The following is a 72,089-nucleotide window of genomic DNA, read 5'->3' as shown; positions in this document are numbered from 1 at the left end:
AGAGGACCTTGTAAGCGCCAATCTTAGGAGCTAAGACACAGTTCCTCAGGACTGGGGGAACTCTAATGTGCATGTCCCCCTGCGCAGCTAAGATTAAAGTTAATTATGAAGTCATCCTCAGCTGGGTGTGGTGGTGTGCACCTTTAGTCTCAGCACTCAGGAGGCAGAGGCAGGTGGATCTCTGAGTTCAAGGCCAGCCTAGTCTACAGAGTGAGTTTCAGGACAGCCAGGGATACACAGAGAAACCCTGTCTCAACACGCACGTATGCACACATGCACACATGCACGCATGCACAGTAGTCCTTTCAGTCTCTTTTCCGGAGGGTACCAGGTCACTGAGAGGGAGGGAACTGTAGGCATAAGGCTATTGTGTAATTCATATGCTGATTTCTATAACCCCTACATCTGGTTATAATCCTCATTCTGAGAATCTCCTGTCTCAAAGTTGTGAAAACACTGCTCCCCAATTGTCCCCTGATATACCAGTAAAACAGCTTACAGCCAATCACTAAGCAGGGGAGAAAATAGAGCTGGACTTCCTGCCAGATAGAGGAGGAGCTAGAGAAGGAAGTAAGGGGATTCAGTTATGGGGAGAGGTCCAGGAGGGACCAGGAGAGAGAGCTCAACAAGGAAAGCTACAAAGTACAAGTGTCTCTGGGATATCTGCTGGGAGGGAGCCAGATTAGCATAGAGGGTTAAGAATAGAGTAATTACTGCTCAGTTCTTGTGCTGTGAAGCTTATTAAAAGTAATACAATAGAGTCTCAATTATTTGTATGATAGCTAAGAGAGAAGCCGAGACACACGCAGTTCTGTAAAAATAACAGGAACAGGGAATGCCCTCTTGTACAAGTTCCCCGGCATAAGGCAACACCCTGGAAGCATTTGAGCCTGTTGGTTACAAGTTTGGGTTGCGATGCCAAGGATCAGGGCAGGAACCCAGACCCTCTGGTGATTGTGTGGGACTTTAATGTATGGCTGGGAGGATTAGCCAGCAAATGTGTCTACTTTCCATAGCACAGGGCCTGGTGCATGCTAAGCTTAGTAGAGAAGCCTTAAGCTGCCACCCTGAGAACTGTCACCTACTGTGCCCTTCTGACCCCTAGAGAAGCACAGGTAGCTAAGGGGAGGGGCAGCACCCCACATCTGAAGTCAAAGTTGCTCTGCTGTGCTGAGATCAGTGAGGGGTGCCCAGTACTGTTTAGCTATTTTTCTAGGGAAAACTGTGACCAAGTGCCCGCCATGCCCCACAGGGGAACACAGCTGTGGAGCCTTGGCTGTCTTCCCGCCCTTGATAAGGGAACCTTTACATTGGCTTAAAGATAAGCCCTGCCTCTGAGCTGAGGGAGATCCGAGTGGGGACGGGGCCATTCACGGGAGAAACAATACTCCACAGAGCATCCCTCACACCAGCCACACCACACACGCTGTGTCTCCCACAGCTGCTGCCCTGCTGTCGGTGGCTTCTGACCCACTGCGGTACAGAAAGGGCCCACAGAGTAGGCAGACCAAGGGCCAGAGTCTACCTATCGGGCCACGCTGAGAATGACCTCTTATTCAGGCATTGTGGGTATTTGTCGTCATTTGCTCACATGAGGCCTTAAAGGCCAGATTGGCTCAGCAGCAGAGAGCTGAGGAAACCCCTACAAAGCTGCCATGGGACTCTGCTAGAAGAATAGTCACCTTCATGGATGATAAGACCAAAAGCCAATGGCACCACAATCACTAGGAACAATGCTATCAGCAAGTCAAAGGTGGGCGAGTGATACGGAGATACAATACGTGTTCTCATTAAAATGATACTGTGATTATAGCTGGCAATATCAAGTGGAAAATGTAAAATGCTTCATTGTTTAGTTAAAAATAGCTGTCTGAGCTTGGCTAGTACCTATGACCCCTGCGTGAAGGAAACAAAAGCAGAGCACTATTTTGAGGCCAGTTTGTGCTATGTAGCAAGACCTGTGTTAGTACACACACACACACACACACACACACACACACTCCTCTGAATCCAGTAAGATGCCATCACCTTGGCTTCCTGGTCTAAACAGAAAGGCTTTTGAAATCCAAACATACAGATCCAGGTGTGTTTTGCTTGGGCCTATAATTAAGACATAGGCCTCCTGCAAATAAATACCCACAAGCCACTGTGGTTAAAAATAGAAGCGTCAAAAGTTACAATCAAAAGCTTCAAAAAAAAAAAAAGTTTGCAAATCTTCTTCAGATCTCTCCCTCCCGTGGCCCTCTGCCAGCGTTCTGTCATTTAATCTGTAGAGCTGACGTGACAGCTATGCCAAACAAGAACTGTTCGTGGCAAAGGGAAAATAACCAGCACGTCACCCATCAGCATCCCGCTCACACACGCCTGGTTAGGTATTAATATTTTCTTGGGTTAAACTGCCACCATCATCGACACCATTAGTGCCTGCAACTAAGTGATGTATTTGAAGCATCAAGCTTTTGGCATTTTGCAGCTGGGGCCCAAGGATAATCAAAAGGCTCATAAACCCACGCTTGGTCCCAGCAGCATCTTCCACCACAAGATAACAAATAATTATTCCAAGACAATGAAAGCACAAGTCAAACTCTGATTCATGGCTTTCATAATGACACGTCGGGGCTATATCCATTAACTTTTGTTCAAAGCGTCTCCAATTGCTATTTGAAAGATTTTTTTTTTTTAAAGTGAACATTCAATTACAGACAGTTTCTGATTTATGACGGTTCAGCTTGGTTTTTGGAGTTTACAGTGGAGTGAAGGCAACATGCATTCAAGAAACCGCTGGGATTATAAATGGTGGAACCTCCCTGGATAGCCCTGTGGAGTGTAGCCCTCTCTCAGTACTGGATAGCAGCCACGGCTCCTGGTCAATCATATGGTCCTGAGGATGCACCGGGCTTTGAAATGCATTTTTTAAATAGCGAGTGTTTAAGCTTCCAGTGGGTTTGCTAGGACATAATAAATCCACCAAAACTTGAGGAGTATCTGACCACTGTTGATCTTGTATTGGAAGAGGCTGCAGAATTCCTCGGGAAGCCTCAGAGCCTCGCTAATGTTAATGTCCTATCCAGATTCCCTTCACAGACAAGGTGCCTGTCCCCTGGCTGCTGGGCATGTTTACTAATGATCCCCAGCTGTCCCTTCCCTTAGAAGCCTGTCCTGCGTCACTTGGGAGCCACCTTGACCTGGAAGCTGTGCCTTGCCTACTTGTCCCTGCCCTGGAGTTTCTCCACGTGTCCACAGTGGATCGAGTCTCACACGGATACCATACTCTGATGTGCCCCGTCTCCTGAAGCAGTCTAGTTTTCTCACTCATGTTCTCCAGAGAAGACCCAGTGTCCTGGTTTGGCTTCCCTTTCTGTGATAAAACACTGACCAAAGCAAACGTGTTGGTAAAAGGGCTTCCTTACATCTCCCTATCAGCCTACACCAAGGGAAGTCAGGGCAGGAACTCAAGGCAGGAACCTGGATGGCAGGAACCAAAGCAGAGACCGCGGATGACTGCTAATCATGGACTGCTTTCCCAGGGCTTACACTTCCTGCTTTCTTATACAGCCTAGGACCACTTGCCTTGGGACAGCACCACCCACAAGTGGGATGGTCCCTCCCACATCAATCATTAATCAAGAAAAATCCCCCACAGGCCAATTTGACCTTTTTGAATTGCGGTTCCTTCTTCCCTGACGGTCCTAGTTTGTGTCACATTGACAAAACGAACTAGCCCAGCCCTAAGAATTCTTTGCCCAGAGTGGGCCCATGCTTCTGCCAGGCCCCACAAGCAGTGCTCTTCCCAGGCCCTGAGGCAGGCAAATCTTTACCCTTGTGGCAATGTACATGTTTTCCTGCAAAGACTCCAAGACACACAGCTCTCAAGACTGTTTCATTCATCCCCAGTGCCTAGCTCAGAATTCTCTTCGGTCCCAACTATAAAAAAAAAAAAAAGAAAAAGAAAAAAGAAAAAAGAAAAGGAAAAAAAGAAAAAAAGAAAAAAAAACCTTCCTAACTTTCCCAGACATCAATTAGAACAACCCAAAACCCTGATAGAAAGCCAGCTTAGTAAAGGAACAATTATGGCTGAGATGAAAATTGAGATCTGAAAACAAAGCACACATCACATCCCCACTTACCTGAGAAGTGGGATTAAGACTAGAGTACCCGTTTGTACCACCAGAGGGGCAGGGGAGCCACCAATATGAATTTTAGTCTAGTCATATATCCATCCAGCCCAGTAATGATGGGGTCCTTTTTCTTCCCTTACAAATAAATTGTTACTCCAAAAAGTGCCAATCTGGGAGCCCACCCATGGGAAATGACCCTGATACAGCTCTACAGAGCCCTCTGGAGTGGAGGGGGAAGGGTTGTGCACACCTCAGTTATTAGCCTGGGCTTTTGTCTCCCCAGGAAGCTTTGCTGCTTATTATGTTGGTCCTCAGGTCAGGAAGAACCGATTGCTTCCTTTGTTCCTTTTGTCCCTACCCCAGCAAGAGTCTTTATTGTCAACTTCTTCTGGTGTTTTTTTTTTTTTTCCACTTCCACCCAAAATCTTTCTCTCTACAAGACTGTAAAATGCCCTCCTGATTTAAGAACCGTGCCTTCAACAGGTTTTCCTTCCCACATCACTACCAGGCGAGGTTAAGGGAACCGGTACTTTCTTCTACAATAGTGTCAAGTATCTGTTTCCCGTGGTTTGTGCCCCCGCTTCCTATCCCGATAGAAGCATTGGCTTCTTCACCTCAGCGGGGTCAAGTTTGGCCAGTGACATTGGTCACTTCCAGTCAGAGGTTTAAAGACCCCTCATGTCAGCCACCATCACAGCCATCCACGCCGTTAGCACACCCCAGCAGGCGTGTGTTCCGTAAGGATATTCTAAAGCCGAGACATGAAGAGCCAAGTGTGACTGGGAGCCAAGCCTTTGTGCTCTGAGCCCCTGATATTTGCAGTGTACCCCAAGCTGTCTGCACGGGTCTTTAAATCCTAATTCTCATAATCTCCTTTCTGTCCCAAATATCACCTTTGCTATTGTAGATTTTTTTTCCTCTTTTACTTTAATTTCTATTTTACTAAGAGAAAGTATCTTTATACATTTTATTTAATTGGGCTGAGGGGGGAAGGCATGGAGGTCAGAGAACAACTTGTGGGAGTAAGTTCTCTTCTTTTAACCATGTGGGTCCTGGGACTTGAACTCAGGTTTGGCGGCAGACACCTTTAACCACTTTGCTGACCCCTCTATTTCATTTCTGAATTTTATTCAGTACAAAATTAATTATGCCAAGCCAAGGAAGGTAGGTGTTTGGTAAATAGAGAGGAAAGGTGGTAGCCCAGAGTAAAGTGCTGGTACCTGAGGATGGTACAAGCACCTGATCAGATAAGTGAACACAGTGTCGATTCTGAGGGCCAAGAAAAGGGACTTGCAATATGGAAGGGGAAGATTCAATGGCCCCTGTCTAATAAGACTGGGCTTGGAGATGTGCAATGAGGGCAGCTTCCCAAAAGGTAGATGCTGTTGTTTTTGTTTTTGTTTTTGTTTTTTTTAAGATTTATTATTTATTATGTACACAGCATTCTGCCTGGAGGCCAGAAGAGATGGCTGTGAGCCACCATGTGGTTGCTGGGAATCGAACTCATGGCCTTTGGAAGAGCAGTCAGTGTTCTTAACATCTGAGCCATCTCTCCAGCCCCCAGATGCTGCTTTTTTAGTGCGCTCTGCATGGCCAGCAAACCAAAGCAAGATTGGAGATATTCAACAGGGGCTGTGGTTGCACAGCTGAGGGTCTGCCCCACTCCTCCACTCATAAATTGAAGCTCCAACCTCCAAGATGCTGACATCATCAAGCCGGGGCCTTGGGAAGGTGGTTAGGTCATAAGGGCAGGACGGTCACGAATGGGATTAATGTCCTTAGGTACAAGGAATTGAGTGCTCATTTGCCCCTTCCTCAAGGTAAGGACTCAGAAGACTCAAGGAGGAAATGGAACCTCCCCAGACATTAAATCTACTAGATCTATAATCATGTACTGAGCCCCCAGAACGGTGAGAAATAAAGTTCTGTTGTTAGAAGGCACCCAGCTTGTGGTGTTTGCTACAGCAGCTAGTACAGGCTAAGGCAACATGGTTGGGAGTCCAAGAAAAAGCAGAAATCACAACCTGATACTGTGTTGAAGGGACATCACCTTCACCAAGGTCAGCAACTCATTGCTGCTTCCTGACCGTGTGGAGTCCACCTTTAGTAATTAAGACCACGCTTTCCTGTCATCCACTGCTCAGGAGGGTTTACATATCTTTATGAAACTGATTTCCCGGCAGCAGGGTGCCACAGGGGTGTCTCTTGATCTAATAATTCCCTCATAGCGGGAAAGAAATGAGCCCCTGGGATGCACACGTGTACAAGACAGATCTTGTCTCTGTGGTGTCAGGCCAACTCAGTGGTCCGCACACATTTGCTTCCATATTTTTTTTCCAACCTGGTTTTGATTTTTTAGGAGGAAAAGATGCTTTGAGTGTCACCAAAGTTTGGAGCTCATTTTGCCACAATGGTGAATATACTTTTATATCTTGTAGCTAAAGATAAAGGAATTTCTTCCTTCTTTCCTTCCTTCCTTCCTTCTCTTCTTCCTTCCCTTTTCTCTTCCTTCCCTTATCACTGTATAACCCTGTATCACTATACAACCCTAACTGGCCTGGGGCTTGCTATGTAGAGCTGATTGGCCCCGAGCTTGAGTTCACAGAGATAGATGTACTTGCTTCTGCTTCCTAAGTCACCATACCTGGCTCAGGAATTTGATATCCATGGAGCAAAAAAATCCAGACCATCTGCTTTTATAGGTCTGCACAGAGGACCAGAGCTTAAGGGAGCTAGACAAGAAGACCACAGTGAGAGTGTCTTGCCATTAAAGTTATTATGGACCATGAATCTGTCCCCTGTAGAAAACCACAAACTTGGCTGGGCGTGGTGGCACATGCCGTTAATCCCAGCACTCGGGAGGCAGAGGCAGGCGGATCACTGTGAGTTCGAGGCTAGCCTGGTCTACAGAGCCAGTCCAGGACAGCCAAGGCTACACAGAGAGACCCTGTCTCGAAAAACAAAAAAAGAAAAGAAAGAAAGAAAACCACAAACTCTATTTCAGAGGATGCTGTTTCTCCTGGAGACATCTTGGTCTCGGTTCCTGAGCACTTGATTCAGAGCAGGAGAACAGGAGTCGGTTCTTGAAGGCTCAAGAAGCATCCTTGCCCCACAGACTCTTCATTCTCTGGTTGCCAGGAAAAGCATCTGTGAAAGCGTGCGTGTTCCCAGAGAGCATCGGGACAGGGAGCGAGCCGCCTGTAACCGCTGTAACCAGGCACTGAACACCTGTTTGGTATCAGATGCTTTTCTGGGGGCCCAAAAGGTCAAGATGACAAGACACGGCTCTGCTGAGTCGTTGTGATATGTGGAGTGAGCTACAAACAGAGATAGAAAAACAAAGGAAGGGCTGACGAAGACTGAAGGTCCTGGAGTGCAAGGTTCACAGAGGATGCAGCCTTGAACCTGCACCATGGACGAAGCTCAAGAGGTGTGGCATTAAAAGTCCAGAAGCTTGGAATTTATTATCATTACTATTACTTCTTTATACTATTCTGATTAGTAAAATAATGTGGGGTTTTTTTTTAATGAAAAGGGGCAAAAATCAAGTAAAAATATACCCCTCCCCCAAACACCCAATGGCCCATAACTACAGTATATAGAGGCAGTAAGTTACTGTGATAGACACTTTGCCATAATTACTTATTTTCTGTTTTCCTCATCACTATCACAGCATTCCTATCATGGCATATGCCATGGGTAGCTAGCAGGAATAACATCATGGGGCAAAGACTGGTTACTCAGGGATTACAGTGCAGTCTATGGGGAAGGCAAAGCCAAAACGTTTGGTATATGGCAGTAAAATCCTGAGACAACCAGGCTCCCCAGGGTGGTGGAACAGGAAAGAAGAGGGTGTGACCACCAGGAGCCCGCCCTTAAGGACCTATTTCTGCCAGCAACCTCTCAACACGGAGCACCAGCTGTGGACCAAGTGTTCAGACACAGGCGCTGTGGTGGAGTCTATATTCAGATGTTAACATTCCCTTCTCCCATGACTCTAAATACAGAGCTGTACCCCATAGTCCATGTTCCCAACGTCGTGTGTTATCCCTTCTCCAAATGATTCCTATCATTAATTAACTTGAGAAATCAATTATTTGATAGCATCTTAATGTTCTGCTAAAATGACTTCTTTGTAAGGGTTATCTATTACGGATTTTGCTCCACATTTTCAGACACCAAAGGATGCCTCTGTATGTAACCTTTTTTTTTTTTTTTTTTAATGTTTTAGAAGTTGACATCCTGGGTTAAAGTTTCTAAAAACTATTAGTGTGTTTGATAACTATCTATATTGCTTTCTACAAAGGTTGCACCAATTTAAATTACCCTTAGTGATACATAACAGTGCCTTTGTTACTAAAACCTTATCAACATGGCAGAGAATTTTTAAAATAGATTTTCATAAAATCAGTTTTTGTTATTAGATTTGATATTTGATATGAGATGCGCCACCCACTGAAGTAGTATTGCTTTTTAGTTTAACAGGTAGAAGTTTGTATTTCTTTAGTAAAATTAGATGTCTTTTCATGCTTACTAGATGGCAGAGCTTGTCCTTGGCATCTGTTGGCTCTTGATGGCTGCCTATCAGGGAGCAGCCTGCCTTTAACAGTCAGTGCATTTGATTGATAACATGTCATATTAGCTGAAAACATTTCCCCCAGCTTGTTGCTTCTTTCAATTTTCCTTGTGATATATTTGGACAGTCGAGGCTTTTTTTTTTTTTTTTTTTTTTTGTGGTCAGTGTTTGCAGCCTTTTTTGTGTGTGTTTGTTCAAATATAATTTGAAGCAGTCTGCAGCTGGACTTGGTCACACACATCTGTAACCCCCACTGCACCGGAGGCTGAGGCAAGAGGCACACACACCTAAGTCCTGCATGCCTGGGCCAGGGAGTAAGTTCCAGCCTAGTGAGACTCTGCTTAAAAAGCTTTTTAAAAGGATCGGGGCTTTAGTTAGAGAGAGTTTCCATAGGTTTGTCAGATGTGTGTTGTTCAGTTAGGGATTTTCCAACTATCTTTGTTCTTGGCTTCTATTTTAATCCCGTTATTGTCAAGGAGTAATATTAGTGTGATTCCTATAACCCTACATTTTTTAAGGTGTGCTTTATGGACTAGAATGTGCATCCTGCTTCTGCTGAATAAAGTATCCTATAGGTATCGATTAGAGCCAGTTGATTGATGGTTCTCCATGCTTGCTGTCTCACAAGCTGTAGATTCGATCAACTGTGAACAGGGAAGGGGGTGTTGAACTCTCCAGCAGTCACAGTGGACCTGCCTGTTGGTTCTTTTCCTTTCAGCTCTATCATATTTGCCATATTAGCTGAAAGCATTTCCATACCTATCCATTTGCTCCATATGTGGTATTCTTTTTGTTTTGTTTCGCTTTGGAGCGAGACCTTGTGTCAAACAACAACAAAAAAAGGAGAGCAACTGAGGAAGACAGACATTAACACAGCCCTTCATCCTCACATGCGCACTTCCTCCCCCACCCCCACACACATGTGCATGCACACAGAAGGAAACCAGTACTGTGTGAAATTAACATAGGCAGTGCACAGTTTTAAATTTAACCTTAGCGTGGTATGTCTTTTTCCACTCTTCTCTACACAAACCTATGAATGAGTCGGGGTAGACATGTAATAGCAACAGCTTAAAAACAAACAATCAAACAAAGCAGGTGGTGGCGGCACACACCTTTAATCCCCTCACTCAGGGGTTGGAGGTAGGTGGCCAGCCTGGTCTACAAAGTGAGTTCCGGGACAGCCAAGGCTACACACAGAGAAAGCTTTTCTTGAAAACAAAACCAAACCTTCTGCTTGTGATCTTTCATGAGTATACACCATTCACCACGAAACTCCATATGAAAATCTCACAGGGCTCCTGGAATAACGCACAGTACAGAATCTCCCCCCTGAAGACCAGGACCTGATGAAGAGTCTTGTTCTCAATGCTAGTCAGCACTCAGCCTACAGAATCATTCAAAATCACCATTAAAGTGTGATCCTATGTGTGTCTGGTGTGTGCTGTGGTGCATGCATGGAAGGCAGAGGGACATCCCATGTGGACCCAGATCTCAGGGGCTGAACTCGGGTCATGCAGCCTGACAGCAAAGGTCCTTACCTACTGAGCCACCTCTCCAAACCTCCACCTTCCATTTGACACTGTGCCTCTTACTAAACCTGCCCCCTGGGGCTCAGTGAGTGAGCTAGGTTGGCTGGCCAGGGATCTGCCCAACCCTGCCTCCCAAATGCCACGAGTACCACACTGCTGCGGGGCCTGCCCTCTTACAAGGGTGCCTGGGGTCCAAACCCATGATCTGATGCAGACATGGCAAGCACTTTACTGGCTGAGTCACATTCTCCAGACACTCAACGCTTAATTCTTTAAAACAGTTGTTACATATATTGTTTGTGTGTGCACACACGTGCACATAGGTGCACCACAGTACACATGTGAAGGTCACATGGCAACTTTCAGGAGCTGGTTGTTTACTTGGACCATGTGGGATATGGGTTCTGGGGGTTGAACTCAGGTTATCAGGGCTTAGTGATGAACATGAGCTGACTCACCAGCCATCAATGTACAAGTCTTAATGGATGGATGCAGCGCAGTACTGCCTAAAGGGAAAATGGTTTAGCATGCCTACAAAGACCACTTATTTTTAGATACACAATCATCGCTTAAGCATTCTGTCTAAAAAGCATTATTAAGATGTGATCAGAATTTTTAAAAATCCTCTTTTAAATGCATTTGTTTGGAGCTAGAGAGGTGGTTTGGTTTCTAGACCCGTGTCTGGCAGCTCCAGGAAATCTAATGCCCTCTTCTGGCCTCAATAGGCACTGCACACACACACACACACACACACACACACACACACACACACATACACACCCCACTCACAAATAAATAAATATAAATAAATATATATATATGTAAATTGTAAATGGGTTTCTTTCCAAGGCACCAAGAGCATACAGTCACTTTATACATATAAGGTTGCCACAGAGCCAGCTGTGAGGAGCAGGGTCGACAGGGAATGACTCGGGAGGCAGAGTGGCTAGGTTTCCAGACAGAGTGGCTCTAAGAACTTCTCAGAAACTTTAGCCTCAAAGTGCCCTCCCTTTATCCTACTGGTGACCGACCATCTATCTAGCTAAAGCTGCCGGGTTGATGCATCCGGATAATGTCACGCTGTCATTAAGCCCTAAAGCAATTTCACATATGCTACATCCTCCTACCTCAGTGTGTGAATAAAGGTTCCAGTCCACGTAACAACTGTGGGGCAGAGTACACAGTGTGGCGCCATGACACATGACGCTCGTGCATAGAGCTGTGGGACTTGGGAACCTGAGTACCCTCTCTGCATGTGTGGCTGCTGAAGGAAAAGATCATCCATGGAAGGCAGTGATGTTCATGGGCGAAGGAGTAGCGATACAGAGGTCAGGCCAGGAAGGCTAAGGCTGTGACCATATTGAAGGGGTCTAGGGGTCTAGTCAGCACTGAGCTGAGGCAGTCGTGCCCAGTGGTCACTGCTGCAGGAAGGGGGCTAGGCTATTGGTGACTACAGAAATCATCAAGCATTTCCTCTACCACAACGACAAAACCCAAGAATGCATGTCAACAGCCAACAAAAGCATAGGACGCAGTCCACATGACCCCACTGACATCGGCTGAAGCAAGAGTGTCAGAGCTACCAGGAAATCGGGAGCCTGGACAGAGAAAGCCTATCTGCAACAGATACAGAGCCAAGCGCTGAGTGGGAGAGAGTAGGGTCACCTGTCCTCAACTGGTCCAGAGGAAATCTGAAATCAGTCACCTGTTGTCAATGTGAGTTACTCAAGGATCTCTAGAGGAACAAAAGCAATGTGTACTGTATATTACATATATAAACACACATGTATGTAACAACATCTGAACCTCACCCGAGACGCTGAGAATCCAGTACTTGCTCCATCTTTGAGGCCAAGGGCCTCCGCAGTCTGAGTAATTCCACGGCTGCTGTCTCTCCTCTCAAAGGCCGACAACCCAGTATCTGCTCAGTCCACAAGGCTGCGTGCCTCCATAGTCCCAATCTGCCACTGAGAATCTGGAAGGTTCCCGGAGAGCCGCTGGTCTTCAGTTCCTGATGGCAGCCTGGGAATGCCGGCTCTGGGGGCAGCAGTAACTGGGTAGATCAAGGCAGCTGAAGAGGGATGGAAGGTCAAGGCAAGCGAGCGCAGGGCAGCTGATCTCTGCTTCTGTGCTGCTGCTGCCAAAGGTGCCTCAATCAAGGCGCGCTCGCATCAATCAATCAAGGCGCTCAGGACAGGCCTTCCCATGAGGCTCCCAACTCAGGTGAATCTGATAGGGTCAAGTTAACATTAAAACCAACCATAAGACGTTTCTGGTACGCAGGCCTGTATCAGTTTTTTTGTTTTTTGTTTTTTTTTTAGCCAAATTCGTTCTAGTTTCTGTCTCTGAGAAGTGGAAGAGCTTGTCGATGTGGGGGATGCGCTGAAACACAACTTTTGCTAAAAATCTTAACAGCAGATGTAAGCACGGACTCAGGCTCTTCACATGAATGCTGGGATCCAGACTCAGGTTCTCATGTTTGCACGGCAAGCATTTTGCTAAGGCTCTGTCTCCCTTCGACTCTTCATTTGTATTGTCATATGAAAGGGATTATAGTAGTAATTTTGATCAATGGAAGGCTAATCAGCTGTTATGTTATTAACAATCATTCTCCTTAATTTTTTAAACTCACCTTTTAGTATCGGTTCTGATATGACGGTAGTGAGAAAATTCCCTTTGTACTCCCACCTTGCTCCCACTATATCCCCGTGCCTCTGACTCTTGCCAGCTAGGATTACTGGTGTGGACCATAAGGCATGGTACAAGGCTATATTTCCTGTTCAAAAATGCAATCCCTTACCCACGGAAGATACTTTCTACTATCCATAGCTGCGTATATTACTGAACTCTATATATGCTACCTATATTTTTTTTTCCACAGCCCAATAACTGACTAACAGGAAGGCCTCAGCATATTACGTGTGGAGGTGCTGGACAAAGGTAAAGTCATGTCTCTTCTAGGGAAGAATAGAGTGCTATAAGGTTTTATAGTGCTACTCATAATTTAAAACTGGTGATTTATTCATCTCTGGGATTTCCCACTTGACATAGCCAGGTAGCTGGAAACTCACAAGGCAAAACCGTAGTCAAGGGGGGAAAGTATAAATGAAAGTATGCGATGCTTTGAAGACGTTTGAGAGCTGCAGGAAAGGGGAAGGCAGCAAGCCTGGGCTCTTGTGCGTTGCCTTCCACCTCGTGAAAAGCAAGGGCTTTTATCCAATTAGATAGCGTTAGAAGCTTTTTCTAAGAAGAATGAAGCTTACCCGGAAGGATTGTTCCTTAAATCGCTGGGGCTACTGGACCCCTCCCCCATGGCATATCCCATCCTTAGAATTCAAGTCACTACACAGAAAGGGGGAGGTGTCTAGACCGTGTTGAGGCTCACTAAGAGAAATCTGCTTCTTCCTAGAAGAAACTTCCGGCCCTTGGTGGAGACCTGACATTCTAAGCAACCCAAAACATTACATAATACCGTCTCCTCCTTTTTTTTTTTTTGTTTGTCTGTCTTTTGGTTTTTCAAGACACGGTTTCTCTCTGTGTCCTTGACTGTCCTAGACTCGCTTTGTAGACCAGGCTGGCCTTGAACTCACAGCAACCCACCTACCTCTGCCTCCCAAGTGCTGGGATTAAAGGAGTGCGCCACCACCGCCAAACTATCATCTCCTCCTTTTAAGAGGCCAGACCAGCTGAGCCTGTCAATCATCCAACCTACAACCAAGTCTGCCCCACTTCAAGAAAATCTGAGGCACTTAAAGATGTGCTAAGAAAGGAAGGACTGACTGTCGAAAATAATGTTTGTTTTCTTTTTCTGTCTTTTTTCTTTTGGATACTGGCCAAAGCCTAAATGTGCTGGTGCTCCGAGCTATTTCGCTTTCTCTGATGTGACCCCACGCCGATGCAGATACCGATGCCGATGCCGATGCCGATGCCGATGCCGATGCCGATGCCAGCTGCTAAGATTTACCGCTTGCCTGCCCTGTTTTTGTTTTCCTCAAATTCTTAATAAAATTGCACTTCTGAGTCTGCTTTTAAATTCTTTTATTAACAAGACTAGAAAACCCAAAATCGAACCTTGGTTTTTTTTGATAGCAGTAGCATCTCTTAAGATGTTTTTAGTCCTTCTGCAAGACCCGCCTTGTATGCCCACCGAGAGCGCATATATGGGATTGGGAGGGTACTAGTAGCCTAATGGGAAGGTCCTGGGATGTCACGTGTGATCAGTTTAACCCTTCCTCAGTACTTGCAGCTCTTAGCCATGGGACAAACAACCTCTAAGATGTTCTTGGAAAAGTCATGGTGAACACCGTACACATATGCGACATAGAAGAAAGCCTTCGGCAAGCTGCCGGGAGTGTCCTTTCTAGACTGGGGTGGCCATACAGCTGTGTTGACCACAAACAGAAAGCAAAGTGGATTCACTCTGGCTCCTTTGTGGGTCTGCAGATGGACTTGATGTCCTCAAGGACACTGACCAAATGGGACAACTAATACATCTCCATAGCTCTCCCCTTTACCCTGCTAACTCAGCACCAGGACCAGAGAGGCATAGATTTTCAAGTCCTCCTGCATGATAAACACTATAATTCATTGGATTTGTTTACTTTCTACTAATTTTCATAACCTTTTCCTCCCAGATTCCCATATTTCTAATAGTCTATCTAAAGTGTCAAACCAAGTATATTTTTAAAGCAGGTCCTATAAATAGGTCATGAGAGGCAGCCAAGGAAAATGTCACCACGTCACAGAGGCACTGAAAGAACATTCTAGGGATAATTGACTCAAAGTGCTTCCGTGATGGTCTGAGGCAACGGCAAAAGAAATGTAATGTTCTGAATTCAAACAGGGCCATTAGGACAAGCACCCTCTCAACCTGCCCTTTGCCTCTTCACTTCTTCCCAGGGAAACTGGCTCCTCCCGGACTGGCTTTGTCTATTTGAAAGGATGCTGTGTGATTTGGATTCTTGTTTTCCCTTTAGGATATGATATTTGAGGGAATAAATTGTATATCAATGAAGTGAAAAAGGAAAAGGAACCAAGAAGGTGGCACAAGAGTGATAAAATGTAAAATAAATAGCAATACTTAAGGAGGCCTACAAAGACCTGCCAGAAGAACACTTACCTTGAGCCAGTTGGCCTTGTGCCTCCCGGGGCCCTGTTTCCCCCCCATCTCCTACCTTGAAACAGTGGTTGGCTCATGGACCAAAGATATTTTGTGATATGTCTTGTTCCATGTGAGCTGATGAGGAAAAAGAACAACGCAGGTCGTTTTATGGAACCAGAATTCAACTAACTCTTATTTAGATCTTTCCTAAATGTGCTGCTAAAATGATAAGGTTTTATTTTATGATCAAAATAAATGGTAGTTGCTTTCACATATGTTCCATATGGATAGGAACCTTCCCTCCATGTCCACTATGCATTTTATTGGCTTAGGAAATAAAATAACTCAAGCAACCCTGGGCTGAAATACGTGTTAAAGGGGTACCTAACATAGTAAGATGTGGTTAGAAGATACCAGTTCAATGTGCTTCAAATGAACAGAAAAGTAACAGCGGACTGGCTTAGCGGGTACACAAACGGTCCTTTATTTCTTTCTTTGTGTATGTATGTCATATGTGCCTGTGTAGAGACCAAAGGTCAACATCAGCCACCTTTCTCAATAGCGCTGTTTATGTCTTTAATCTTTTAAAACCATTAATCCCTTTTCTCTTCCCCAATAAGCCCCTTACTGTTTTCATCTGTGTCTGTCTATCTGTCTGTGTCCTCTATGTGTTCTCTCTCTCTCTCTCTCTCTCTCTCTCTCTCTCTCTCTCTCTCTCTGTCCCGTACATGAGTGCAGGTACCCTTGGAAGTCAGAAGATGATGTAAAATCCCCTGAAGCTGGAATGACAGGTTTACAGTGGTGAGCCACTTGATATGTGTGCTGGGAACCAACTCCATCCTCTACGAGAGCAGTACACACTTAGTCTTTTTAATGACAGTGTCCTCGTAGGATGGGCATTAGAACACTTGGTCCAGAATTGGGGGTGCTGTATGGCAAGGGGTACAGCTGTGCTGAGGATGACATCACTGAGGGCAGGCTTTGAGAGCTTGTAGCTCTGCCCACTTCCAGTGTGCTTTCTCTGCTTTGTGACTGAAGATGCATGCTCGGCTCTCTGCTCTCAAACCTTCCCAATCTCTCTCTCTGGAACCGTGAACCAAAACAAGCTTTTTCATAAGTTGCTTGAGCTCATAGTATTTATCGCGACAACAAACAATAGTACAAACTCTCAGCCACTGAGCCATGTCTCCAGAGTATAGTTTTGTTGTTGTTTGTTTTAAGACAAATCTTGCTATATAATTCTGATCTTGAACTTGTGGTCCTTCTCTTTCAGCCTCCCAGCTAAGGGATTAAAGGGGTGCCCCAGTGCGCTCACCTGTCCCCTTCCAGACACTCTAATGATTGTGGAGTGCTGACTGCCTCCGCTGTTGATACATTTTTCCAAACGCCAATGAGACTCAAGACTTTTTCATAGAGATGTGACCTATGTGAGCATCCTCTTTAAGACGCTGCTCAAGGGCTGGAGAAATGGCTTAGAGGTTAAGAGCACTGACCGTTCTTCCAGATGGTCCTGAGTTCAATTCCCAGCAACCACATGGTGGCTCACAACCATCTATAATGAGATCTGGTGCCCTATTCTGGCTTGCAGGTGTACATGTAGGCAGAGCACTGTATATATAGTAAATGAATAAATTGTAAAAAAAAAAAAAAAAAAAAGCTGCTCTAGGCTTTTGCCCATCTACCTTTCCATCTCTCTCTCTTTCTCACTCATGTGGTGTGCTATGTGTATGTGTTTGGTGGGGGGGGGGTGTGTGTGTATATGTGGTGTGGGGGTGTTGTGTGTTTGGTGCAGTGTGCTGTGTGTGTGTGTGTGTGTGTGTGTGTGTATGTGTGTGTGTGTGTGTGTGTGCTTGGTGTGTGATGTGTGTACGCATGTCCACAGATGAGTGCAGAAGTTAGGGTAGAACATGTGGTGTCCTGCCCTCTCCTTCCCCATCATGGAACCTGGAGCATTGGGGAAGCCAGCACATCCCAGTGATCTTCCTGTCTCTGCCCTTGACAGCTGCAAGGGGGGACGGTTTGATTTACACACACATACATGCTGTGTTTTGTTGTTGATTTGAACTAGGACCCCCTTTCCTCTGCCTACAGAGTGCTTTGATTAAAAGCTTGTGCTACCTCTCCTGGCTTTGTAAGAGTTTGTTTGCTTTTTTTTTTTTTTGAAACAGGGTAGCCTTGGCTGTCCTGGAGCTCACCCTGTAAGCCAGATTGTCTTCCAACTCACAGCAATGCGCCAGCCTCTCTGCCTCCTGAGTGGAACTGAAGGTGTGCACCACTACCACCTAGGCTGTAAGGGCTCTTCCTTGGGTCTGGGTATATGTCCCTGGTTGTGTCTATATATTACTGCTTTTCTTTTGTTAGCCTTTTACTTATCTTAATGGCCTCTTATAAAATGAGCATTCTTAATTTTAATGTTTCCAATTATTATTAATATCAGCATTTTTATGTCTTAAAACCTTCCCCACTGTCAGCGGCCACGAAGTTGCTGTCTTCTCAAATCCTCATTGTCTGGCCTTCCCCTTTCTTCATTATCACACTGGAGTTGCCTTCTGTTTGTGAACAAAGTTTGGGCTCAACTTTTTCCATGAAGCATTACATTTTGCCCAAGCCATTTGCTAACAAAGCCACCTTTTCTCCACTCATACAATGTTGTTTTTGTCAAAAATCAAGTGTTTATAAACACATCAGTCTATTTCTGGGCTTTGTACCCTATTCTATTGGTTTGTTTCCTGGTTTTTTTGTTTTGTTGTTTTTGTACTCAAAATTCACCATTTAAAAAATCCCAATGTAAAAATAAATCTCAATGCTTAGCCAAATATGCTAACAAGTTCTTTTCTTCAGTGTCTTGTCTATCCTTAAATTTTTATTTCCATATATAATTAAATCCCTGTTACTTTACACAATTTCCATCACCATTTTGATTAATGTTGCATTGAATTTTAAATTTTAAAATAAGGAGATTTAGCCAGTGCCTTTTAAGCATAGTAGGCAGTATTTCAGTCTCATAGCCCTGAAGATCCCAAGAAAAAAAGGGAATTTTATATTAGAAAAAAGGACCAAAGATAAGACAGCTAAGCACAAATCTTCAGAAGTTAAGAACTAAAAGGAAAGAAATGGTAAAGATAAAAGAATGAATGGGATGAAACAAACATGCAAGAGTGCTGACGAAGCAAACACTGCTTCTTCGTAAAGATTAATAAAACTGATGAAACTGTTGGATCAAATCAAGATGAACGCATGATAGGACTGAGACCTTCGGACAATATATCATAGTCAAAAATGCTAAAAAAAGCTAAGCAGATGGTTTAGAAGTTTATGCAAATGCACTGGAAAATCTGATGTAAATGAACAACTTCAACAGAAAAAAAATGCCATTTAACGAAAGTGTAAAATCAAAGGTCCTGTTCCCAGTGGAGTAAAGGAATCCACTGGCACGCATGCACCATGTCTGGAAAAGGCGTCCAGCCCAGAGGTAGCAAACTGAGCTGCTTCAAACATTCACAGAGGCAATTCCAACCTTCCCAACTCTTCAAAGAATGGAAAATGAGGAAGAATTTGCATCTCTGTGGGGGTCTGAATGAGAATGACATCCACAGGCTCAAATTTGGATGCTTAATCCCAATTGGTGGGGGCTATTTGGGAAGGATTAGGAGGTGTGGCCTTGTTGGAGGTGTCATTGGAGGCTGGCTCTGAAATATCAAAAGACTACACCAGTCTTCTCTTCCTCCTACTTGCAGACAAAGATACACACTCTCAACGACCAAAACCATGCCTGCCTGCCTGCTGCCTGCCTGCCTGCCTCCTTCCTACCATGATGGTCATGGACTCTAACTCTCTGAAACCGTAAGCCCCAAATAAATTCTATCTTCTTTAAGTTACCTTGGTCACACTGTCTTATCATAGAAAAAGAAAAGTACAAAGAGAAACTCATCCTATAAGCATAACAAAGTTGGGCAAATACCCAACAAGTGGCCAGGGTGGAAGATGAGAACTGACTCCCCAAAGTTGTGCTCTGACCTCAACATGGGCTCCAAGGCATAGGTACGCACCTGATGATGATGATGATGATGATGATGACAGACATAAATGAATACAAAACACCCATATACATTAAAGAAAACAAGCAAGAAAGAAAGAAAGAAGGGAGAGAGGGAGGGAGATGAAGAGGAAAAGATGGGAATGTAGTGGCTTGAATAAAAATAGTCCCCACAGTCGCATAAGGAATGGCATTGCTGGAGGGGTGTGGCCTTGCTGGAGAAAGCATGTTACTGGGGATGGGCTTTGAGGTCAAAGACATTCAACCCAGGCTAAAGGCTCACTGTCTCTTCTTCCCGCCTGAGGATCCAGATGCAGACCTCTCAGCTCCTTCTCCAGCACCATGTCTGCAGCACACTGCAATGCCTCCCACATGAGGATAACCTTTGACCTGGAAGTCTGCACCAACTAAATGTTCTCCTTTATAAGAGTTGCTTGGGTCATGGTGTCTCTTTACAGCAATAAAACTCCGAGACAGGGTTGGATGGGAAGAAAAGGAATGTATAAAGTATATTGCTAATCCTTTATATTACCAATAAGATAAACACTGAACATTCAGATTGCATAGTTTTCTTTATATAAATCATACACTTAGAGTTTGGAGAAATTAGTTTCAGGAAATAAAACTTTTACTTAAATTTTATTTAAAACTAAAACATTCATTATGTTCACAGTGTGCCTTAATTTTAACAAAAAATTTAAAAGAAAATTTTTTTATATTTTTGGTTTATTGAGACAGGGTTTCCTTGTGTAGCCTTGGCTGTCCTGGACACCCTTTGTAGACCAGGCTGGCCTCGGACTCATGGTGATCCTCCTGCCTCTGCCTCCCTGAGTGCTGAGACAAAAGGTATTTACTACCACACCTGGCTTAAAAGACAATTTTTTGGAGAGACTGGATAAATGGTTAAGTGGTTAAGAGCACTGGCTGCTCTACCAGAGGACCCAAGTTCAATTCCCAGCACCCACATGGTGGTTCGTAGACAGCTATAACTCTAGTCTCATAGGATCCAATGCCCTTTTTTGGTGTGTAGAGATACATGCAAACAAAACATATAAATAATTTTTTGAAAAGCCAACTTTTTTGAAAACATGAAAATAATTTTAATACTCAATTTTCATCATTGGTGAATATATTTAAATGTATACATGTATTTTATATTACTGTCAAAAGAACAAAAATTTAAGAATGAAATAATTTTTCTATAATACAAGTAAGATACTTGAAAAATCTTCAGAATAAAGATTTCTAAAGATAAGCTATAAAAACCATGGAATAGCCAAATATATAAAAAGCAGCATCAAAATAAGGATCCTGAGAGGTCCGAACCAAAGAAACAAACATTAACCAAAAACATGCGTCTCTCTTGCTCACCTAAACCCCACAGGTACAGTTCAGATGTGTTCACAGCCAAACCCAGTCTCCTGACATTTGCACTTCATCATATAAAAGCCAAATTTCTTTACTAGAGTAAGAAAATGGAATGTTTTAAATTTGTCAGCTTAATTAAGATATTTTGTAATTAAACATACTGCATGTGGGTCTTCATTTGAACTCATCTTGAATTCTACAAACATTAAAGGTAGGCCTAACTGCAAATTTTCCTAATTAAAAGAAAAACTTAAAGTGTGTGTGTGTGTGTGTGTGTGTGTGTGTGTGTGTGTGTGTGTGTGTGTGTTTACTATGCTGGGGATTGAGCCCAGGGCCTTAGATATGCCATGCAAGGCTCTAACACTTAGCTATATCCTTGGCATGAGAGGATTTCTCAGACTCACTTTATAGACCAGGCTGGCCTAGAACTCACAGAAATCCACTTGCCTCTGTGAGTGCTGGGATTAAAGGCTTGTGCCACCACACCCAGCTATGACTGATTTTAAAACGTCAAGAACCATCAAGTAGTACTCATTGGTTTTGGTGTTGTTCTTCGCTGGTTTTTCAAGACAAGGTTTCCCTGTGTATTCTTGGTTATCCTAAACTTGATCCGTAGACCAGGCTGGTCTCCTACTCAGAGACCCGCCTGCCTCTGACTCCCGACTGCTGTGGTTAAAGGCATGTGCCACCACGGTTGGCTGTTTGTTTTTCAATGATTAAATTTAATAGTTTAATGTGTATGACAGTTTTGCCTGCATGTATATCTACATGCTACATGTTTGTAGTGCCTGCAGAGGCCAAAAGAAGACGTCATATCTCCTGGAACTGGAGTCACAGGCAGCTGTGAACTGCCACATGGGTGCTGAGAACCAAAGCTTGGTCCTCTGGCGGAGGAGCCAGTTCTCTTCACCACCCCGCTGTCACTGTTGATGTTTTCTAGGAGGAACACTAACAAAAAACCACCTGGATAAAATCAACATCACTTTTTGCATCTTCAGCCACAAGGAACTGACAAAGTGCTGACTACGTCCTGCTCCACATCTCAGCTCTCAATAATAATAAGCAGTCTTTGGCTGGCTCCCAGACAGAAACAGCAAAGCCTCTCAAGCAAGGGAACCACACACACACACACACACACACACACACACACACACACACACACTCACGCGCACACTAGCAGAATGAGGAGCCCCAAGCACACCTGGAAGCCCATAAGTTACTTTAGCAACAGACAAGCACGGGGAGGAGCCATCACACTGAATCAACAGTGGGCACACGTAAGGAAATGACCGAACCACAAGGCATGGATTCTTTTTTTTAACTTTAAAATCAAGGTGGTTGGGGGAGCAGAGATGGCCAGCATTTCAATTCCAATTAGTTAGGTTTAAAGGTCAAGCCAAGCCGTAATCAAGAAACATAAAAGATGAAAACTGCCCCCTAGCACACCTAAAAGCAATTTAATTAAAATTAAACAGAAGCCCTCCACACATATCACACGAGGTTGTACATACATTTACTTCCAGCACCACAGAGGCAGAGGCAGGGCGATCTCTCTGTGCCCCAGGCCAGCCAGGACTGCATAGTGACCCGTATTTAAACAAAACAAAACTCCTACTGGAGGGGAAAAAGCATGAGGGGAGCAGGAGAAAAAGAGAAAAAGGAGAGCATTTCATATAATATAATATAATATAATATATGTATATTTATTTATCATATATATATATATGAAAAACAAGAACAAAACAAGTTCAAGTTTTCTTGAGTACTCTGTTTTGCTAAGATGATGTCAGTGGCTGTCATGGCCTCTGAACATTTTTATTTCCGAATGTTTTTCACTCAGCAAGTAGATATATCTTGGCTTGGTAGCCGACCCTGGTATGATAAAGTGTTCCAGCTATTTGACCACATCCCCCAGCCACACCATCCAGCTGCTGATCTTCCATTTTAGAGTACTAACTGCCACCCCCCCCCCACTTTTCCCCACAATTCCATGGTATTTTTCTTTATAATCCACATTTTATAGATGAATAATAAAGAGTGCAGAGGTAAAGAAATTTTCTTTCGCTGGGTGTACTGGTGCACACCTTTGATCCTAGCACTCAGGAGGTGGAGGCAAGTGGTTATCTGAGTTCAAGTCCAGCCTGGTCTACAGTGACTCCCAAGACAGACAGGGTTACACAGAGAAACCCTGTCTCAAAACAACAAACAAACAAACGAACAAAAACCAAAACAACAATTTTTTTCTTCAAGTCTTTGATGCCCTCAGCCAATGTGGGTATCATATTCAAAAGTCATAAACAGAAGACAGAAAATTATACACAGAAAAATAGAAATACACATAGACCAGTGGTCATCAATCTATATGCTCTGGTAGGGAAATCATTTGACTTCACAAAGTCCACAATTTGTGGGTAAAAAAACCAACAACAACAAAACCTCTAAAGACAGTAAATGAAGTAAGTATCTGTGAAAGTATAATGCCAAACATGAGTCAGCTTTTACAGATAACAGAAAAGCAGCAATCTGTAGTGCTGAGGAAACACACTGGCAGAGGAGTGACTGCTGAGCTCGCATGAGGGCCTGAGCTCAGATTCCCAGCACTCACCTGGGAAAGTCAGAGTGGTGGTGTATGCCTGCAACACCAACAGCACTGGAAGGCAGGATCCCTGAGCTCTGACCAGCTAGCCTAGCTCAACTGGTGAGCGCCAGCATCAACGAGAGATCCATCTCAACAAATACGGTCTGTGGGGAATGGATGAAGCCGAGTAAGGAGCCAGCTAAGTAAGTCCTGACATTGTTTGGCACAAGCACTGCCATGTGAAGGGTCCCAATGCCTCTGCCCCATGGCAGTTGCAAGGCTTCCCTGGTCCGGAGTGCAGATGTTGACATTGTTTACCCCAGCTGTGGACTGCAGCTGCCTCCTCCTGGATGCTTACAGCCTGAGAAACCCCCTACTGAGATTTGCCAGACCTGCTCCCTCCTCTTTTGCCTATAGACAATGACCTCGCCTCCTCCACTGAGATGTTTAAAGCAAGCACAGTTCTGGGCGTCTCCATCAGAGTGCACAGTCCATCCGATCCCAGCTTCTCTGCATATGTCTGTCCTTTCTTCATTCCCTCATCACCTCTGTCAGATCACGTCCAAAACCGTGCAGGTCAATGAAGAGACTGATTCAGGGAGCCACCCAACAGCAAAACAGCAACCTCTGACTTCCATATGCACGTACATTCATGTGCACACTCACACACATACACATGTGCACAGGCATGCACACCCAAAACCACCTGGCAGAAAAATGGGTCAAGAATATCAACACGCAAGGAAACTAAATACTAATAGGCAGAAGTGTAAAGCTACTCACACTTATGAAAGCATGTTCAAAATGCTACCACACAGATAAGTAGAAATTAGTATATACATGTTAGGTAACAATAGCTCAGCTCACCATTCTAAGACTTGTTCTTTAGTTATGTGTGGATGCCCACAGGGGCTAGAAAAGGATATCAGAGGCCCTGGGAGCCGGAGTTGCAGGAGGTTGTGAACCACCTGATGCTGGGAACCTAACGCAGGTCTTCTGGAGAGCAAGCACTCCACGTCTCCAGGCAGCTCACCACTCTTGCACTTTAGGAACTAAGAGCATCAGTTAACATGTCATCACAGTCCTTCCTGCAGCAAGAAGGCCTTAATTCCCATCTTTACGCTGCACCCAGCTGAGGGCAGGTCCCTTTCCACACTGTTCCAGCTGCCCACCAGCTTTTGGCTGCCTTTACAGCATGCACCTTTTAGGAAATGTTTATCTCACTGTGCTCACTTACAGACTGTTTCCCCAGCAGACCCTAAACTCCATGAAGTGAAGGCATGTGCTCATATATGTGGCATGTATTTTTTGACAGAATAAGCAAACAATGAACAAACACATACAACCTGTAAAGCTACAGATAAAATGGAACCCATCTCTACTTGTGGGGGAATATACAGATTTATAATGGTGTTTGTGAATTTGTGTAAAGTTATACACATGTATGACAATATCGCCTTTGCCTGGTGATGAATCACTGCCTGCATCTATGGGGGCTTTAAGAATGCCTGGAGGGGCTGGAGAGATGGCTCCACGGTTAACACTGGCTGCTCCTCCAGAGGACCCAGGATTAATTCCCAGCAACCACAAAACAGCTCCCAAGTGCTTGTTACTCCATTCCTAGGGGCTCCAATGCCCTCTTCTGACCTCCATGGGCACTGCACACATGTGGTACACACCCTTAATCCCAGCACAAGGAAGGCAAAGGCAGGAGGATTTCTGTGAGTTCAGGATTAGCCTGGGCTAAATAATGAGTTTCAGGACAGCTTAAAATAAAATAAAATATCCAAAATAAATATGAAATCATAAAAATTAAAAGCTTTTGAAGATTTAAAATACTCATAAAAATTATTTTTAAATGACAAACTCACATAGTTTTAAGCAAAATACAGAAAAAGTGAAGTAGAAATCAAGTATATAAAAACTGTTTTGCATGGTGGCACATTCATTTAACCCCAGTGCTGGGAGGCAGAGGGATCTCTGTGAGCGAGGCCAACCTGATCTCCACAGCGAGTTCAAGGGCAGTTAGGGCTACATAAGGAAATTCTGTCTTTAAAACAAAAAAACATAAAAGGCTGGGTGATGGCATAGCAAGAGGCTCTGTGTACAGAGCACCAAAGGCAAACTGTCTTCAGTGACAGACAGAGGGCCTTAGAGTTTAGAACCTAGAGCTCCGAAAGAAAGCTCTGACTTCCAAAGGTACATTCTGCACACGCAGTATGAAGTGACCACCTTCCTTCCTCCGGCCATAATGAAACAAGAGAAGAGCCTCTGGTGAGAAAGCTGTGCAAATCACTATTTGCTTTTCTCCTCTAGAAAGAGGATAAAAATAACATTTGGGAGGAGGACCTGCCACCTTTCTTAATGAGACCTAGAAAAAAAGCATTAACCCAAACACAAACAGGTGCAGGACCTATCGTGATCCACTGTAGCCTGTTACAGTAGTCTCCAGAATGCACTATGCCTAAGCTGACTCAGCACCATATTTCACCTGGCTCTACCTTAAACCTGCTCAAAGCATATTAGCCTGAGGTTGGAGAAAAAACAACCTACACCAAGCCTACTCTTTCCCACACAGGTGGGTGTTTTGCAGTTAAGGTGGATTTTGAAACACTAAACACACTCAAAAAGAAACCAAAGCCTGCCCACACAGAAGTGTGCATCACCTGCTGTCAACCGTGACAGTGGCTGAGCATGAGCTGTGGCCGGGTCCAGTATTTCAGGAGGGCCTCTCACTGCAGACCACTAGCTCAGAAGAAGACAGCAATTCTGTGAGGTTCTCATAGACTGTGTACCACCTTTGCTCCACATAAAGGCAACAGTTCGTGAGTGGAACCAGCATGTTCTGGGAATGGCCTAAGGAACTGGGAATATCTCAAACTGCAGAGACAATGAACTGAGAGAGCCCACCAACAGACCTCAGAGAAATGCATGTACCAGACAGAGGTGGGCAGGACAGCCAAGCTGTACACAGGGACCAGCAAGGCCAGCAAGTGCTGGGAAAGTACGATGGACTGCAAGTCAAAGGAAGACCTTCTTAAATAAGTGCAGAGATACTATTGGCAATCAAACGAAAACGCAGCCAAAACTAGCCAACAGATCAACACTCCTCCAGAAAACTTCTAATCAAAAAAGGAAATGGCTATTTTCATCAAGCTAGTCCGTTAGCAACTGATACTCATCTCAAGAAAAAATAAAGGGGTGAGGGAATGAGTGAGGAAATAATTCTTTGGTCACATAAAACGTGATCAGAGAAATGAAAGCATAAAAGAGTATCAAAAAAGGAGGGAGACAATGAAAATAAGAGAAAAGGGGACAACTGATGGGGTCATGGACCCTAATGCAAGGTACAAATGAATCACATGACACTTTGCAGTAATAGCATGACTAACTTGAAGATGGGGCAGGTGCTGACCTCTGTATGAAGACTTATAGGAATAGTGTATATGGGAATAAACAAATACACATCTCAGTCTAGCTGCATCTGTGGAGAAATTTCACAAGCAGTGACACTTGGTAGCTTAAGCACACCAATGGCCCACCTCCTGTACTCCTACACACTCAAGGAGCCAGAGCTCTATGGAGAAAGGATTAATTTCTGGGCTCAAGTAGGCAAAGCACAAGATAAGTTAGAGGTGATCCACTCAAAGAATAATCTCAAACATGCCAAAACAGAAGCCAGCCAGCTTGAAGGCTCTCACACTGGCCAAGCCTAGACAATGCAACGACCAAAGTTAAGTAGTGACAGTTAAAGATTATCATCAGATAAGCAAAAATAGAAACTATGCCTGTTCTCAAATAAATGAAACAAGAATGCTTAAATTTTTAAAAATATTTTTATTCTTTTGGGCCAGGTGGATCTGAGGCCAACCTGGTCTACAAAGAGTCCAGGACAGTCAAGGCTACACAGAGAAACCCTGTCTCAAAAAAAAAAAATTATAATGTATGTACATGCACTGAGTGCATGCCCGTGGCTGCAGAGGCCAGAAGACATGGGATCCCTTGGGACTGGAGTTGTGAGTTGCATGCGCAGAACAGAACCTCGGTCAGTTTCAAGAGTCAGTGTACCCTTAAGTGATGTGTCACCTGGCCAGCCCTGCAAGTCAACGTAAGGCAGGGACGGGAGGAGTGGATCCGCCATTTTCCCACACAACCAACTCAGACAAATCCTTTACTGTAGCCTCGGAGTCTCATTATAAGATATTCCCTCTAAAAGTTACTTTGTATTTGTACTCAGTGCAGGCTTAAGTGTGGAGGTCAGGTCAGCTCCCAGGAATAGGTTCTTTCTCACAACCCTTTAGAATCTGGAGCTTCAACTTTGGATTGTCCTGTCTTATTTTTGGACAACAGGTCTCTGTTTCAGCTAGACTGTTTGGCCACCACAAGGGGAACCTCAGTTGCGGGATTACAAGTATGCACTTTCTACCGCTTCTGGCTGGCATCTATTTAGCTGATTGACACTTCAGCAGTCCTTGTCAGGCTACCTTACTATCTAACCATGAATTTGGCATCTGTTAAAGGGCGATTGTGAGTTAAAGTATAAACTGACAATGAAGGCTATGATGGTTTGAATAGAAATGGCCCCCACAGGCTCATTTACTTAAATACTTGACAGGGATTAAGAGGTGTGTCCTTGATGGGTGATGTGTGTCACTGAGGTGGTCTTTGGCCTTCAAAAGCCCAAACCATTTCCAGTGTCTCCTCCTGCTGCCTTCCTGCAGCCATGCTCCCTGCCATAAGAAGGAACTAAACTTCTGAAACTGAAGCAAGGCCACTTTAGTAAGAGTTGCTGTGGTCGTGGAATCTTTTCACAGCAACAGAACATTGAGACGGGTTAACAATCACAAACTTCCTTGTAACATTCCAGAGTCCCGTCATCACGTGGATACCTTTTATGGCATTTTCTCAAAGTGTAGCTGGTGACTGAGAAGGGAAAGGAAGGGAAGGAAGGAAGAGGTGAAGACTGTCATAGAAAACCTCATCACTGAACACATCACATTTAGTAACTTTGTAGTATATACACATATACTAAATGGAGTCATAAAACCAAACGCACTTTTTGTTGTAACTCTTTGTTCTGCAAAACTGTTTTATGCTCTTTTGTCTCTCTGCAGACAGTGGCAACCCTTAGGTGCATCTCACTATCAGGCTCAACAAAAGAACAGAAATCCTAATTCAAGATGCTCTGAAATGACTGCGCCTCAGCTGCTTGTCTAAGAGTAAAACTTAGTGCCATTCAAAACAGTAAAAACCCACTTGAGAAACAGCATAGCAACAGTGTCCAGGACTGCTGCTACCCACAAATAGCAAGCCCTTGAGATGTGGCTGTTGAGTAAGGGACTGGCAGAATAACGACATGGCTAGCAGCTCTTGTGTCAGACACCACCAGACACAGAACATGATCCTTCCGATCACTGCTACGGAAGCAGTACCTGGATCCCAAGGGGTTGCTATGTAAGCCACCTGGCAACACCTCAGAAAGCAGATTCATTAGAACTACTTTCAGGACAGGGTTTCACTGTGTAGCCCTGTCTGTCCTGAAAAAAAATCACTCTGTAGACTAGGCTGGCTGCAAACTGAGAGATCTGCCTGCCTCTGCCTCCCTAGTGCTGAGATTCAAAGTGTGCACCAAGAGCACGCAGCTCCAAGAATTAAAAAAAAAAAAAAAAAAAAAGAATCAGCGCGCTGCCAGGCAGTGATAGCACACACCTTTAAGCCCACCACGCATGAGGCAGAGGCAGATGGCCACCTGGTCTACAGGTAAGTTCTAAGACAGGTAGGGCTACATGGATAAACCGTGTCGTAGGAAAACAAAACAAAACAACCCAAGCCTAAGCAAACAAAAATTTAAAGTATTGCCAAATAAACAAGAGCTGTGGGGACAGAGAGGTGCCTCTTCTCTCAGAAGATCTGATTGGTCCCTAGCACTCACGTGGCGATTCACAATTGTGTGAACTCTAGTTTCAGGGAATGAGATGTCCTCTGATGACCACCTCAGGTACCACACACACAGTGGTGCACATGCATACACATTTAAAATAAAAATAAAAGCCACTCTCTGACTGGCACAACCAGAGCTGAAGATTAGTAATCCAGACCTGGAGGGAGGTGTTTCGAGCTGCATTTGCATGTACTGGCTTGCAGAGATCCTCCCACAGTGAGAATCATTTGGACTCAGTATTTTAAGACAGCGTTTCTTTGTGTAGCCGTAGCCATCCTAAAACCAGCTCTGTAGACCAGACTGGCCCGTGTTATAGTTATCTGGCCTCCACTTTTGACTTTGTAGAGAGGATTACCGCCATATGAGAGCCCCCAATTGCCCTATTCCTCGCACTACTTAATACTCCAGAGTCGGCGAGACACCTGAGCTGCACCGCACAGACCCAACGCTCCACCTCGTCGTCTTTCCTACAGTGCTGGCAACCACACACAGGACCTAGCAGCTGCTTGGTAAGCACGCTAACTACCAGGCACATTCTCAGCCCTTGTCTTTTTGGTAAGGGTCTGTATGACCCAGGTTGGCCTAAAACTTGTGATCATTTAGTCTCAGCACCCACACCAACCCATTTACTGAATTTCAACTTTTAAATGCAATCTCAGCATCCAAAAACATCTATTCCTATCAATTTGAACACTTTGCCATATATCTTAGATGATTTAAAGCACCAATGGAAACAGTCAATTACACTTTAACCCTGTATTTAGCTTACTAGCTGAGTTTAACCAGAAGTAATTTACTACATACAGCCTACTATACAAGTCTTTCCTATTCAGAAAGTATGTGACTATGGGTGATTAGAAGTAAATTCTAGGACTCAAATTCATACTTTGTATCTGACAAAAGCTATAGTTATTTACATCTTAATATTTGTTTCTTCATCTATAAAAAGAAATACCTACATATATTATGCAGGCCAATGTACATGTGACATGACTGGAACACCGCCTAAGTTAATATTATGTAAGTGTTATTTATTTATTTCCCATATAGTATACACTGAATCCTGCTGTGAAATTGTTCATTTATCCACTACAGTTACTCATTACAATTTATTTCAATTTTCTATTACAAAATACCTCCTATTCAAAGTTTTTAACTGTAGCGCTGTATTTCGTGATTCTTTTTCCACTTCTAGAAGTTTATACTTCTTCTAACAGCACTACACTCTAGAACTGAAGGAACATGGGCATTCACCTCTAACAGGGACAACGACTATAATCTCACACGTTAAAGAAGTTTCATCACTCGCCACTGTTATGACTACCCATTGCACCAAGCTTCAGGTGTCCAACAAGATGAGTACAGCCCAACACAGAACTCGTCTGTAACAATGTCAAAAGATGGAACATCCCTAAAGAGTCCACAGGTAGACAGTAGACATTAGGTACAGAATGCTGAGATCATAAGCATCGCTACTTCCAGAACCCTGAGCAGGGACTGTTTAGGACAGTAAGAACAGTCAGTTGGCAATCTGTGAGGTATTTTCAAAGTCTGTAATAAAAGCAATGCTACTGATTCCATATTTATTTTATCAAGTTTATCGGTGTAAAAAGGATGAATTCATAATAACCACTTAAAGATAACACTTTTCTCTCAGCTAGTGATTTCTGTTCTGCTACCCTTTGGTCTATACAGTCACACCTCTTTTCACAAGATCTAAACTATACAATTATGTACTGCAGACAAAATATCTTCAAGTTTGCTTTAAAATGATACAAGGAAAGAGTAGATGAAGGTTTCAAGTTTACAGAGAACCACACTGCAACTACTGACCAATAGAGATAGCTCTTAATACTTGTTGATGTTTTATTCAGATAGCAACACTAACATTCCTAACACATGTTGCCCTATACTTCCTTATGCTAGTTTTCTAGCCTTTAAGTAAAAATATCTGAAACTAAACAATCAGTTTATAGCCACTGTTCCTATCAAATGGTGATACACCAAAATCCCAATTCTCATGAATTTTAACATATTAAAAGTACATTATTTAACCTAAGACTGAAAAAATGTGTCTTTAATAAAAAGATAGCCACATCAATTAATTATATATGTGATACTACCTATTCAATTTATTAAAAATTGCAATAAACATAATAATTAACTAGTGCTCCAAACTTAGGCTGTGCATGGGGAAGACACTATAGAAACACACAAGAGACTGCCTTGCAATATGAAGTAGATTCCTTCTACAGAGATGGGAGAAATAAAAGGACAAATCTAGTTGTCTAAAAGACAATTCACTGTACACATTTTATTTACAGTTTTGTACACTGTCTTAATATGAATGGGACCGCTTTTCTACTTGAGCCATTGTAACCAAAGCAAAGTAACCTAAGTAATACAAAGTGTTAAAGTACAGCATAAAGATACAAAAGCAGACATACTAATTCTAGTTAGGAATGTAATTATGCTGTTACATTTTTATAGTCCACAATTATGTTTAGGGATCACACAGACATAGATCACTGATTTGAATGAAATGCATAAATTTGTAGCAAAGCTTTGTAGTTACAAAAAAACAAAAAAATTACCAAAGAATGCACAAATTTAATGTTTATTCCACCTTTCTGTCATATTCCTGGATCCTTCACCAATGTTACATGAGGAAAAAAACAAAAGCAAAACAAATGAAAAACTGAAATCAGAATCACTAATGTTATCAAGGAGGGAAGCAAATAAATTAAAGTCTAGCAGCCATCAGCAAGAGGACAGCAAGGACACTGCTGTGAAAAGAAACACAAGGTTGCTAGAAAGCTGTACTCAGACTCTCACACCAGCAAAACTCGCTCCTGCGTGGAGTGGAGCAGAAACAGATCTTTTTCTGCTAAGGTAATGGAAATGTAAGTTCTTTTTCAAATACTGTGGAAAGGCAAATGTGTGTGTCGTGGTAATTCTAACCAGCTGTTACATAGCGGGCCAGGAACACACCTGCAGGTTCCGGGGTGATGTATACTGTAATTCTTTGATTGGGATAGTGGACACACTAGCAAAAATTAGGGGTGGGTGGGGGTAGAATGAACACAGAAGTACAAGACAAAGGCGAATGAGACTTCTCTTATATCTTAGCAACATTTAGATGGAATCAGCTTCAATGCAGTCCACTCTGCTCTGATGAGGCTTTGGTTCAGCTCCCAATCTCGATTGCGTGACGCAGTCTCCTGTGAGAATACTCAGAAGGTGTCTTCTTAAACAACAAACCTATTTTTAGTGGTGGAGCCGCTCTTCGTAGCTGTGTCTGCGTGGGACTGATAACCAATCACTATCTTCGGAGGAAGTCCTAACCTTTCCTTGTATACCCTCCTACAAGACAAAGGAGGCAAGTACCATTAATGTTGCTTTTTTTTTTTTAAGTCTTTAATTGTATTTTATTAAATCCATCATGTATTAGTTTTCACATAAAAATGCCCACACAAGCAAGCAAAACAAAAACAAAGTGTTCTTTTTCTTTCAGCATAACTAGGAAAACTAAAATTAGCCTTTACTTTCACAACCAAACTTAAATCATATTACAAACATTTACAGTCCTATCAGGTTTGTGTAAGGTACCATGATTATTACTAAATCAATAATCAACAAAGCAGGATCAGCATGTGGGCCCACAGCATTTGCTTGGTTTACACAACTAGATACTATCTCAAAAAATAGAGAAATTAAAAAGTTAGATCTAAATTCTACTGTTTTATGTACTAATGTCAGAAACCAATTTTCAAATTAATCGTGGCTACTTTTAAAACAAAATGTGATGTGTACTGAACAGAGTAGAATGTAAGTATGAACTATATAATCTGCAGTATTAAGATCTCTCCTTAAAAGGCCAAAATGGGTGGAGCATGTCTGTACTTCTAGCATCCAGGAAGGCAAAGGCAGAAAGGTTGTGAGTCTGAGGCTAGCCTGGCCTATATGGTGAGTTCCAAGACAGGGCTACACAGAGATCCTGCCCCAGGATGGATGGATGGATGGATGGATGGATGGGTGGGTGGGTGTGGGTCAAGGCATTAACAGTTTTAATCTTCAGGGAATGAAGCATATCTAAGGGCTGAGAAAAAACAAAAAGCTATAGGAAAAAAAAGGTGGTTGTGTGGCTATAGATGCTAAGTGAATAGAAACACAGTTAACAACACCTGGAAGAGAGCAGAGAACTTCATTTGTTAACCTTAGAAATCTAAACCTTTAATTCTCAGGGAAAAAATACTGGTCACAATGCACAGTAAAACCAAATTAAAGGTTCACTGAGCTTACCTCCCCCACCCCCCAAAGCAGGATCTAACTTACTCAAACAGGTTTTTTGTTATTCTGTTTTTAAATAAGTAAGGCAACCTACTAGTTGCCACTAGCTGACACTGTTTCTTAAAATACATGGCACCACTGAAAATGTAGTCACACAGAGACATGAGCAACAATTAGTTGAAATGTGCCAACTGGAAGCATTAAAAAATATTTCCTTGAAAAACTGAGGTTAAGATGTGTTAGAAATTTCAAAACATCTAATATTGACACCAAAACATCTGTAATAAATTCATTAATTTGTTTTTTGAATAAATTGGTGTTCTTACAAGTAAATGTTGGTATTAAAAGATAAAAAATGACAAGTCAACAATGAATCCCTCAGAAGTCCCACTCAGAATCAAACTTAATTCTTTTTACTAATTTACATGTAATCAAAGAGAAATCTAGCAAACTTGTGTGTATGTGAATTGTAAAGAATGAAAAATTTTAAAACAATACAAAGACTAACTTATAAACACATAGGCTCTAAATATGGACAGAAACCAAGACACACTGCTTACATGGAAATTCAACTACTCTAGGCAATGCATGTGCCACTGCTGCAAAACCATTTTACAGAAATGAGAACAGATAAATACATTCATTATTAACAGGGTCCAAACTTGTAAGTGTCCTTGAAAATAACAGTCTATAAACTCAAACGTTTCTAAAGCTGTATGTGAAACACTTGTAGCTTTAGCTACTACTGTCAGACAAGCAGGCAGAGCAAACATACCCTATGTGTGTGACCGCGTCTCTGTTTTCACACTCAGTAGTCCATATAGCTATCTTATCACCTTTCGCTCTAACATTAACAACAGCTCCACATACGTCATCACTGTAGTCATCAAAAGATTCTCCAATAAGGCACAGCAGCTAAAACAAACAAACAGAAGGTATATTAAATATCTCAACAACCTAGAAGAAAGCACAGGACTCTTTTCTGTGTGTATAATTATAAACTAAATCTGATTTTAAATCAAGAGTTGATTTCTTAACTGGTCAGGCAGAGGCAACATTGCCAAGTTTGAAGCCATCCTGATCTAGAATCAAAAACACCAGAGCAAATGACTAAGAACTGAATTTTGTTGTTGCTGTTTTGCTGAGGATGAAGACAGGACATGCATGCTGTGGCAAGCCAATGGAAGTAAGAGGACAGCACGCACCACGGGGGTTCTGGGAATGGAACTCGGGCAGCAAGCACTCTTATCAGCAGAGCCATGGACCAACTTAAGAACTGACTTTTGGGGCTAGAGAGATGGCTGAGAAGTTAAGAGCACTGTCTGCTCTTCCAAAGGCCGCTTTTCCAAAGTTCAATTCCCAGGAACTACAGGGTGGCTCACAATCATCTATAAAGAGATCTAGTGCCCTCTTCTGGAGTGCAGGCACACAGATGAGCAGAATACTATATAAATAAATAGTTTTTTTTTTTAAAGTCAAGAATTGACTTCTAAGAGGTCTAATTTATGCTAACATGCAGTGGTACAACCTATAATCCTAGCACTCAGGGGGGTAGAGGCAGGTGGATAGCTATGAGTCCAGAACAGGCAAGGATACAGAGAAATGGTCCGGGGTTGGGGTGGGGGGTAGGGAGTCATTTATATTGTTTTTTTGCTTTGGCTTTAAAAAAAAAAAAAAACAACTGTTTTAACTTTTTCTGCAAATAGGCACACATAAAAGTGATCTTATTAATATCAAATTTCCATCTGCTTAGGTGCTGGGTTTGTTGGCAAACAATTATTAGCAAAATGACGGAAACAGCTATTTATGTTCCCATTAATTGTCATGTTCTAACAGTTTCAAAGTAGAGTTCAGTAGCATTAAATACATTGAACAACTGTCACTATAATCCAGTGCGACAACTTTTTTCAACCTGCAAAACTGAAATGTCCTTTTTCCTATGGCAGCAGCTCTCTACTTGTGGGTTGTGACCACTTTGTGGATTGAACGACAAAAACAATTTTATAGTTGGGTCACCACAGCATAAGGAACTATATCAAAGGGTCACAGCATTAGGAAAGTTGAGAACCACTGTTCTATGGGATTCTAAAATGGTATTTATTCATACTCTCCCCTCCAAAAACATAATTAAATCTTTGCTTTAAAATGCTACTGATCCATCTGAGTGCTTATTCACTTAGTAAATGCTCTCTACAAATCAGGTACTGAATATAAGTGGTTAAAAAAATATTGACTATGAACTCTAATCCCCAAATAGAGGATCTAGAACCTGACCATAAAAATGCCTGATTTCACATAGTATAGTTCATAAAGTGCTAAAGTATATCAAAACACATAAACTAGTTTAAGCAACAGGTTTATTGCTTCCTTCACTAATTTCAATTTTTTATGACTTTTAATTTTAACAATGCTATAAATAGGTTGTAAAACTTTACACCAATCACAAAATGTGAGATCCTATTGTTTTTTGATTAACAAAATAACAGAGTAAGTCTGACTGTAGAAGGTGAAGTTAATGTCAACCTTTTTTGGTTTTGTTTTTCAAGACAGGGTTTCTATCTTGAAACTGCCCTGGGACCCGCTCTTATAGACCCAGATGGCCTCACACTCAGAGATTCACCTGCCTCTGGCTCCTGAGTGCTGGGATTAATGGAATGTGCCATCATGCCTGGCTTGTCACATGATAGATGAAAAATTATTTGCCAAACAGTCAATGCCCATAATCCCAGGAATCAAAAGTTTGGAAGCAGCAGGATCCTGAGCTACAATATCAGCCCAGCTGTGTTGTGCAACCTGTCTTAGAGAACAAGGGCAGGAAAGGTCACACCTAGACACACTCCCCTTCTCTAAAGTAGGCATCTTTGCACTTATGTAAGCATCCCCTTCCCTGTATCTGGTCCCCAGCTTCTCAGTACTTCCCTCTGTCTTAGCCCACTGGGTCCATCCCTCTGCTTTCCTATTACACGTACTCACTGCCCTATTTCCCACTTCATCATGTCAGTATCATGACCTACAAATACACATTATGCAAACAAATATACAGAAAGATGTATTTTAAACCAAAATATGAGACAAAGCATGTCATATTTTTCTTCCCAAGTCTGGGTCATTTTGCTTAACATAATGCTTTCTACCTACATCCAAACAAGCCAAAAATGCTTCAAGAATTTGCATGTCATCCTTGCGTAAGGACCATAATAATTTTTATTCTGTTTTGATTTTAGTGTATATGATGTCATGTGGCACACAGACTTTTCTAGAACAGGTATCCTAAGTAAGCCAAAGAAAATACACCCTAAAGCTGGTATATAATCTTAAAGCCTTACTGTCTCTAGCCAAAAGCGATCGAGGTCACTCCGTCTCTGCTGTTTGTTCAGTGTAATTAGCCATCGTCCTCCCCGTTTGTTTTTCTCATCTTCCCACATAGGCTCAATACCATCCTACAGGATAAGAACACACATTGGATAATGTTGTTACTTCGCCTGAGACAATACTAGAATCAGCAAGCAACAACACTGACAACTTTTCTTTTATTACCTATATCCCTGCTGTTGGTACCGCTTTTAAAAAGCACACAAGAACTATATGCCAGAGGCATGCGACTAGATTATCACTTCATCTCTTTATTATCAAACCTTAAGGTTTCATGTCATCTGAAGGTTCTTAAAATTCCTAAGAAGCAGAAGCCTTTTAGAAGTCACATTAAAAATTATGTAATATGAGCTAATTAATGTCTTATCCTAGCACCTGACAAAGGTCTGTTTATAAATATCTCATGGGTTTAAAATTAGCTGATGAAGTCAGTCTGTTCAGGTATAACCAGGAAGGGCTGCCCAGGATTAGCAAGGCTCACGTCAATCCCAGGATGTGCCTGCCCATGAATAACTAAGTCACACCACAGAGCTCTGTACTCAAGCCAACTGCCTGAATCTGTGGACAGTTTTTACAAATACCTGAATGCTCTGGTCCTGTAATAAATATAAACAATCATTGATTAGGCATACCTTAAAAAGTGAGTAGTCACAGCCAGGCATTAAATTACTAGACAACTGGATATGGTTGTATAGACTAGGTAAAAGAAAATAATAATTAAAAACATAATATGTAATGCAGGGTTTTGGGTGCTTACACAGATACACACACACACACACACACACACACACACACACACACACACACTTGGAAACACAAAAAAACATAAAAGTATGTCTATTTGTTTTTCTTTTTGACTCTTGTTAATTTCTGAAATGGACAGAACAGGTCTAAATAGTGATTACTTACATTCACGGAAATTTATAATGTAAATTACTACAAAGAACTCTCTCAAATGACTTTAGTCTAACAAAAATATTTCAATATATTTGTTAACTCAGTGCATACACGTGCATTTAAGAAAAGTAAAGCATCAGAACCACAGGCTCAGTCAGTCAACATTATCACCTCCACAAGTGTCTAGTGTAAATACAACAATGGTTCTCCAACTCCAAAATTAGTTCCCTTCCAGTCAGCACCAAAGTGTGTGGAACTCAGGCACATATCAGGATCACAGCCATATACCACAGTTGAATCTGTATTTCTGAGGAACTTCTCAAATACTTAAAACTTTCAAATGGCATTTGAGATATTTGGTATCTACTGCCTGAAGGCAGACAACTACATCACTTGTTTCTTGTAGTCTCATAGAATAAAACTGAATTAAACACTGATAACAATATGTGCCCGAGATTACCTTAGTTAAATGCCTACAAGCCTTGAATGACATTATATGAGATATAGTCAGTCCCCTGTGCTGACTTTAATTTTGTCTAGGAATATTTCAGACAATTTTAGTAAGACTTCTACATCTTTTTAATCACACTACACAGTATTAATTCAGCTTGAAAAAGATAACATAAGGTATCTAATGGTTCACTGTTCCCATTTAAACTACAACCTTAAGAGCCTTAAGCTTAAAAGCTGGGTATGGTGGCACACTCCTATAATTCAGGCCCGTGGGAGGCAGAGGCAGGCAGATCTGAGTTTGGGGCCAGCATGGTCTACAAAGCGAATCAAGGACAGTCAAGGCTACACAGTGAAACCCTGTCTCAGAACAAAAACAAAAACAAAACAACAACAAAGCCCTTAAGATTATACAAGCTAGAGTAAAGCAAAAAGGACTTTGTAAGGGATTGTTTATGTAAAATCTGCTAGAAAGGAATAGAAATGAAGTGGCCTGATCTATACAGAAAGGCAGAGGATTCTTTCAATTCTCAGTTACAGTCGCAATGAGTTGGCTTATACTAAGTGAAGTGTAGGGCTGTGTTCTGCTAGAAACAGTTATATAAACTGGTAAAAATTGGACAACCCAGACCAAGTGCACATATGAGGGAAGGTGGGACCCAAGACCTTCTTTTTCCTCAGTAAGAAACTGGAAAGCTGCTTTTTCTGTCAAGGAGGCTTCAGAGTTAGCCAAGAGTCTTGGAATAAACACAATTAAGAGTACAAAAACTACTTGACCCTTTCAAGAACTCCAATTTAACTGGACAACTACCTCAATTAATTAGTAGAGCTTAAATATACTTCTATCATAAAAAATACTAGAATGTTCTTAGGAAAAAAGTGAATTCAACAATAAATAAAACTAGTGAATTCTGCTTTGCCTTTTTCAATGATGCAATGTATAACAAATATCTATTGCAGGCCAAGCACTGGAAATACATTGAGGGCTGACTGTGCCTTGAATGAATTTATGACTACAACTCATTCTTCTGTGCGAGCAAACAGACTCAGAGTTACGGAACATGCTAAGAATCAATCAATTCAGGCAGTGTGAGCCTAACATAGACTAGATAACTGTGAAAAATTCAAAGTTCTCCCAACTTTTTGTCTTTCATTGTCTCAAACAGTGTTTACTTACATGTTCTCCAAGAAAGCCATGACAAATTAACTTTGGAGGAGTTCAATAGTATATCCCTTGCCTATCATGTTTAGGGCCCCTAAATTTGATGCGCAGAAAATAAGAACTACTGTTTTAAGACAGTACTTGATTTCAAAGCATCTTAGGCATGGACAGTGTAGCAAACACTTCTTGACAAGTTTATGATTCTATGTCAACTTTTTCCTAAACTAAAAACTAAACCTAAAAAAAAATTCAATTACTGTTTTACAAATTGCAATAAAATTAATGAACTAACATCACAGACCCCATCTTCTTGACATTCTTCTGAATTTTAATCACTTTAGCTTTTGATATCCTGAGCAAGAGAATTACAAACACTGTACTAAAAACTTTGCAGAAATGGGAATGTCTAGTAAGGCTCTCCAGTACTCAGTATGTCACAAATATATCCAGGTGACCACACTGGGGAAGGAGTGCCAAAGAAGTTGTCAAAACTCCCAGGACGATAAAAGAGGATTCTCACAGGAAGAAGAGGATAGACTAATCAAACCTAAAGGCCGAGTATAATGAACTTTTCTTTTTGCTGTTTGTGAGGGCACTTGAGATCAAAATATAGGGCTTTTGTATATACTATGCAATGCAAAGTAAAGCATAGCCATCAATTCAAACATTTGTGAAGAGAAAAAATTATACAAATTTTAAAAGTATAAATATCTTAAAGTTACTTACGCCCAAAAGTCTTCAACAGTATCAAACTTAGAGATCAATCGAAGGTTTGCTTGCCAAGTTTTGCTTTTATCATTTTTAAAAAACCAGAGTGCCCACCTAAAAATAAAAAGCCAGCATATAAAAAGTTGTTTACCCATATTCATAACAATTATTTGCCAGTCAAAAAGTGGTACTGTCCATCAGTAGAAAAACAGTGCAAAACATAGTAGTGACATACAATGAAAACATAATTCCGACCCACCCTCAGTATAACAAGGACAAAGTCTAAGAACACGGGACTATGTGACCCCACCACTACACACGCATTCTCTATGGTTCTACTGACATGAGGCACCTAAGGTCAAAAGTGGTGCTGAGGATTGGACAGAGTGGTACTGGCAACTCACTTAATAACCCTGTTTTCGTTTAAAAGATGAAAACAGGACCAAGGAAATAATACAGGGGGGTGGGGGAGTGGCGCTCACAGTGGAAGCCTGGTGACTGACTCTGGACAGCTGGAACCCATGTAAAAGCCAGCTTCTGTCTGTCCTGTGACCTCATATTTGTGCTGAGGCACATAAAAACCTTCACATATTTACACATATACACAAAAATAAATATTTTTATAAAATACATTGGGTGTGGGGTGTCCTTGTGTAGCCCTGGCTGTTCTGGAACTCTTTCTGTAGACCACCACCCTTTGTTCTAAGATTACAGGTGTTTGCTGCTACTACACCTGGCTTTAAAACATTTTAAGATGAAATAGGTTTTGTTATACAACAACGTCAATGTAATTAACAACATTAAGCTGTAACGCTTTTAAGAAAAGTAAATAGGGATGGACAGGTGGCTCAGTGTTTGAAAGCTCTAGCTACTCTTGCGGAAGACCCAGATTTAGTTCCCAGCACCTGCTTGGTGGTTCACAACTATCTGTAACTAGTTCCTAGGATCTACTGTTCTCTTCTGGCCTCCACAGCCACAGCACACACTAGGTGCACAATCATACATGTATACTGAACACCACCCATACACATAAAAATAAATCTAAAATTAAAAAAAAATAAATCAAGAAAAGTAAAATAAACTGTTATACACATACAGTTAGAAAAACAATTTAAAATGGCAGTTTCTATTACAAAAGCAAACCACAGTTTTCATTTTAAAAGGATGCATTTTAGCTGGGGAAACAGTGATTTTCTAGTGTATGCCAGCCAGGCCCTAGGTTTTACTCTCTGCACCACAATTAAAAGTAAACAGCACTGTTTATCAACTACATAACAAATTCTTTACAGAAGAGGCAACTATAGTGTACAAAATACGGTAGAGGTTAAGAAAGCACACTATTTAACAACAGTAGAAATTAGCAAAGGAACATAGAAGGGGGTACAGAGAAGGGGTAAACATTAAATGTGAGGCTGTAGTAAAATACACTCAAAAATAAAATGAGTTAGATCTACAGATACGCTTTGAAATAATGTATGATAATTTCTATATAGCTGTGGCAAAATGTTTTATTCCTAATATCTATCTTATAGCAATTTTATATATTATAGTTTCTAATTGGTAATAACTTCTTATTCTGAGTGCCAGTCAGCTCTCTGTGCCTTTAGATTTTGCATCTTCATACCAACCTCCAGAAACTATTTGGAGGAAGCACTTGTAGCGCTCTGAACAGGGCTCTTCTCTGTGTGCTCTCTGAAGTGCACCGTGAGTCCTCAGAAGCTGTACAACAAAGCCTACAAAAATTATAATCCCAGCTGTGTGTGGTGGCTCAAACCACATTCCAACTCAGTGAGCTCAAGGAGAACAACTGAAGGCTAGCCTGGGCTAACCCAGTGAGTGCCACATTATATTGGGCTACATACTAAATTTTTGTTTCCTTGTCTTCTCCTTTTTCTACATACAAAACATGTCTACTGTTTAACAAAATACAGCTAACTGAATGGTGATATAAACAAGTCATTTTTCCAATTTCATTTGAAAAACTGATGAGCTACACATATGTTTCGGGGGCAGATTATAAGCCTATTACTTAAAATTTTGAGTATTCAAGATAAAAATTATTTATGGAAAGCTTGCAGGTGTTGCGGTAACCTTGACAACTGTACAAAACAACAGTATTTCAGATGAATTTAGAGGGGATATGTTTGATGCTCTAAATGAAATCTGTCAACAATTCTTTTCTACGATCTGCATATTCCTCTGGACTATTCTTAAAGCAACCCATAAATCACACTGCAAGAACAATACACAAGTAAAAGGCTTGTTCGAAGTCTAAGAAAAGCCAATGGATCCCAATGCCATGTTTTAGCATTCCTGTAGGAATATAGCTAAGCAGAAACACATGGGTCCTCAGTACTCCTTTTAAGAGTTTTTTAAAAACTGGGGGGTGGTACCACATACTTTTGACCCCAGCACTTGGGAGGCAGAGGCAGGTTGATCTCTGTGAGTTGGAGGCCAGCCTGATATGAGACCCAGGACAGCCAGGGCTACACAGGGCCACACAGAGAAACTGTCTCAAAAAACAAAACAAAGCAAAACAAACAAACAAAAAAACACAACAGCAGAGACTAAAAGGACATCTAGAAAGCCCTTGCAGAGAACCACATTTGGTTCCCGCAGCCATGTGGGAGTGCACAATCAGTGTGTAATTCTAATTCCAAGGGATTGGAAACTTTATGGCCACCATGCATATGGTACACCTGGAGGCAACACACTATACACATAAAAACAATGGGGTTTTTTTTTTGTTGTTGTTGTTTTTTAAGTTAAAAAGGGGTTATAAGATCAAACATTTGAGAAATTATTGAAACTGAATGATATAACCATAAGACTTTAGCATATATTTATTATAAAAATTACTCCATGGTAAAGTTGTTCTAAGACTAACAGGAAATCTAGAAGCCATAGGGAATGTGATATTTGCCTACATAAATATTAAAATCCTTTTAAATCCAATTCCATAGAACCTAATAAAAGTAAATTGAAACTTCACTTACTGATTTAATATAACTACTATTCAAATGGCTGGAGATCAACTTGAAAGAATCCAAAAGGAAAAAGAAAAAATATGGGAAAAACACACAATGGACTGTCCACAGAGAAAACCTCAAGTGATCAAAAGAATTTGAAAATGTTTTGACAAATAAATAAATGCACATTTAGTAAGAAAGCCTAATTTTTCAATTTAGACTGATGTCTCATCAGCAACAACTTATGTGCATGCAGGCACATACAAAAACTCAACTTTAACAAAGGGGAGGAAGGCAAAACAGACTACCCGAGAAAGCAAAACATGCCTACTTTGTATACACTGCCCTCCACTCATTACATCTTATAAGTGTTATAGAAAAAGAAACTCAAAATTTAAATCAATTGATTCAAGTATCAAAAAAAAAAAATTCAACTATAAAGTACTATATAGTATTTTCCCAAAAAGATTATAACTTACGGAGAAACTGAAATCTCCTAAGGATTCTCACAAGGACCACGTTTATACTTTCCCATGATATCACATTTCTATTGAGTAATGAAGGTGTGCAGCGCTCAGGTGACTAAACGGTCGAGTTAGGCATGCATGCCCACAAAGGCTAGAAGGTGGGATTGGATCCGTTAAAACTAAAATTACTAGCAGTTGTGAGCCACCATGTGGGTGCTATGAAGCAAACCCAGGTCTTCTGCAAGAGCAGCTAGTACTTGTAACCACTGAGCTCCAACCCATAGAATTAAGGTTCATAAAATAGCATTGAAATGGCAAAAACAAACTTATGATTCTAGTGCTATGTTGTCATCTTAAATTATATGAAGCTGATGCTGAACCCTTTCTTAGGGTTTGTTTTTATAAAACTGAGGGCCAACACCAGGGATCTGCACTTGAGGCACATGCTCTACTGCTGAGCTACACCCGCAGTCCTCCATCTATTCTACTTGTCTTTTTTTTTTTTAATTTTTAAAATAAATTATTATTTATGTTTTTTGAAATAGTGTCTCACTATGTACTGTTGAGAAGTATTTTGTGTCTGTATGGAAACTTCACCTGATAATAAATCTGATGGCCTACAGCTGAGGCAGGAAATGGGTGGGATGCTTTGTTATATGGCCTATTTGTAAAATAATATTTTGAGTCTCATGAGTCATGAGGAAAAACCTCTGCAACAATGTAGCCCCAGCTGGCCTGGGAGTTGCTATACAGGCCAGGATGGCCCTGCATTGGTGCTTTGCCTGTATGTGTGTCTCTGTGGGGGTGCCATCCCTGGAACTAGAGTTAGACAGTGTTGAGCTGCTATGTGGGTGCTGGGAATTGAACCCACATCCCCTGCAAGAGCGGCCAGTGCTTTAAATCACTGAACTGAACTGTCTCTCCAGCACGCCCCGCTCCCACCCCATTTCACTTATAAGACCCTTTATTAAGAAAAGACCATTTAGAGACAGTGTGACAATTCTTATCCTCATACAACTTTAATTGTGTTCCTCAAGGATTCACTGAGCCAAAGAGTCTCTCCTATGAAAAAACTCTATCAGCTACATTTGTATTAACATTTTAGTATGTCTACAACATAGTAATGAAAGGCAAAAATATGACAACAAATTACAAATAGGCCTGCACGCTTTCAAGAGAACTCAGTAAAAACTCTGCCTCAAAAAACATACATAGAAACCAGAAAGAAGCTGGACCCTCTAAAGTCACTTCCAGTTTTCTTTTCTCCAGGTTCACAAATATTTTGAGTTTGCACTCCCCGCCCCCCATCTGAAGTAAAAATAATTTTCATAATCTGAGTAAATAGTAAGTAAACCCAGAAATCAGACTGGGAGGCATAGGTGAAGCTGGAGAAAACCCTGTAATGAACTACCACCCATCTTCCCATTACACTTCGGAATGTGAGAGCCTGCTTCTCGGCTCTCCCGCTCCTAACGTGTGTCAACACACCACTGCCCTCTCGCCTTCACATGCCCTTCTCTCCTTCCCCAGTCTGACCTCACTGCCCCGCCCATCCTTGCTTTTTGTTAGTCCTATACACTTTCCAAACACTCCAAGTTCTCATTCCTTCACCTACACTATACTAAAAACCTTCACTGAAGTCAACACAGAGTAGTTCTAATTGTCTAACATAATGGAGACTGTGAAACCTTGAATAAGCCACGTTCCTGGTTCCCACGGCCCTCCACGCTGTCCTCTGTTTGACCATATCCTTTAGAGGAATTCCTTCTCTGTAACACAACTCCTCTATGGGCTGAGACCTGGGCACATCTAAAACCACCGTAACTGTTCTCTGTAAACCTAGCTTGTTCCCCACGCCCTTATTACCTAAGTCAGAGAGCTCACCTGTTCTGTAGAGGGTGTTTGATATAGTGCTCTGGGTTAGCAACCTCCTGATTAGATTCTGTTTTTTCCTCTTCCGCAGGTGGGGGATTTGTGGTAGGGGTGGTTTCCTAGTGGAAAATGAAATAAAGTAGGATTTTAAGTTTTTAAACATAAATAACCATGACAGCAACACTAATGAGAACAGCTGATGTCATAACATAGACTACACACCAACCTCTAGGACACAGACTACTTTAGCTCTCCATGACAAGAGGATTTCTCAAACTTAAAAGCAATTTTTATAAAATGTACATCACCTATACATTTCCTAAATCATTAAAGACTGTGCATAAAATTCAATGATCCAACTTTCTTAACATTTGTTAAAAGGGCTGATGACACAGGTCAATGGTAAACATTTCTAGCACACCAGGGGAGCATGTTCAATTCCCAGGTCCACAAAACAATAAAGTATTCTACATTACTGAGGTAGAGTAGAAAGAGGCTTAAAGCCATATTTTGGCAACTATAACAACCACATGAAAATGATGAAAAACAATAAAAAAGCAGTTTTCCAAGTGATCAAGTCATCAATACAGAGTCCACAGTAACTTCATGTAAGACGCGTTGCTTTGAAGAACAGCTCTTTGGAATATTCAACAGGTTATAAGGAAAGAAGGTGGACATGACTTAGATCTTGTCCTTCTTCTAGGCAAGGCATAATTAATGTTCTCACCTAAACTATGAAAAAGGAGCCTGGGAATAATTTAAAGTATTCACCACTTTGCCTATTGCTGTTTCCTCAGCCTATTATAATCTGAGCTTAACAAATAGCCAAAGAAAAGCAACAGAAGCTAAAACATGCTAGAACACATGCATACATGCTCACTTTAATAATATTTGGCTGTCAGATTAAAACACTTTTTAAGGGGCTGGAGAGATGGCTCAGAGGTTAAAAGCACTGGCCGCTCTTCCATAGGGTTCTGAGTTCAATTATCAGCAAGCACATGGTGGCGCATAACCATCTAAATTGGGATCTGGTGCCCTCTTCTGGCATGCAGGTGTACATGCAGGCAGAGCACTATGTACATAAATAAATAGATAAATAAATAAATCTTTTTTAAAAACCTTTAAAAAGATTGTTATATGTATGAGTGATTTGCCTGCATGTATGTCTGCTCACTAGAGGCCAGAGCAGGCTGCTATCGTCAGTCGTGTGAGTGATGGGAACTGAACCAGCTTCCTCCGAAAAAGCAGCAGCTGGTGCTTTTAAATTGCTCAGCCAGTTGAGCTTCGCTCCCGCCCTTCATTTTTTAAAGATTTATTTATTATTGTATATACAGTGCTCTGCCTGCATGTACACCTGAAGGCCAGAAGAGGGCATCAGATCACATTATAGATGGTTGTGAGCCACCATGTGGTTGCTGGGAATTGAACTCATGACCTCTGGAAGAGCTGTCAGTGCTCTTAACCTCAGAGCAATCTCTCCAGCTGCTCAGCTTCCATTTTTAGTATTTTTATTTAATTTATATATTCTTCAGTGCTAGGCATCAAACCTAAGGCCTTGTCTTGTGTGTGTAAAATAACACTTACATTATACTTCCGGACCAACTATCAGCTTTAAATGAAAAAAGATGTTCTAAAAACCTCAAACTAGAAACAATATTCAATTTAAAGAATACTAGTTATTTAAATCAGCCTCTAACATATACTGAGACTTTATTCTCTGAGTCCATAAAAATTATTCGGGGGCCAGGTATTATTAACCAAAACTTGATGCTCTGAGTTCTATCCCTGGAACCCACATAAAAGCCAGACATGGGCGGGGCACAGTGGCACACACCTTTAATCCTAGCACTCCAGAGGCGAGGAGGCAGAGGCAGGTGGATCTCTGTGAGTTCCAGGCCAGCCTGGTCTACAAAACAAGGCTACACATAGGAAAAAACAAAACAAAAAAGCCAGACATATGTCAAACAAGCATCTTTGAGTATTTCTATAATGAGATGAGAAACAAGAGACAGAAAGACCACTCAGAAGCTTGTGGGCTAGCTAGCTTTGAGTATTAGATACACAGAAGTGAACACACACACACACTAAACAAACACCACTTTAAAATAAGAGACCACTTTCTAATTCAATCCGCCACTTTTTAAAAACTTAGAAATAGTACTACCTCAAGACCCAACTGCACCACTTCTGGCATATATAGACCCATAAGATACTCCACCATACTGCAAGGACATTGACTCAACTATGTTCACAGCGTATTTATTCATAATAGCCAGAAACTGGGAACAACCTAGATGTCCCTTAACCAAAGAATGGATTATGTTACATTTACATAGTAAAATACTACTCATCTATTAAAATATGGAAATCATGAAATTTGCAGGCAAATGGGTGGAACTATAAAGGATCATCCTGAGTGAGGTAACGCAGACCCAGAAAGACACACATGGCATGTACTCAATTATAAGTGGATATTAGTCATATATTACAGGACCCAAAGAAGCTAAGTAGCAAGGAGGCCCAAGGATGAATCTCACTCAGATGCAGAAACAGAACAGACAGTGGAAGAGGAAGCAGAGATGGAACTGGATAGCAAAGCGTGTGGGGAGGGAAACAAGGAGGGAGATCAGATGTGGACAAAGTGGGGAGGGGAGGTTTGAGGGCCTGGAGAGAAAATGGAAACCAAAGGTGGGGGCATCACTGAGACAAGCTTGAGACCTGCAACAGGGAGGATATGGGGATGTCTCTAGCTGAGCCTCCTAGTAGTGAGGACATGGGAGACTGAGGAAGCTACCTTCTAGCCAGGCAGGACCTATATTGATGGGAGGGGAACACCAATCCACTTACAAAATCTTCCACCCTAAATTTACCCTGCAGAGATAAAGATAGTAGAGCCTGAGGGAATGACCAACCAATGCCTGGCCCAACCCAAGATCCACCCCATGGGAGAGAGCCCAACCCTTGACACTGTTAATGATACTCTGCTATGTTTACAGACAGGAAGCCTACTTAACGGTTCTGAGAGGCTCCACCCAGCAGCTGATTGAATCAGATGTTGAGACTCACAGCCAGGCATTAGGTAGAGCTTAGGGGACCTTGTGGAGAGGTAGGGATGGATAAAAGGGCCCATAGGGGACAAGAATGCTGCAAGACAGCCAACAGAGTCAATTAATGTAGGCTCATGGGGGCTTACAGAGATGGAAGCACCAACCAAAGAGCCTGCATGGACTGGTCCTAGGCACCCTACACATATGTAACCAATGGGCAGTGTGATCTTCATGTGGGTCTCCCAGTAGGTTGAGTGGATGCTGTCTGACACAGACTCTGCTGTCTGTTTAGATCACTTCCCCCTAACAGGCTGCCTGGCCTGGCCTCTCACTGGATGAGCTCAATCCTAAGGCAACTTGATGGGGGGCTTTTCCGAGGACAAGAGGGGGGAGAGGGGGGCTACAGGATATAAAGTTAAAAAAAAAAAACCCAACCGCAAAGCTCTATGCAAGGGAAAAAAAGAAAATTGCTTAAACACACACCTTTAAACCCAGCACTGTGGAGGCAGAGGCAGGTGAATCTCTGTGAGTAAGAGGCCAGCCTGGCCTACAAAGTGAGTCCAGAACAGCCAGGAGTACAAGAGAAACTCTGACTCATAAAACCAAAACCAAACAAAACAACAACAAAAACAAACAAAACAAGAAAGAAAAGAAAAAATAAATAGGCTGGTCAGATAGCTTGGCAGGTAAAGGCATTTGCTGCCAGGTCTGTCAACCTGAGTTCAATCCCTGGGTACCCACATGGCAGAACACAATGGGCTCCTGCAAGTTGTTGCCATCTACACACACACACACACACACACACACACACACACACACACACACACACACAGGAGGGAGAGCGTGCGCACGAGCATAGAGAAATCACTCAGCATCAACTATGTTTAATTTTGCTCATACCTGGATTACCAGTAGCCACAGTACTTAACCAGAAATTATGAACTTAGTAACTGAATAAATTTGGGTTTTATATAGAATAATCAAGGCCCTAACATTTACATGTAGTCAACTCCTTAATAAACAAAACCAAGCATTAGCAGATAGTTTCTCATTTAAGACTTCAAACAGAATCGGAGGGGAGGGAGGGAGGAATGGGAGGATACATGGGGTGGGATACCATTGAGATGTAATAAGAATAAATTAATTTTTTAAAAAAGACTTCAAGCTGGTCGTGGTGGCGCACGCCTTTAATCCCAGCACTCGGGAGGCAGAGGCAGGTGGATCGATGTGAGTTCGAGGCTAGCCTGGCCTACAAAGCAAGTCCAGGACAGCCAAGGTTAACACAGAGAGACCCTGTCTCGGGAAAAAAACAAAACAAAACAAACCCCCCCCCCCAAAAAAAGACTTCAAACAGACAATTACTGAATGCAATTTCCTCCCTGGTTAGCATAAATAAACAATACTGTCCAGACAAACAGTGGGAATTTCAATGGCTTGTAAAAAGAGGAACAGCAGCCTGTGCACCTTGGGTGACAGTGTCTTAGATAAAATGAAAAGTGAGCACTATGCAGAGAGCCTTGGTGTTACGGTGACTCTTAGAGTGGCACGTTCATAGTGTGACTCTGGGCAGTCTACTAGAGAGCACATGGTCAAAGCATCAGAGACCACAGTGTTAGGGAAACTGAGCCCATGCAACCAGGGGTCTTTCAGCTTTCAGATAAAACCAGAGTAAAGTCATGTCCTAGGAATAAAATTCATGGTATTATAAATAAGGTTTAAGTCTTAAGAAATAATAGAAACAAATCCTAATACATGTCAAGACATCTATAGACTGCCTCCAAAATTAAAACTGCACTCTTCAGAAAGGATAATGTTATCTTGAGCCTACTAAGCTAGCTATCTACCAATCAATTAAATATTACACAGTAAAGAATTAAGTGACTAATAGTCAAGACATTGTAAGTCTAAAGATGATTCAGATAACAGCTAAGACAAAAATTTAACTACAATTAGCACTGGGATAAAATTATCCAATTTGAAAGTCTTCAGATTTTATATGTATGAGTGTTTTGCCTGCACATATGTATGTGCACAATAGCAAGAGAAGTCAGAAGGATCAGATCCCCTAGAAGTGCAATTATAGGTGGTGATATGCGTGCTGGGAGCCAAAGCAAGGAAGGTATTCTAGAAGAGGCACCAGTGCGCTTAGCCACAGAATCATCTTTCCAGTCCTTAATTTTATTTTTTTGAGACAGAGTCTCACTATGTTGCCCTGGCTGAACTGGAAGATCTGCCAACTTCTGCATCCTGAGTGCTGGGATTAAAATCATATTATCAAACATGCAGCTAAATACAAACTTACTGGCAGCTCACAACAATCTCTAACTCCATCTGTAACCAACACATGAAGGCAAAATATCAATGCACATAAAATTTTTAAAGTAAATCATAAAAAAGCAGAGTGTTTTTTTTAAAGTGGAGTGTGTGTTATAGGGCTGAAGAGATGGCTCAGCGGTTAAGAGCACTGGCTGCCCTTCCAAAGGACCTGGGCTCAATTCCTAGCACTCACATGACAGCTCAGCATGGAAGGGCCTCCAACTCACAATGATGACCCTGAACTCCTCCTGAGCACAGGCACACACCATGCTATCTTCTCCAATCACATCTTAAATGCCCAGTTTTACTCAGGATTTTTAGATTTACAAATCATTTGGACAAAAGTAAAAGCTAATTTAATAAGATGGCTACTCAAAATAACCTAGCACATGTTTAACCTAACAGACAGCCTGCCCTTAAAAGGCCACAGCATATGTAACAAGTGCATTTCATAAGAGCAAAACCGTGTGTTTATCTATGAGATCATAACTAAAGTACCTGAAAGTGGAGGTGGACAGTATGCTGCAGAGGCTGCGAAGGCCTCAGATGTCACTGTGTAAGCAGTGCAAGTCAGAGAGAGTAAATACTCATGGCAAGTAAGAGAAACATACAGTCAGTTAAGTGCAGAAGAGTAAACCTGGTTTTATATCAACTGAGTTTTTAAGGGTCAAATACAAGGTTTGGCATTGTTCTTTAGGGACCCCCAGTTTAGTAAGCTGCTATACCAAGAGTGCAGAGTTGAAAAGGCAGCACAGAGCCAAGCAAGAGCTGGACAATCTAACAGCTAGCCGCAGCAAACACAGTCTTTCAATACTCTGTAAAACTAACACATGTCAACAAGTTACGTCATCAACGTGTCACAGTCCTAATAGTATATGGCTAAGTGTTTCCTGGTCTACCCCATATTTGTGGTATTTTCTCTAATAAATGTGATGAAATTTCAAATTCTTCTCGCTTTGATGACAAAAAATTTGTGTCAGTTCCCAAAATCCTGGTATGCTTAAAACCTGGTATATGGTTTTAAATATTTAAACCTGTCACCAACTTGCAACATAACATGCATTTAGACCATCTCTTCTGGGAATAAGACCAGCCCTCCACACCATGTGTCTGTGTCTACCACCTGCATACCACAATTAACTCATCTTTTCTTTCAGCTAACTCTTATTCTTCATTTGAAGTGTGTAAAATCCCCCAGTTTAGCATATGGCTCAAATACAGATTTGAAGCAGTAACTCCAAGTGTGACCCAGTATGATGGTAAGCTAAGGTACTGAGATGTGAAGTTAACATCTGGGAACATTTACAGCATTTGACAGTAATTATATATCTACTGAAATCAATCACATGCATTTTTCACAGTATACATCATTTTATAAAAGCAGTACTACCTTTTTTTGGAGGCAAGGTCTCTTGTAGCCTTAGCCTAAGTTGGTGTCAATAAGAAGTAGTCAGGTGACTTCAATTCCTGATCCTGAAGCCTCTACCATCCAAGCGCCCGGATAACACATGTGCTGGATCAACTCAGCAACACAAGTTTTCCCCTATTATGTGGGATACACTGGGCTCAATTCATATCTACAGCCATGCTATCCACACTGGAACCCCACATTTGCCACTCCTGTGTGATCTTGAGTATGTAACAGCTTTCCTGTGTCTCATTCTCCTTGAGATGGGCATTGCAGCACTTATCTGAGAGGATCCACTGTTAGGAGTAGATGAATTAATAGATGAAAAGCTTTCCTTCAACTGTCAGTCCACAATGAATGTACCCGTTACCAAAGAGTAACCTACGGGCATTTCTATTGTAGACCTTGAATTTCCTTGATCTGGAATAATTCCAGAATTATAAATGTTAATCCATTTTAAAATATTATATATTTAATTACATTATGTGTACACATGTGGACTATGTGTACACGAATGTACATGCCCACCAAAGCCAGAGGCATTGGATCCATTCTGGAGCTGGTGTTACAAACGCCGGGACCCTAACTCAGGTAACTATGCAAAAACAGTTCAAGCCTTTAACCACCAAGCCATCTTTCAGTCCCTTCTTTTACATTTCTTTTTTTAAGGGGTGGGGGGAGACTAAAAACTAACTGTAGGGTTTCATGGCTTTCCATGTGAGGTATACTGTATAACTGGAGATTGTACTGGGTATGCTATGATTTTGAAAAGAGGAAAAAATATTATACATTCTGTTCACCCCTCCTCTCTGCATCATGTCTACTTAATACTTGTGGGTAGCCACCCAGTAGAGAAAATCACTCGACCCCTCCCAGAGCCGAGACCCAACTCTACTGTGACACTCCTACTCCCTTTTCTATTCTGAAGCTTTAATACTTTTGCCCTCATTTTCTTTTTGTTTGTTTGCTTGTTGTTGTTGTTGTTTTTGCCTTGATAAATTAATGAATGGCTAGAGCATAGTATGGAGCTGAAGGACTTATTAATTGGGAATACAATGAGTACTGAAGTCAAGCATCAAGTTAAAGACCAAAGAGGTAGAGAAGGAAAGAAACTTGTAAGTCTGTCACATTTGCTCACCCATCATGCTGCAGTTGTACGCCATGCTAGAACTAACAGCTTCGTTGCCCAGGCTCTGGCTTCACTACTACAGTTTTCCTCTGATAACATCAAATGCAATTCCAGACCTACCAATTTCTGATGGACTAGGAGGAAATATTACAAAGTGGGGTGTGTGTAGAAGGAGTCTATAGCCTGAATCTAGTTGTAATCCCTATTTGACAATTCCTTTACATTTTAATTAGTGGGGTAAAAGTTTTTTAGAATAGGGATTTAAGTGACTAAAATTCCCTATAGCCATCAATTTCTTTAATTGCAAAATAAAGAAGGGTTTTAGCAGTAATGCAACAAAGTGATCAACAGCTGACAACTGTAATTAGTCATCAGTAGTTTCAGGTGCAATGAACTGGGAAAAGACAGCAGATGAGTAAATGGGGCACACCCAATTAGATTTCTAGACTCTGGGGTGGTCTGGCTAGTCTTTTCAACTTTACTATTAGGAAAAATAAATTTAAACTACAGAAGCTGAATTATCAGCATTCCTATTTCAGTAAGTATTTCAGTAAGTATGTGACCTAACCTTCCCGCAGCATGCTCCCTAAATTACAGTCCTTGACTCAACAGCTTCAGCCTACCCTCAGTTCTTACATGAGCCCTTCCCAGCTCAGGCATGCACACACCAAGTGCGATACAGGAAGAAAAGTTCAGGCTGGTGACTTGGTTGGGAATAACTACCCACATGATCACCACACTCAGACGACTCTAATGCCAACACTCCCCTTCCTGAAGAAACCAAATGAATGAGCAAGTTCCATGCCACAGTAGTGGTAACTAAAGGACAGGCATGACTGGTAGCCTAGCTCCAGTCCCCCTGCACTCCTCCTCACCTCACTATTTCAAATGCCCTATTAAAAAGGAAACACTATTACAGCAATGGAGCTGCACACTTACCTTACAACTCAACATTGCAACAGGGTGAAGGCTCTATATCAAAGAATGAGGTCAAATCAGAGAAACAGCACTTCATGATTTTGAAAAGGAGAACTTCAACCCCACATCTTATGAAAACTATGAGTTCTCTTTTTTGTTGTTTCTTGTTTGAGACAGGGTCTCCCGCTGTGATGCTCCTGCCTCAGCCTCTGGAGTGCTGGAACTGCACGTATGAGTCACAACAATGAACTTCCTGAAAATTCTTACCTGATCAGTATTAAATAGTTACTATCAGGCAATGTGCTATCTCTGTGTGCATTATCCATATATAGTCAAATGTCACCATGCTGAAGAGATGGCTCAGCAATTAAGTGCACATGCTACCTTCCAAAGCACAAGGTTGGTGGTACCTAGCAGCCATGTGAAATGGTTCACAACAACCTGTAATTACAGCTTCAGGGGAGCCAGTGCCCTCTTCTGGTCTCCGCAGTCACCTGCATGTGGGTCCACATAGCCATAGTGAAACTGACACACAGGCACATTTATTTAAATGTATTAAATTTTTTTATTAAAGCCGGGCGTGATGGTGCATGCCTTTAATCCCAGCACTTGGGAGGCAGAGGCAGCTGGATCACTGTGAGTTCAAGGCCAGCCTTGTCCAAAGCAAGTCCAGGACAGCTGAGGCTACACAGAAAAACCCTGTCTTGAAAGGCCCCCCAAAATTATCTATTAAAAACTAGTACAAGGCAATCAGAATACACTAATCTAAAAAGAGCAGAAGGAGACATGAGAATGCAGATGGACAAAGGGTAACTGGATCGATGTAGATCAAGCTGACAGCACCTTTAGGGATAAAATAAAGAAATCAATTAAAGAAGCTAGATTCCTCAATTCCCTCTGCTACCTCAAGCTACCAGAACTGCTGTCCCAAGTTCAAAGTAAAATAACAATCTTAGAGGAAAATAGGCAAAGAAAAGGGTGCGTTCTCTACCCTACCTACCTACCTATCTACACACACACATAAAATAATTACAAAAGCTATAAGAAAATGAACATTCAGCCCAGTGGTGGTGGTGGCTGTGTACCCAGTTAATCCCAGCACTCTGGAAGCAGAGGCAGAAGGATCATTGAGTTCCAGGCCAGCCTGGTCTACAGAACAATTTCTAGGGTGCCAGGACTACATGAAGAAATCCTGTCTGGAAAACAAAAACAGAAACAAAGAACAAAAGGAAGGAAGGAAGAAAAGAAAAAGAACATTCAAAAGACAAAAAGGAGCAAAAATAAAAGTTAACACCTGCAATAAAATTAAGATCTAAAGGGGCTGGAGAGATGGCTCTGAGGTTAAGAGCACTGGCTATTCTTCTAAAGGTCCTGAGTTCAATTCCCAACAACCACATGGTAACTCACAACCAGCTATAGTGACATCTGGTGACCTCTTCAGGCATGCAGGCAGAACGTTGTATAAATAAATCTTTTTTAAAAGCTCTAAAAGACTAGGTAGAAAATACATGAAAATTCCCCCCCAAAAAACAGCCCATGAGCTTTTCTACCTCCTCTACCACCATGGCGCCCATGAAAAACTTTATGGAGAAGGGTGGGGAAAAAGGGGGGGGGGTTTGAAATTCACCCTTGACTGCACCCATCCTATAGAGGATGGAATCGTGGATGCTGCCAGTTTTGAGCAGTTCCTCCAGAAGACAATCAAGGCAAATGAGAAAGCTGGGAATCTTGGAGGGGATGTGACCATCAAACGGAGCAAGAGCAAAACCACTGACACTTCTGAGGTGCCTTTCTCCAAAAGTTATTTGAAATATCTCACCAGAAATTATTTGAAGAATGATCGTCAAGATTGGCTGTGTATTGTCACCAACAGCCAAGAGTTATAACTTGTGTTACTTCCAGATAAACCAGGATGAAGAGGAGAAGGAGGAGGAGGATTAAGACACATTGGTCTGGAATGTTTCCTATTAATTCATAAATAAAATTTAGGAACACACGCACGCACGCACGCACGCTAGTCTAAGAAATCCAAACTCTGAACAAAATAAGGGGGGGGGAGGAATGAATGAATACTAATAGACTTGTCAGAAGTGACAGTTCAAGCTGTCATATTTTAAAAATCCCAGCCTTCCTGCTTGGAGGCAGCCCGTGTGTCTTCAGCTGTCCTGAACCTCTCAGCTCATCACACTCCAGCCACCTCCACCACACCACCAGGTTCAAGCAAAGGCCTGTGGCTGAAGTACACTGGTGAAGTCAGCCTGCTCTGCCCCTGGGTCTGTATCCAAACTACAGATAAATAAGTAAATAAAAACAACAGAAGACCGATGGTGTCAAGGCAAGAAAGTTATGAACACAACTAGCCAAGATAAAGGGGGCAGCTTGATTTTGCACGGATCATCAAAGCCCTCCAAAGAATTGTCAAAAGAAAAACACCACATGGGAGAGTAACCCTTATTAACAAAATTATTCCAGAGAACTTTCTGGAGCCACTATAAAGTCTGCAGCTGCAATGCTGTTGGCTACCACCGTCGTTGAGACCTACAGTGATATCGTGGAATAGTCAACTAGTTAAGAATTACAAGAGAAAATATTTCAATAAAGGAGTATTTGACAACCATAAATAAAGGGAATTGTAAAAAAAAAAAAAAATTAAGTTCAAGAGGGGTGGTTGGAGAGATGGCTCAGAGGTTAAGAGCACTAACTGCTCTTTCGGAGGTCATGCGTTCAATTCCCAGCACCCACATGGTGGCTCACAACCATCTATAATGTAATCTGATGCCCTCTTCTGGCCTGCAGGTGTACATGCAGGCAGAGCACTGTATACACAATAATAAATAACTAAATAAAAATTCAAGAGGCACCAGCACAATGGATGAAAACACATGCTAATAGGGGCATGAAGAAAACAACTGACTGAATGAAGATTTCCAGACTGCTACAACAGAAGCTGAGCACAGAATGGCTTCAAGTTTCTCAAGAAGTACCAAACTACAGGTATACTCTTGCTTAGTTACCAAGGTCTCAAAAAACCACTTAATTCCCATGCACACTTATTTATTCACATGTTCTCTGACATTTTCACTCCCACTGCTCTCTCTTATCTCTCAGTGCCATTGAGCAAGCTGTTCTTCAAGTCTCCTTTCTATTTTTCCTCTAACGTTTTGTGAGCCACGGAGTTTAATTAGAATTGTTTGCAGGACCATGGGGGGCAGGGTTATCTGCTGGAGTACAGAGAATCTCGGTAGCTATACCACTGAGGAAAACGACTCCTACTTCTCCCGGCTCATGTACCTTTTCTTTAAAAAACAACAACAAACAAACAAAACCAAAGGAGATGCTGATCTAACAAAGTGAGACAAGAAACCAAACAGGAATTGGGACACAGCAAAAGACTGGCAACTCACACGAGTCAGAAGGAAGAGAACCAGGAACAGTGCACTAGGAAACAGAAAGCAGCATGTGATTTAGGTGAACATGACAAGCAATGTGATAAAATGGCAGCATGCCTATTATTCCATAACCTTATCTGACAAACACAAACAAAATACCAGCTCAATGACAGAGCATTTGCCTAGCATCTGTAAGGCCCTGGGTTCAGGCAACAGTGTGTGAAATATAACCAACTGTGTGGTCTCCCTGGCCCCGATCTTAATTTATACATTACTCATTTTGACCACATCAATGAAGTTTTTCTTTCTGTCCACCTGGCCTGCACATTTGACTAAAACAACCCAGGGTTAACGTAATCTCACAACAAGGTAAGAGTGGCCCACTCCTACAGACTACTGAAGACTCTGGCCCATAAGACAAACCAGTCACATAATAGTAGAGTCCTAGCTTCCCAGGACATGCTCTCATTTTTACTCACTGTTTCTCAGGAGAACCTATGCTACAAATTCCAGAAGTTGAAGTCAAACTACAATCCCAAAATTATACCCAAATTCTTTTTTTATTCACAACTTTTCTCTCTTTTTTAAAAAGAGTTATGAAAACAGTGTTCTGCCTGAGTGTACACCTTCAGGCCAGAAGAGGGCATCAGATCACATTATAGATGGTTGTGAGCCACCGTGCAGTTGCTGGGAATTGAACTCAGGACCTCCAGAAGAGTAGCCAGTGCTCTTAACCACTGAGCCATCTTCCCAGTCCCACACTATACTTTCTAAACAAGGGAGAGCTAAATAATTGTGGGTCACAACCTACTATCAGATAGTTCATTTGATCAGTGCCGTTTTTAACTTCAATTTTATGTTAAAACATCCACTTAACATAAAACCTCTTATATAGGAAAAGTTGCTCATCATAGCAATGTTTAATAGTTAAAAATAGCCTAAGTGCTGATCAATACAGAAATAACAGGCCAGAAGAGTGCACATGGCTAGCTAAAATCTATTAAGAGTACTGTACTGATTTGCAAGCATGCAAACCTGTACATGAAAGAATGGACTAACTCCAGCTCAGTTTAATATTCCACTTTACATGCCTGTACAAAATCTGGATTTTTAACTGCTCATTTAGGTAAAAAAAATAAGAAAAAATAAATCAGAGAACAATACCAATTTCATACAACACTAAATCATACCTTAAAATTTTTTAAACAGACGTAAGTAGCTTTTTAGGACAAATTTAAATAGTTTACTCAGCCAAAGTGGACACTCCCAATTCTACTTTCAAAATTAAACCAAATACAAAACACACATGATGATGGAGAGAGCCAACTCCCACCCCTTGTCCTCTGACCTCTACATGAGCTCCTTAACACGTGTCCCCTCACTAAATAAGTAAAAGTAATAAAATAACTATTACTAGAAAAACAAGCAAATAGATGTTTAGATTCAACATGGGATAGGCAAGAGTTATTTTGCACAATTAGAAAAGAAAGGCCATGAAAGGAGGCACACACCTTTATTCTTAGCACTCAAGGGACAAAGGCAAGTGGATCTCTGAGTTCTGTGTCAGTCAGAGATACAGTGTAAAAGAAACAAGGCCTCCCACTGGTGGCACAGGTCTTTAATCCCAGCACTTGGGAGGCAGAGCAGGTAGATATCTGAGTTCCAGGCCAACCTCGGCTACAAAGTTGAGCTCCAGGGCAGGGAGGGCTACACAGAAACCTTGTTTCCAACAAAACAGAAACAAAAAGTGGGTGAGGATGCTTTCTGGAAAGATGTCTTAGTGGTTAAGAGCACTTGCTGCTGTTGTAGAAGTTCAATCCCAGCATCCACATCATGATCACAACCACCTGTAACTCCACCTCCAGAGAGACCAACACCCTCTGACTTGCACAGGCACCCACATACACATGGCACACACTCACCCCACACAGACACAAGTCATAAAATAAAAACCAAAGTAATAATGATATAAGAGTCAGCACTTAGCCTCTAACAGTCTATGTATTTAGTATGTTTCACATTAACTCCATCTTATACATCAATATAACTGACTTTTCCCCCTGTACTTGTAGGCATTTTACAGCAATCTTATACATCAATAACTGGTTTTTTTTCTGTACCTGTGTGCATTTTATATAAATGCATTTAAAAATACTGAGATGAGCTGGTTGTAGTGGTGCACACTTGTAATCCCAGCACTCGATAGGCAGAGGCAGGTGGATCTCTGTGAGTTCCAGGCCAGCCTCGCTTACAAAAAAAAAACAAAAACAAAAAACAAAAAACACTTAACAACAAATGGATTCTATCTATAGCAACGTGAAGAGAAAAATATCTAGAGAACATGACCACACACTTCATCAGAATGCTAAAGGAATTTATTTGGATTCTGAACCATGAGCATGGATTAGTAATTTAAAAAAAAATCAGCAGTTAAGAGCACTGGCAATTCCCGACACCCACATGGCAGCTCACAACTATCTGTAACCCCAGTTCCAGAGGATTTAACACCCTCTCACAAGCATACAGGCAGGCAAAATGCCAATGCAAATAAAAATAAATTATTTTTTAAAACTTACAAAAGCTAAATACCTTTAGAGTTTAAAAGACAAAATGATAAAAAAAAATACACTATACAAGTTCAAAAGAAAAATATATACATGATATGTATCAGTCTATATCTAACATATGCATTATATGTATAATCTTACTCTGCAAAGCACACAGTATAGTGTTTCAGAGCAATAATTTTACATTAACTTATTCATGTTTAATGATGACCTAAGCATCAACTTTATCCTTAATGTACAAGTTTTGCTGAACGTAGTAAAGAGTTGGTCACTTTAGTTTTGGTTGAATTTTGGTGGAGTTTTTCCCCCTTAATAGCATATCAATAGTTCTCCTCCCCTGTGTCCCCCCAACATCTTAGTGAGGCTGCAGTGGTCACTGCCACTCTCTGAGCTTCGACATGCCACCCAAAGACAACAAGATAGATGGCAGAAAGTCAGCCAAAAAAGACAAGGACTCAACTCAGTAAATAAGTCTGGTGGCAAAGCTAAAAAGAAGAGCTGGTCCAAAGGCAAAGTGTGGGACAAGCTTAACAATCTAGTCCTGTCTGACAAAGCCACATAGGACAAACTCTGTAAGAACTTCCAATCATAAGCTTATTACTCCAGCTGTTGTCTCTGGGAGACTGAGCTTTGTGGGTCCTTGGCCAGGGCAGCCCTTCAGGAGCTACTTAGTAAAGGACTTTTCAATCTGGTTTCAAAGCACAGAGCCCAAGTAATTCACACCAGAAACACGGAGGGTGGAGATACCCCAGCTACTGGTGAAGATGCACGAGCAGGTGCAATCGGTTGTACATTTAGGAAAATAAAACTTTGTTAATTCAATAAAACTTGACATCTGGCTTTGGGGTGTGAGTCCTAATTCAATTAAAATCTATATAACCTTGTTAAGATAGAATAAAATTTACAAAGATATAAATTTCTTACCTAAAAAATTCTTAATTCATCTAAAATACAAGAAAAATGTGTATTTTCACCTTTCTATTAAGAAATTAGATACTTTTGCCTTCTGTGATACTTGAAATAAGAAGACACTGTGGTGGCATGCTATATTCCACCAAGACTTCATGTGGCAATACTAATACATAGATAAGGCATTAAAACCGGTCACTGTAGAAGCAAAGATGACTCTTACAGCTAATTTCTGCATAGTATTTTGCAGTAACAAGCTTAAATACATGTTAATTCATCTACAGCAAGTAAATCCCAGTTTGTGGATATCTTTTTTAATTCACTGACACTATTTCCACTAGCAAAATATCCTAAGACACAAACAAAAAGCCAGGAGAAGGGAAGCTGTCATTTGATGTCTTCCAAAATCTACCTACAAAGTTGTAGACCAAGTGCTAACCACGGATTTTATCCCATGAGCTCTTCATATTTGTGGGTTTGTTATGTTTGTTATCAACAAATCTGACAAATTTCCAACAAGAGATATTCAAAGTAAAAACCATTCTGAAAATATGCATGGTTTTTGTCATTACTCCCTGAGTAACACAGAGCAGATCTTTCTGTGGCATTTATATTGTATGGGATAGTATTCCAAATACACAGCAGGATGTACAGGTTACATGCTGTTATGACATTGTCTATGAGGCCTAAGCTGTCTGCAGGTACTTTCTTAAAATTTTATGCTTTGATCCAACATGATCATGTAAGCGTTGCCTACACAACTTTCAGTTCAGAGCTGCAGCAAAGCCCCTGAGCCTTTGTCAACATCAAGCTCCCTTTCTGAAGTCACCCTGCATGCTGCAGATGGCAGTGTGATATTTAAGAGCACACTCTGGGATGGGGCTCCTTAGAGTCAGTCATTCTGATCTGTGAAGTCAGAGCACCTCCACTGTCTAATAGGACTATATTAAATGAATGCATCTAGTACCTGCTGTGATACCTGACACACCTAAGTTGGCAATTAGTAAAGATTTGCCTACATTAAAAATAGCCACTGTAAAAAGCAAACCATTGTTAAGCCAGGCATGGTGGCGCACGCCTTTAATCCCAGCACTTGGGAGGCAGAAGCAGGCGAATTGCTGTGAGTTCGAGGCCAGCCTGGTCTACAAAGCAAGTCCAGAACAGTGAGGCTACACAGAGAAACCCTGTCTACAAAAACCAAAAACAAAACCAAAACAAAACAACAACAAAAAAACAAAAAACAAAAAAAATCAGGATCACTTTAGGATATTTGATTCCTATTTTTGAGGACTGAGAACGTCAATGTTCTCCCATCACAAGGAAACATGAGTGAGACTGTATAAGCCATGCTCATTTTCCCCTCAGCCATCTCCCTGAGAATGCTGGCACGACTCATAATGTAACACAAGACAGTCTCCAATGCGGCAGCAATAAAAAGGAGAAACCATCAGTAACAGAACAGCAGCTACTGCACAAGTCCCCTAGTCCAGGGCTGCTGGGACTTCTGCTGAACTCAACCTTCCTAAAGCTTCGACCCTTTGATACAGTGACTCATGTTGTGGTGACCCTCAACAATAAAATTATTTTGTTGCTACTTCATAACTGTGATTTTCCTAGTTATTAATCATAATGTAAATATCTGTGCTTTCCTATAGTTTTAGACCACCCCAGTGGAAAGGGTTGTCCGAACCCCAAGTTGAGAACCACTGTTCTAGAAAATGTCTCATGATAATGTTATTGTTTGAACCCCAAGCTGAGAACTGCTGTTCAGAAATTAAAAGTATTTCATGAAAGTGTTATTTGATCAGGACTTTCTATTCCATCTGGATTAAGCTGACCTTGCTCATTTTATACGATTTCGTGTAAGTATAATGTGTATCTACACTGAATTTCTCTAAGTCAAATTATACAGATTTATAGTATAAAGTAAAGTGAAATTTGGAATAAACACCTGAACAAAGTTTGGTTTAGTAATAACCAAAAAAGTGGGTTCCTCACTAAAGAAAAAGAATATTTGTCAAGTCTGCTTACCAATCAACAGCTTTTCATTTATAACACTGAGTTCTTTTCCTGTTTAAAAGCTTTATTTTTTATGGGTTTGCCAGCATGCACAGAAACGTGCACCACATGCATTCCTGGTACGATGGATCCTCAGGAACTGGGATTACAGACAGGTGTGAGCTGCCATGTGGGTGCTGGGAACTGAACCCAGGTCCTCTAGAAGAGCAGCCAGTGTTCTTAACTTCTGAGCCATCTCTTCAGCCCTTCTTGTAAAGCTTTTTATGCGTATATTTACTTACTTTTCTATGTGTGTGTGATTGCCGTGGTGTGGACCTGGAGGTCAGACAACTGTGTGAGAGTCCTCTGCACCAAGAGGGTTCTAGGCTTCAACTCAGGTCCCTAAGCTTGGCAGCACCTTTACCCCTAAGCCATCTCACAGAACCTCTTTCCTTGAACTGTACTTTGCTTTGAGACAAGGTCTTGACATGCAGGGCAGGCTGTGCTCAAAAATCACAATTCTCTTGCCTCCACCTCCGAGTGCTCAGATTACAGGCATGCATCACCACAGCTGCCTTCTCCATGTTTCAAAGTCTTATTTTAAAAGCAGGTTTCTAAGCATAAAGAAAGGAAATATCTGGATAACTGTGGTGGTGTACACCTGTAAATCCCAACACTGGGAAGGCAGGAAGAATTCAATACTCCCCTCCCCAAGTTTTAGGTCCACTAGCCTAATCTACACAAGTTCCAAGCCAGCCACGGCTATACAAAAATCGAAAATAAAAGCTACAATAAATTATAAAAACTAAAATATATATATATATATATATATATATATATATATATATATATATATATACTAATGAAAGTATTCTCTAATAACAAGAAAAATAGACAAAAAAGCAAACTATCTAAAAAGAACCCTGAGTCACTAAGAACACGGTTGAGGTCACTGTTTTGCCATCTTCAGTGAGTTTAATTTTGACCTTGCCACAACTCCAAGCTTAAAAGGAGAAAGCAGCTTCTGCCCACAGGTCGTGTGAAGCAACACACTTCCCTTACTGCTCCCTTTTGACCATCTCCATTTCTACCTGTGAGCCATTACTTACATAACTAAACTCAAAGTGACTGATTTGATGGGAATTCCATAGATTAAAAGGTTGGATAATAGGGGGAGAAAAACCACCCACTTGTGACTCTAAGTCAATGGCTCTCAACCTTCCTCAAGCTGCAATCTTTTTTTTTGGTTTTTCGAGACAGGGTTTCTCTGTGTAGCCTTGGCTGTCCTGGACTCACTTTGCAGACCAGGCTAACCTCGAACTCACAGCGATCCACCTGGCTCTGCCTGCCGAGTGCTGGGATTAAAGGTCTGCGCCACCATGCCCAGCAAGCTGCAATCTTTTAACACAGTTGCTCATGCTGTGGTGGGCCCAGCCATAAAATTATTTTCGTTGATACTTCATGACTGTAATTTTGCTGCTGCTATGAATCATAATCTAAGTATCTGTATTTTCTGATGGTCTTAGGCAGTCCCTGTTAAAGGGACATTCCACCCCAATATAAGGTCATGACCCACAGGCTGAGAACCACTGGTCTCAGTGCTTTCCATTAGGCACACTACAAAAAACAGAAACAAAGCACAAGCTAAATGAAAATACCAATTATCAGCCGGGCAGTGGTGGCGCGCGCCTTTAATCCCAGCACTCAGGAGGCAGAGGCAGGTGGATCCCTGTGAGTTTGAGGCCAGCCTGGTCTACAAAGCGAGTCCAGGACAGCCAGGGCTACATAGAGAGACCCTGTCTCGGAAAAAAGAAAAGAAAATAGCAATGATCAAGTAAGATTTTACAAGCTTCAACACAGTACCGCAACTGCAATCCAATAGTAAAATAAATCAGCTGCTTTTAAAAAAGTATTTAAAACGGAAAAAGTACTAGTGTAGTTCAGTAGTAAAATGAAATGAACTTAGTATGCACCAGACCCCAGAGAAAATCAAACACCAAAAAACCAAAATAAACAGAAAACTTTTTTGAGACAGGGTTTCTCTGTGTAGCCCTGGCTGGCCTTGAACTCAAGTCAGAGATCTGTCTGCCTCTGCCCCAGAATGCTGGGATTAAAGGTGTAGTGTGCAGCCACTACCTAGCTAAAAAAAGTCAATCTTAAAAATACTAAAAAGAATGCCGGATGACTAGTCTATAGACAAGGGTGTACTAACAGTTAAAAAGAAGACGAACACCTCAATACCATTTTGCTATCTCCAACTAGTTTCAACCCTCACACCTCAGGTTTCTCTTGTCCTTAAATTTAGACACACTACCCACATCAGCAGGGAGTTAGGCTGCAAGAGCTAGCTTTGTAGCCTAAACATCACTTGGTACCCCAGCCTAAACATATCAGCAACTCTAAGTACTGACTCAGAACAAAATCCAGTGACTCCAAATTGTGGCTTTAACACAACCCAAGACTTAAATGTAACTGAAATGTCATACAACAAATTGCTGTTTTATTGCTTAGGTCTCTTTAGTTTTGCCCCTATTATTATCTGTGATATTTTCTCTAGTCCCAACAGAGAAAGATATAAGATTCAGTCAGAAGAAGACATCAGAACTTGCCAAAAGCGTTTAAGTTAATTTTAAATGTTTAAGTTAAATTTAAATGTTTCCCCTTATTCTTCCACTGATATTCTAAAGTCACTTGTTTTGCAAACTACGAAATTGTGAGAAAAATTAATGCCAATAAAGAACACGCAGATCACACTCACACACAGTCACTTTTAATTCCACCAAGATCAGAACGTTTTGCAAACTAATCGGAACTCTTCCGTCTATGGGTGAATTTTTAAAATATAAAATTATCGGGCAAAGGCGGTCTACAGATGTTTCTATGCCAAAGTTGTCTAGTTGCTCATCTACAATTTTATGTACCTGAGGTGTGACACCCTTTTAAGAAAAAGGAAAAAAACCTGGGATGGCAAACCAAAACCAGGACAAAAACGAAAGAGACCACCCTCTGCCTACCGGGTAACTACCAACGTGTTTCTCTGTGAGCATCTTGCTTCAATTAATTTCCAAACAGCCCTTTAGTTAGGAGGAAGGCAATGTAGTGGGAGGAGGAGGAGGAGGAAAAAAGCCAAATGGAAAAAGCACAGTTGAGAGGACCTAAGAGATGGTTCAGAAAAAGAGTTTGGATTGCTGTCCTCTGATATCCACACACAAACCACAGCTCACGCCGCTGCCTCCACGCTCGTCTTTTTAAAATGTAAGACACTTTGCAAGTTTCTACTTCCGATATTAGTGTTCGCTGGCTATCTTCCAGACGATCAGGTGGCGTCAGAGCAAGAGAATCTACAGAGTCGTCGGAGGCGTGCGCGCTACGCCCAAGAGGATGAATGAATGGGAGGCAGGCGCGCGTGAACCGCGGGGCTTCGGCCAGCCGACCCGCCGCGGCGATCAGTAGGCCTCGCTCCTCCCCCTTCCCTCCTCCATGACAGCCCAGTCCCGGCGTGGAGGGGCCGGGACAATGTGATCACCTTCGCCGCAGCCCCCCTCCCCCGGGCCGGGAGGTGCTCGGCACGATCCCAGGGCGCCCTCCCTACTCACGCCCGCAGCTCCCCGGCTCCCCGCGGGATGCGCCCGCGCGCGCCCACCGGCTCCGCCAGCCCACCCTCCTCCACAAGCCCGTGCGCGGCCCCGCACGAGGACCCCGGCGGCTGGGCGCGGGCGGGCGGGCGACGGCTGGCCGCGGCGGCCCCAGGCTCCCTGCGGCTCTTTCGGTCCGGCTCGCCGCCCACTCGGCCCGCGACCCTCACCCGCGCCGGGTCCCCAGGCCGATCCCCCGCCCGCGCCCGCCGCCCGAGCCGCCCTCCGCACCTCGGGGCCGCGCGGCGCCCCTCCCCCACCGCCCCGGTGCCCGGGCCCCCACACGGCGTGTGCGCTCCACGCTGCCGCCGCCGCCGCCAGCCTCCCGGCGCCGAGGCTGCCCGCCCGCGAAAGGTCAGGCCCGGGGACAGGGGCCGGGCGCGGCCGCAGGTGGCGTGCGCGCCGGGAGCGCCGTCCCGCGGGGAGTCCCTGAGCCGAGGGAGCCAGAGCGCGGGGACCTCGGGGGGTGGGGGCCGAAGGCAATACTCACCGGTTCCACAGTCGCCATCTTAGATCGATCTGATCGCACAACCGCTCCTGAGGAGGGGGGGGGGGGTGAGAGGAAAAAAATGAGATTCAAACCGGATTGGCCGGCTCCTGCCCACGTGACGGACGTGTCCGTTTGGCCCGGCGGCGCCTGCGCAAGACTGCAGCTGCGTGGGGAACGAGAGGCTTCTGGGAAGTGGAGTCTCTCTCTCTCTCTCTCTTTTTTTTTTTTTCCTTAAGACGAAGTATTATTTTTCTCTTTAAAAAAAAAAAGGGACTGATCACGTGGTCGCTGAAGAGGTTGTGCGGCTCCCGGCGCCGCGGGCGCTCGCTGCAGAGTAGGTTTTAGGCCTCTGCGCTGCAGCGGACAGAGCTGCGGTCGCACTCACTGCGGGGCATTCCTGCTGTGCCCTTTGTCGCCCAGTCCTCCCATCTTTCCTAGAAGGTTGGGAACTGCAGGCTCAGCACACGCAAGAAGGTTTCATCTGCTTAGCGGAGGTCCTAGACAAGTTGCTTGTGTTTTTTTATTTAGTTTTCTTTTCGCCTCCCACCATTTTCTCTTGGTTTCAGAAAGAGGCGGTGATGGAGAGTCTGCGTTCCCCCCGTCCCCGGTCCACTAACGCGGGTGGTCACTCGCTGCCATGGCTGCCCAAGCGTGTGGGCGGGGTTGCCCACGGTACCCACTCGCACGCTTAGGGAGGGGAAGTGCACGCGTCGGCTTTTCCTGTTCCCAGTCCTGAGATGAAGGCGTCAGGGCTGAATCTTGCTGGACGTAAAAAGTTTGGAAGTTTTGTCCAATCGGTTCCAGTATTCTGCTTGAACGTGAACGGAAATAGCCTACGTCCAGGTGCCAGCCAGGGAAGCCACTCCGGCCTCCGCTGACTCAGCCCTGGACTGAAGGTCAGGGAGTCGTTAAGCCGGGTCAACTATGACTCTTGACGTTGACTCATGCTCCTTAGGCGAGTGACTTAATCGCTCAGTGCCTCAGCCTTTTCATTTATGAACCAAAGATGATAATACACTTACCTCACAAGGGTGTGCTGTGGTAAGGGCTGTAACCAGCTTTGAAAACGCTTCGGAATCTAAATGATGAGAAGCAGGCGCGTGCTTTCAGGACGGACCAGCTGCCTCCGCCTCCGCCTCTGCTGCTGTTTTAACCATTTCTTTTTGACACAGGGTCTCTCATAGCCTAGGATGGCCTTGAACTAGAGGTGTAAGGGAGGATGGTCTTGAATTCTGGATCTTCCTACCTCCACCCTCCAGCCCAAGTACTGGGTTTACTGGTGAGTCTGAGGGAAGAGGGAAGGATGGAACGCCAATGCTGGGCAAGCACTCTGCCAACTGAGCCATTACCCCAACCTTTAACACTGTTTAAAATGTTTCTTTTGTTTACTTTGTTACGTCGCTATGTACACCAATGCAGTTTTCAAGTTTCAAGACTTTTTCTTTCTTTACCAATGTTGTTGCTCTCAACAGAAGCCTTACTTTCAGGAAAGTATGTCCATAACAACCACTAACAACCACAAATTTGTTCCCATACTGGCATGCTTCAGGAACTTTCTTCTAAGTTACTGGACCTTCCTTTCTCAAGACAGTGTTGAGCAAAGGTTCTAATAAGCAAGGCAGGATCGCGTTGCTGCATCGCCAGAAAAGCCGTAGGAACAGGCTGTCTCTGCGCCTGCCTTTATGGTGCTGCTGTTGTCCAGAGCTGTGTCATCACTATTATTGAGTTCATAATGGATGTCTGGGTTGACTAACACATAATTGAAGCTGTTATAAGAACTCAAAGCCGATACCTGTTCATGTTTTTGTTTACCAGCCTGGCAGCGGTGATTTAAATGAAAGGTTTTTTTTTTGTTTTGTTTTGTTTTTAAGTCAGCATCAGTAGATTCTAAAGTTGATACAGTTCTGCAAACTAAACAAATAGATGAATGGCTGTGGACAAATCTGTTACACTAACCAAAGTAATTACAGTCTGTCCCTTTATTTTCTGTAAAGTGACACCTGGTTAATTTCTGTGAGAAGACAGCATAGGGCGCTCAGTTGATAGACTGCTCATCTAGCAGACTGGAAGTCCTGATGTAGATCCCACACCACCACATAAACCCAGCATGCTGGAGGATCAGGAGTTCAAGTTCAGCTACATGGCAAGCTCCAGGCCAACCAAGGCACCATGAGAATCTTTCCAAAGAAAGACAGCATAAATACCCTGTCTTATTAAGCTGAAAGGTTACAGAAAAAAAAATCAATATGTTGACAAGAAAATATCCGGATGGGCCTGAAAGCCACTAATATAAAAAAAATTGTTTTTTTTTAACATTTTTTCTCCTTTATTAATTTATTCTTGTTACATCTCAATCGTTATCCTATCCCTTGTATCCTCCCATTCTTCCCTCCCTCCCAATTTCCCCTTATTCCCCTCCCCTATGACTGTTCCTGAGGGGGATTACCTCCCCCTCTATATGATCATAGGGTATCAAGTCTCTTCTTGGTAACTTGCTGTCCTTCCTCTGATTGCCACCAGGTCTCCCAGTCCAGGGGACATGGTCAAAGGTGAGGCACCAAAAAAAATTGTTTTAAGTAGTCTTCATTTGTATTTTTTTTTCAACCTTCCTCCTCTACTGTCAATGACTCATATTTTGGGCTAGAGATGTAGCTCAGAGGTAGAATGTTCACTTAGTTTGTTTAAGGCTCTGGATGCAATTCCCAGTACCTCCCCCCAAAGACTTGTGCTTTTATAGTACTTATGTATGCTTCATTCTTTATAGTCGATTCAATCTCCATATTTGTAGATGATTACTGTACATCTTTAATATTTCAGCTGTGTTTGCCTGGTATCATCTTGTCAAATATATAGTGGCTAGGTTTTATGCATTACTTCTGCCTGTATGCAATCAATTTTGTTTTGCTTATTTATTCATTTATTTGTGGTGCCAAAGTCTTGCAATATTGTCCAAGATGGGCCTGAACTCATTCACCCAAAGGACCCTCCCACCCAGTCCTCCAAAGAGGCTGGAACTAGAGGTATAGGCAGTTGCGCCCACCTTGCTACCATATCCCTGCTTGTGCTCAAGAGAACAAAAGCTCATTTTAAGTCAGGCTTATGAATGAGAGATGATGCTATAATGCTGTCCCATATGATGGGGCTGTTGAGGCCGCACACAACTACTTTGTCCAGTGTAGTGTCACTGTAACCATTCCTTAGAACCCTGGCCTGATTGGGTGTTACTAAGCATTAATCAGTAATCATATTTTCTCAATATTCCCCAGCCTGGTATGTTGCAAGTCTTTATAGATTCAACTCATGTTGAGACTTCAGATGATTGACAGAAGACATCAGTTGTTTCGGTTGTATACTTTGAAATTTAGTTCCCTGATCTGAATGACTTAAATCATTGTTTTGTTAGATTTTTTTTACTGTGGTTCAAACTTATCACACCTGCTATGATCTATATAAAAATTATTACTGCTCACTGTGTAGGAGTTCCTTTGTTGTTTTTACTGAAACAAGCTTTAGAAATTTAGACATCCATAGCTCCTAATAAGTACAAAGCAGACTTTGAGACAGAAGATAAGAAGTTGTATAATCAGATAAATGCCTTCAATGTTGTAAGCCGAATAGTATCTAAGAATAATCTAAAGCAACTTCCAGTTACACCTTTCACTTTGTTCACTCTCCCTCAAGATGTGACTGCCTGAGTACTGTGATTTTGTGTTCTACTTTTATTGTTGTAATTTGCCTTCAAGAAAGATTCAAGAGGCTGGAGAGATGGCTCAGTGGTTAAGAGTGCCGCCTGATCTTCCATAGGTCCTGAGTTCAATTCCCAGCAACCACATGGTGGATCACGACTATTTCTAATGTGATCTGGTGCCCTCTTCTACAGATAAAGTACTCATATACAATAAATAAATAAAATTAAAAAAAAGAAAGATTCAAGATACTGTCTTCTACATGAAAAAGTCTTAGAAATTGATTCTATAGCTGAGAACATGCAGCTCTCATGCTGCAAATTCTGCTCTTTACTGTGTTTTAGTCAGTTTGTACCTGACTTTTCTACAAGGTTAGATTTGGTTACAGTGAGGAGTAATACCGGCTTTGTGTGGTGTTTCTAGAATAGATTTTAGAGCATAGCATTCAATGTTCATTAGACTGATAAAATATCACACTGATGTAATTTTTTTCTCTAATTTTCTTTGTCTTATACTAGACAAGCTCTTTACTGTGGAGCTACCCACTACCCTCTTTTTACCCTTTATTCTAAGACAGGGTTTCCCTAAGATGCCCAGGCTGGCCTTGAACTCACTCTGTAGCCCGGCCCAGGCTGGCCTTGATTTAATTTGCACTACTTCGTGTCAGCCTCTCCCAGGTAGATGACATTACAGAACTTTGTGACCAGGCCAGGCTTCTTCCTCTGTGTGTGTGTGTGTGTGTGTGTGTGTGTGTGTGTGTGTGCATGCGTATGGCTCAGGCTGTCCTAGAACTGCCTAGTCCTCCATCTGTTTCCTGAGAACTGAGACTGTGGTGCCATCACACTTAGAACATAAATTTCTTACTCTTTTGCTTCTAGTAGAATTAGTTTAAGAATTCCTTCATCTTGCCAGGCGTGGTGGCGCACGCCTTTAATCCTAGCACTTAGGAGGCAGAGGCAGGCAGATCGCTGTGAGTTCAAGGCCAGCCTGGTCTACAAAGTGAGTCCAGGCAGCAAAGCATCCACAGAGAAACCCTGTCTTGAAAAAAAATAATCTCAAGAATATTATCTTTTTTATGATATTTCAAGCTTCTGTAAACTAAAAGGTCAATTAACATGGATTGGTCTCCTGGACCATGCCAAGTATTTTTCAAATGGGTT

The 72,089-nt window shown here is 42.2% G+C and overlaps 1 protein-coding gene across 1 annotated transcript; it reads right to left on the bottom strand.

Moving 5' to 3' along the window:
* Positions 1–31,534: 31,534 nt before the first annotated feature.
* On the bottom strand, positions 31,535–68,133 carry EIF4E (eukaryotic translation initiation factor 4E). The gene is made up of 7 exons (XM_084757413.1): positions 67,244–68,133; positions 45,450–45,556; positions 40,148–40,243; positions 37,545–37,608; positions 36,867–36,980; positions 34,316–34,455; positions 31,535–32,613 (listed from the first exon to the last, which is right to left on the bottom strand). Exons 1-7 carry the CDS (start codon positions 67,259–67,261, stop codon positions 32,499–32,501), a joined length of 654 nt encoding a protein of 217 aa, XP_084613539.1. The 5' UTR covers positions 67,262–68,133; the 3' UTR covers positions 31,535–32,498.
* Between the last annotated feature and the right edge of the window lie 3,956 nt (positions 68,134–72,089).

This window comes from Acomys minous (assembly GCF_964271855.1).
Source record: "Acomys minous genome assembly, chromosome: 14".
NCBI classification, from domain to species: Eukaryota; Metazoa; Chordata; class Mammalia; order Rodentia; family Muridae; genus Acomys; species Acomys minous.
The sequence above is the reverse complement of the archived record's forward strand: the minus strand, read 5'-3'. Positions and strand labels throughout refer to the sequence as shown.

Bases quoted from the DNA above. Each gene is read 5' to 3' on its own strand.
- EIF4E (XM_084757413.1), bottom strand. The intron at 34,456-36,866 runs GTAAGGCTTTAA...TGTTTGTTTTAG, and splicing joins ATCGCTTTTGGCTAGAGACA to CTGCTGTGCCTTATTGGAGA. The intron at 32,614-34,315 runs GTATGTTTGCTC...TTTGTCTTGTAG, and splicing joins GACGCGGTCACACACATAGG to GAGGGTATACAAGGAAAGGT.